Source organism: Amblyomma mixtum, chromosome 6 (genome assembly GCF_055824585.1).
Source record: "Amblyomma mixtum isolate Tamu chromosome 6, ASM5582458v1, whole genome shotgun sequence".
Classification (NCBI taxonomy): Eukaryota; Metazoa; Arthropoda; class Arachnida; order Ixodida; family Ixodidae; genus Amblyomma; species Amblyomma mixtum.
Genome location: NC_143017.1, coordinates 95,386,296 through 95,458,103, shown reverse-complemented (window position 1 = coordinate 95,458,103; position 71,808 = coordinate 95,386,296). Strand labels below are relative to the sequence as shown.

Genomic DNA, 71,808 nt, shown 5'->3' with positions numbered 1-71,808 from the left:
GTAGCGCCTCTGGTGGACTGCGACGTCACCTGAAGACCCGTGCGCTATATACATTGCAGATATCACCGCGTATGGGACTTTCTGGGAACTGGATGGCGTTGTCGACGTCCTCCCCAATAGCCGCATTTCGCTCAGCAGCAATTAAGGGTGCCATCCAGGAGCGCGTGGAACATGGTGGCTTGTGCCCTAGGAAGCGAACACATTCTAAAATGTGCTCCGTGCAGGGTACGTGAATATTCCAATGTTTCGAGTAACGAATAGAATATCCTTCTATTCGATTATTCGAAAGAACCAAATAGTGTAGGCTAAAAATTATTCAAAACGAATCGCATATGTTCTCAACTTTTCGAATAATTTTCGAACATTTGGCATGAGGCTCGAACAACGCCCATCGTACTTTTCTTCGATGGCTCTGCATCGTTTATCCCGGATCATATATAACCTCCAATATACATATCCTGTGCCCATCCCAAGTCCGATAAAGCTCATATATTATACGAGTGCCCTGAGGACCTAGCTCCCACGGGCCTCTCTAATCAACCTGAGTGGGGGACACGGTGACCAGCTCGGTCCCTCAAACCCAAAAGAAGGTCGTGCATCGTGCTTCGGAAGTCGCAACGTGCCACTTCACTCATCTTCAAGGTCAAGGAGAAGGAGAAGAGTTAACATCACCCGAAGATCTGACAATTAACTGATTGGTGGCAAAATAAAGTTTTATAATCACCATCCAAAAAAGCAGTGCCCACACCGACGCTGCTATGAGTGTGCGCAGGACGAAGGGTTCAGCGCTCTTGTGTCTCCTGGGAAGACTGCTTTCGGTTATCCTCTTTGGAGTCACGTCGGCTAAACTCGGTAGAGCCGAGAGTTCACAATAATGCCGTCAGCCAACGCGTCGGTGCGACTTCAGACGAGGACGGCGGCCACGCTGGCGTCTCTCTTTGTCACAGGAAGCCGGGGTTGATGCCCCTTCTCGCCAGCAAGCCACTTCAGCGGGACTCGACAATCGCGTGAGCCGGCTGCATCCGGACTACGCCTGGGGAATACAAAGGTCTTCATCTTCCCTCTACCGGTAATGGCGGCGGCGGATGGAGGAAGCGATGCTTTCCCACGCCTCGTTGCAGACAGAACACATCTCCTCGGGGTAAAGTGACCTTCCTGGAAAGAGCACTGCAAGCTGACTCGAGTCATCACCGGATTCCAAGGGGGTGCTTGAAATGTTAGTGAATTTCCGTCGCAACCAAAGTGCTGCGTCATGTTGGCCACAACGCCATCGCTACCGGAACCACTGCGAGAGGGCTCCGGTGTCGCAGCCTCAACCCCCTCCCCCCTCTTCAGGCATCACGTCCGTCCAATCCATTGTAGGTTGGTGAAGAAGCTGTTGTCCCATCTAGGGACCTAGGGATGAGGGGGTCTTTAAAAGGTGCAGTGATGTATGTACTAAGCGGTTCCTCTAGGGGCTGCCTTGCCTCCATCATCTCTCTCCTCCCAATTTTTCTTGCAATCTAACCATGATGTAAACAGTTTGTATAGTTTTCTCGTTTCCCAATCCTAAGCACGCTTCTACGGCTTCGTCGTCCCTTCTCCGGCCCGACCACGCTACCTGAGTCCCAACAATGCCGCGGCGCGGTCCATTCATCTGGCCACAAACTTCATCTGGCCACAATGTTCATTCTGGCCACAAACTTTGAAAAACACTGCAGGGCTCAGCGAAGTACAGCCTGGATGGCCGATATCGGTGTTCATGGCTGATATGTAGCTGTCCCCGCCTTCTGTCCTTAGATGCGACTCTGTAATTAAAAACAAAAAGCATTATATGGCTCATCAGCCAGGAAATCCGGCGTTCCGAGCACTGGAAACGGACCCAGAACCCACGTGAGCTCATGACGTCATCGGAAGTGCCTACATCACCTGGAAAGAACGACAAATAAAATTCCTTCCGAAGTGGATTCCGAACCCTGGCCGGCGCGAACAGATAAGCTTCGTTGGCCGCTTCATTAGAGCAGTACGCCATCGCCGCAGCCGAACACCCCGCGTGCATGCTTTCGCATTTACAGCACGTAAGCAGTCTCAAGTGCCCACGTAATTTTTCTCTTTCGTCATCAACAGCAAAAGGTAATTTTCCTACACGTGTAACCTGACGGACATAGAATCTATATACTGCCATAGAATTTATATGACCGAGTTACCATGCCGTAGTGGAGATTTTTACAGCTATAGCTCTAACTCCATGAGTTAGAGCACCATACCGCAGCGCCGCCGCTGGCTGTTCAATGTTTCGCCCGAGCGTCCCTTTTGGACGAATATTCGCACAAATAGCGAGCATTAGTAATAAAATTACATTCGATCCGTATTCGGTCCGGCTTGGAAACAATATCATTCGCACACCACTAGCCGTGTGGGGCCATGTTATCCAGCAAGGCTTAGGAGAGACCGGTAGGATGGCATGCATGGTAGAGGCCGATAGCCTGTACGAAAGGCTGAACACGGACAGGACAGAGAGGGCAGACCAGGATACATTCTTGTCCTGAGAGAAAAATTGCAGTTTGTTCTCACCCAGAACATCCTCATTCAACAGCAATGTACTCTCAGCAACAATGAGTCCTGACTCAGTGCGCCCTCCGTCAAGAGCAATATACTCTAATCTCGAGGATAGAAGACATTGGCACGTTCGACATAAGTACAGGACATACTGTGGTCCTGATCTTCTCACTGCATCATCCGTGTCCGTTCTTTCGAGCTGGCAATCTTTACGGGGGTTTCATGTGGCTACCTCTAACGCTGCATCGCCTAACCGCGAAAGGCGAAGAGTCTGACAGTTCTCGTTACCATTTCTACGCATTCCAGCCTCCCGAAGCAAAAAAAAAAAACCGTTTGGCCCGTACGAAGCAGTCGCACAATCATTCCAACGCCAGCGCCACGCACCTGCTCAACGAAAACTTCCCAAGAGAAAAAAAGGCGCCGTGTGCACACCTTCTACAGGCTAGTTCGCGGTGTTACGTAACACCCGTTAAAACCAGAGAGCAGGTCACGTGGCGCTGCGTGTCCCACACGATACGGCGCTCTCGTTGCTGCGTGCGCTGCCCATAAAGCGCCCCCGTCGCTGCAGTCTCTGCAGTGAACGCCTGGGCGATGCCGCGTCACGGCCCGCCCATGCGAGCAGAATTTATTGCCCGAATTAAGCGGCCTCCATTGTTTCTCGCACTGCGTTTTGTTTGCGGTATTCCCACTCTCCCTATCTCCACGTTCCTTGCGTTCTGGATGCACCCGAGCCACCATCGTGTGCGCCTCCGCAGCAAAGGTTGCCTCCATTATGCCTGCCTGCCTGCCCGTCCGTGACGTACGGCAAAAGTTTATTGCGATGAGCCTTTCGGACGTGGAAAACGATTCTGACAAAATCGTGTCTTTGCTCTAAATATGTTGCGATCCATGCGCGTCTAGCTCTCTCTGTATTCATTGAACCTTCCATCGATAAAACCAAGATTAAATTAAAGTGGAAGACTCAGAAATTTAGCAAATGCATTGTGTAAGCGTTATGCCAGGGCAGCTGGAACGTCCTCACACTAAAAGGTCATCGCTTGATTTGGTTACGTAACTGAGACTGCGGATACTAACGCAAACGAATCCACCAATCCTGCTAGATAAAATACCCCATAGAGCTGCTGTAGTAAAAAAAAAGAAACCCGGCCGTTGATTCCAGCAGCATCTATAGCGCTTAGAGTTTGGATTCTAGGACAAGACAAGACGCCCGTGCGTACATTGGGTATCCAGAAACAAAGCCAGAGATACGCGCCTCCCGCTTTTTCCCCTTCTGGGCATGCACCTCGGATTGCTGATTACGTGACCAGCTGGGAAGCAGCCCAATCCCGAAATCCCGCACTGGAGTTTAGATACATTTCGTAACACCCGAAGATACCATTCGGGAAGCACTGTAGTTATCCCTCCCTTGACTTGGCCCGTACAACTTGGCCCAGTGGATTGTGATTATACGAAGTCACCTCGACCAGGAACCCCGTGAGAGTACATAGCTGTATAATATTTCAGGCTGGTGCAATTGAGTGGCCAGCTATAGAAACGCCTCGTCTTCTTTTGGTTGGTTCGTTTGTTCGTTGGACTTCGTGCACTGTCATATTTTAACATCTCCTTGTCTTTTGCCCTGTGCCCATCCGCGTGTGCAGGCAGTCAGCGCAACATAAGCCTCTTTAGGCTATTCTGTCTTTCCTCTCCTTTCTTTCTTCCTCTCTTTGTCCGTCTCCTTTCTATTCCTTTCCATTAGCTGCATCAAGGGCTCTTTGTTTGCGCAAGGAGTGACACAGTGGCCAGCATACTCGGCTAAAGCGTAAGGCGTAAGGCTATATTGTCCTCCACTTGCAGCAAGCCACTCGATGTGGAATTGCTTTCTCCGGAACTTAGCAGTGGTCAGACGAGCAAACTTGTCTTAACGTCCAGACAGCAGCATTGCCGTGAGCGTGTTTGTTTGTTTGTTTGTTTGTTTGTTTGTTTGTTTGTTTGTTTGTTTGTTTGTTTGTTTGTTTGTTTGTTTGTTTTCGTTTATCACCATCGAAGCCTGGCTTTATCTTCATCTGTGTGCCTCCCCAGGCGATATACTGTGCGTAGGCTTGCTAAGGCGACCACATTGTGTACGAAAGTTTGCCACACTGGGAAGCCAATTCGACAACGTTCGGGACTCTTTGCGATGATTCTGTTCTCCAGAAAGCTTCTGGTGACGTTTGAATAGACCATGGTCAACAGCCATGGCCCTTCTGAAGAACACCGAGTGTAGCAGGAGTGCAGTAGATGTCGCTGAATCCACAGCCCAGTTTTCTTTTAAGAGCTCAAGTATACGACTTATAAACCGCGTGATTTAGAGTGTATCTGCGCGCGTACTTGCCTCACTACTGCTTCCGCTACAAAACATTGCCGATGGAGTAAGCATTCCGTCTTGCTCGAGCTACAAACGTTCTTTAGTTCAAGCTAACCCATCAGGGCATACATTCGATAACTGAAAGAAAATCGCTTACAGACACTCAGCAATAGTGAACGTAAATTATTAAGGAATCTGACGTCTTAGCCGTAAGTAACGGGGCTCCCCAGACCACCTTACGCGTTATCAGGTGACTTTTCGTCATCTAGAGGAGGACGGTAAGGCGGCAGGCTCACGTCACCCATTGCAGCCGTCGAGGGACAGCGAGCACATAGAGACCGCTCCATCACAGTGGCGGAAGTCTATTTCGTTTTTGCAAGGACGGCGCAATATCGAAGACAAAGTCACTAAACAGCAGAATTGCTTCGACGGGCGCCGTAACTTATAAGTGAGTAATTACTCGTCAGCGTTTGCTTGAGCGCAGCCAACGGCTACAAAGAGAAGCTATTCATATTTCTCGGAAGACACGGAAATTAAGAAAAATTCGTCCTTGTCCGGGGTAGAACCATAGACCGCCACCCATCCGGGCCAGTATTTCTGCCAGTTAACCAGCACGGCCAGCATCTGTTAGGGCGAGGCCGAATTAATCAACAAGTCCAAACAGAGATCGTAAACTGGGAACCCCGAACGCTTTAAAAGTGACCGAGATTCGTTCATCTTAATCTCCTCTTCAGCCTATTACCGTAGAAGACAGCAAGGGGGTTCTTTTTCCAGATCCAGGCGGGGTAGCCGCAAGTCATCGCCTGATAAAGCCGCTATGAGCCTCGGTCGTTAACGTTGCGTGCTGGATACTTTATCCCGCTGTGGTACCTGATATGCCGTAGATCTCTCTAAAATGAAATCTCAGTACAAGACCGCCTTTACTGAATAAGGCCTCCCCGCCGGCCAGTGCCCTTGGCATCGAGCCTTGAAACGAGAGAACAATAGCAGTTGTCTCCTGTATCTTTTATAGTCCGTCGCCCTACAAACTATAATGGGTCAATGTCTACGTCATTCGACTGCTCAGCGCCAAGGCCACGGGTTCGAACGCCGCCGCATTTTTGTGCATGCGAAATACAGAAAAGCCCGGAAAATCATAAGCCCATCAATAAGGCGGCCACTTGCATCTTCAAGGCATTAAACCGCACTCATCATTGTCTCCCTAAAACATTGCAACGTTTTGGAAGCCCCGTGTGCCGTTAACAAACGCAAATATGAAGGAACAAAATTCTGAAAACAGTTGACTTTCCGGAACGGCCAGAAACTGGGCGGAGATCGCCCCCTGTTCTGTCATGATTGATGATATTGCAGTTAGTGAGGTAGTCAAGTTGCTTACCTGCGCAAAACTCACAAGAATTTTATTGCTGATTTGGGGACGCCATTGTTGTGCTTTCCACAACGCTGTCAACTTTTAGCTATAAAAAGTAAGCAAGTGTCATCGCGTGTTGTTGGACAAACTGATGCAGCGCAACAACAAATGCAGTGGTTAGCCCAGGGTCAAACTCAGCAACGCCCACGGCTTTACCACGCTAGATTCTTTTGTCCCGGGCCAGTCTGGTGAGTGACACAACGCATGCAGTAACCTTTCCAAGAAAGATCTGCTTACCTGATAGGTATATCTGATAGGTATGGTGGCGCTAGGTTTTATCGCAACCTGGTACAGTTAGCTGAATTAGTATGGTCACAAGGCATAACCGCAGCATGATCACACTGCATAGCGACTCACAAAGCGCAAAATTGTGGCGGATGCTAGGGATGTGGATGTTACGCACGCCGCATGAGGCGTTTGTTCGTTTTAACCTGCATATAATCATGTTTAGACCGGAAGCGGGCGGAGTGGGTGAGGGAACAAGCGCAGGTTGATGACATCCTAATCGAAATCAAGATGAAGAAATGGGCTTGGGCACGGCATGTAATGCGAATAAAAGATAAATGCTGGTCCTTAAGGGTAACGGAGTGGATTCTAAGAGAAGGCAAGCGTAGCAGGGGGCGGCAGAAAGTTAGGTGGGCGGATGAGATCAAGAAGTTTGCGGGGATACGGTGGCCGCAGCTGGCAAAGGACAGGGTTAATTGGAGAGACATGGGAGAGGCCTTTGTCCTGCAGAGGGCGTAATCACGCTGATGATGATGATGATGATGATGATGATCCACTCGCTCCTCACTCCGGTCACACGGCCATCAGTACGAACAAGTGGAAACGACTGTCCTTACGCGCGAGTTTATAAAAATTTAAAGATTAATGTTTTTGTGCATAACGTTTTCATTCTATAGAACTGTCGTGTACTGGGAATTTTCGGTCATATTTCAGCGCTCAGTCTAGGATGGCATTACGCATGCGCGGAAATTCCGGAGGTAGGTCTAAGAGCACTCTGACTCCAGGAAATGAGCACAGTAAGGGCCGGATTCGCGGTCTTCTGCGAGTGAACCCTGAAGCGAAAATTCAGGGTGCTGTTCGCTAGAGACCTCACTGCAAACCAATCTTCGCTGCATGCAAGCACGAAGTTAAGGTGTAGTGGTGCAAGAGTTCGATGAGCGAGTTGCAATGGTACAGTGAAGCATGAACAACGTGATGCTCTTCACAGTGAGGATACTAGCCGGGTAGGAAACTTAAGCTGTCATCCCAGCTTCGTGTTCTTCGCGTCCTTTCTCATCGGTCACTATTACGTCCTTTATATGCTCGGACAGAAACCTGCACCACCGTTAAACCGCCTCCAGCGTCTGTCGCCATGCGGCCAACCGTTATGCTGGCAAAAGCGGTCTTGTGCAACACCTCTCGTGAATACCGATGAGGCAAATGAGGCAACAAAGGGCATCGGTGAGACCTCGAAGATGATCGTTTGCTCAGTAATTTGAAGCGCAAGTAGCAATCATCGACAGCCGAGGCAACGCTGCCCGCGCGCATTTCAGGCGATGCTTTGAGAAACACGGCCACGAATCTCGATCGTTGCGCAAGGAGACATGCTTATGTGGCGCACTTAAGAAAGATTACTTACTAAGAACCCATAATTACGCAAACGTAAGAAAGACGCGACTGCAATAACGAGGAACGATTGTCGCGACGAAATGCGGATACTTGCTGATTTCGGTCCGACTAGAAGCTGAATTCGCTGTCATTCGCATCTTACAACGATATCTGTTGAGTAACTGCCTTGTAGTTTTAGACGACTGTCTGTCGGTGGAATATGGTGTCGTAACCTGAATGGCTCGAACTAACTGTGAAGATTATAGCATGCAAAACAGAACCGGCGCCTGAATTTAGTGAGCCGCTTAACGTCTTCCACTCCGCATGGATTTTAGTTTCACGGTGTTACCAATTCTGCTTCGTCGCGATGTCCGCCCTCGTTGAAAGGTCAACAACGGAAGCACTGTAAGGAAGGGACTTCGCGCACAACTGCAATTGTTTTCGACCTTTCAATTGCATCTGTCTTCTGAGGAAAGATGCTGCAACTGCAGTCTTGCATAACTCGAACTTCGTTCTTCCGTGAACTACAGAGGCCGAAAAAGGAAGTGCCATTCAGCAACCCCAGCTGTCGTCGATGTATATCGCTTGTCGCCGGGAAACCACTCTCTAGCCCCAAATTACAGACCTAAACTCTCATTGCGACCCCTCTGCTCAGCCATCTCGTACCCTTCACTTTGAGAAACAGAGAAACCATAATTAGAGGAAGCCGCTGCCGGACTCCCGGAACCCGAGGCATCCTTGTCTGTTCTCATTAACCTCTCCGAGCCGTCCTCGTGTCCGTCCCACGCAACACCATATTGCGTTACGTTCGCGCATCCGTATATTTATATTGTCATTTCCAGCGAAGCACGCTTGTTTCAGCTCTAAAGTGCATCCCCTCCTTAACCTCAGTTTCGAGGCATCATTTGTTTTGCAACTGCCAGTCTCGGGAGATCTCGAACCGATCGAGACAAGAGCATGTGTCGGCTACCCTGCCCCCGCTGTTCCCCCGAGCACACATGCTCACTCACGCATGGTGTTGGAGAAGGGATCTAAGCGCCATTCTTATCGGAGATCGCATCGCGCTCGCTCGTGACCACCTACAACGCCCGCTTCGTCAGAGCTGCGACCCCTTGACCTCTTCCTTTAACGCTCGCACGGGGCTCGCCTCCGCCCCGAGGCCGCGCCTATCATCTGCGCGCCGACGTGCCCGGACGTTAGATCTTCTTCTCGAGCTCACCCTGCGTCCGCCGAGTGTAACATAGTGTCTGAGTATTTCGTGCGCGTCTGTATGCACGCGCTGTGTAAACAACATCCGTATTGCGCCTGAGAAGTGGGCGTTTGGATGCGCGGTAGAACGGTGTCTAACAACTTTGGCCCTGACTCTAACTGCAGCACGCATATCTCGCAGGAGTTCGCTGCAGTGCAGTTAAGACTGCCGCCATGGACGACTCCTTGAATAGCGGAGAAAGTGAGCTTTGAAGTGAAGTTGTGCAGCTCTCGCAGCGTCGACCAGACGGATGTTCAGCGTCGCTTGCAAGGCCGCAGTGAAGAAACGGACCAGAGTACGCGCATGCGCACAGAGCGCTTGCCAGTTGCAGCGTCGTCTGCACGGCTGTTCTGCTGGCGTTACAACCCCCCCCCCCCCCCCCCCCCCGGCTTCTCGCCTGCTCACTAAAAGAATTGGAGATCTATACCCTGGAGCAGACGGCTTTAGAGCGCAGCAGACTGAGCCGTCTCGCAACACTTCAACCCTAAAGCAAACAGTACGCTAATAAAGCAGTAGTTATTGCTCCTAATTGCGCAGAAGACGGAGCGACAGTGACGTCGAGATAACGATACAGTACCCTCACCATCCTTCTATTGTCTCCCCTGTCACTTTGTTTTACATGTGCACGTTTGTAGAACTATAGCTTGCATGTGATTCAAACGCGGCAGTTTCGAATTCCTCGGAAAGACTTCGAAAATTGACTGGCAAATCTTTGTTTTAAAGAACAAAAGTTTCCGATCAATATATGACAAGTTGCCTGCTTACAACTGGAAAAGGCGGTCTATCGTCAGGGATCACGGCGCACCGATTCACGTTCTCAGGCCCGGCTGCGCTGCACGCATAGCAGTGAAATGCAAGGGGGCAGTGCCTCCCCTTTCACGGGGTGATTTGGGAACATTACACCAGGCACGCGCGGTGCGCTGAGAAGCCAAGCTCGCATCCCTGTGTGTAAGTGCTTACGAACAGCCTTGGCTCTGCCTTCCGTGATGTGCAAGAGGTCGCTTTCACCACGTGCGCGACCTTCGCCAGGGCTTCGATAGGACAGAAGTTGACTTATTTCTTCGCATTGTCAGCCTCGTGGATGTGAGAGCCGTGAGCAAAAGGAGATGGGGACGCGTGCTTCACGTTCCAGCTTCCGCTGGCCTTCCCTTGTGCGTCCGGCTGTGAGTGTCTTTGAAGCACCCATCCTGGCTCGAGGGACACTTTAGGAACTGCACAGCTTTGAGTCGAGCTTTTTCACAGCGATGGTTGTATCAGGGAGGCTGTTGTTAGACTCTGAGGGAGGGGAGAGAGCGATGGATGGAATGGCTGAGAAGAAGAATGGCCCGGAGGATTGACCAAGAAGTTGGAGTTGGAGACATGTTTCTCTAAATTAACTGAAGAAAACAAAACGCTAAGTGTTTACGCACTGCAGTGTAAAGCACTAAACTCGGCGAATGCTGTCGCCGCGCTGTTGCCCGTGTCTTTTGCTAACGCCGAATGCTAATAGCAAGGTATGAAATTTAGACGTTTGTGGCAATCTGCATGAGCTACCACCAAAGTCGCAATGGGCGCATGGTCACGTGCTTGGAGCGGGGCACATGGCCGTCACGTGAGGCATGACGGGACCATGAACCTGAAACCAATCAGCATCTGGTCATGTGACGTGGCCAGATGTTGATTGTATACGCTGTGAATACGCCGGGAAGATCTATTTTGCAAACTTTCACTGTAATAGAAATATAAGAATATGATAGAATACAGAGGTTTAACGGTTTTAAATGCGCCGTCGTCGTTCTTCTAGCGGTCTCTCTTAAACGGGCCTCAGTTCTGTCAGCATCCCGAGATCATGTGATGAACATTTGACCAATGATAACGGGGCAGCGCCAAAAGGAGATGTCATCTGCAGTCGTGTGATCTTGGCGAATCGGTAGCTATTGCTGTCTCTGGGGCTCTGGGGTGACCTTTTGTCTCACCATTGCAGCAGCACAGCCAAAGAAGGTAGGTCACAAAAGGGTCTCTCAGCCTGCTACCCACTGCAGCCTCCCGCGTCTCTATGGAGGAACTGTTGATAGCTACACGCCAAAAATAATGAAGTCAGCTAAACGTTCTATTCGTCAAGATTCCTAATTCTCTATTTTTTTTCCCCGCATCGCTAATATCGACATCACATGGACCATGTAGAGTCGATGTGGATCATATTATGTAAGCGAAAAAAAGACACCAGTGCACCAAATTTCTGTTGGTGGTTCAGAGATTACCGATCACGGTGATACTGTGTGTCATTTCAATGAATACTTTCAGTGTTTTCTAATTGTTTATTCTGGTATTGTCTATCCAATGACACAGTGTTTCACCCCTCTGTAGCATTTTTTTTTTTCATACCATGGGGTAGTTTCTATGCTCCTATATTTAAGAATGAAATCTTCATGTGATACTGACAACCTTTTTAACTTGCTTCTGAAGTGATGTACTGAATCCATTGTAAAATTTCTTACCATGATATATTTCGTATTTTATTACTTCGCGGAGCATTGCCGAGTGACTGGAAGCTAGCCAGAGTTGTACCCGAATAAAAGAAGGGCGACCACACCTTATTACAAACTACCATCCAGTATTACCATCTCGGTTAACCCTCATGCACATGTGCACATCGGCTAGAACCCCATCCCAAGAGCCTCTTCGTGCACAATTCCAGGCATACCTTTGCGGGAGGTGTCACATCAAGCCAACGTCATATGAGCCGTAAACACGAGCCGCACGTCTACCAGCCATGTATGCAGAATAGTCAAAAGGAAGGCAGGTCTCCATGAGAAACATGCAAACCAACAATTTCATTCTATGCCACATTTCACACTCACACAAGTCATCAATGTTTCATCATCAACTCTTTACGCGAGGTCTCCCTGACACTTACTGACGGAGCCGTCAACCAAAATTATACAACGCTGGACACTTTCTACCCTTCGCCTGTCTTCTCGAGCTTCATCGGGATCGGCAGCTGCCTGTCTCTCGGAAACATCGCAGCGTAGGTGGATCTTGGAACAGGCAGAACTCTCCCTTGCAGGCCTGAAATCCATTAAAAATGCCCACCCCACCTTCACGTTCAAACTTGCGCTTTGCTTTTGTGCCTCGCCGCATGTCCCCGGACATTGACGGTGACCGCAGAAGGGCGCAGGCTATGCATCCAACCTAGCCCCCTTTACACACAGAATACATAGCGTATACAAATTCTCCGGTGTTTAACACGGGAGCCACGGCAGCTGCGGCGTTTGCGGCGTTTGCGATCTACGTGCCACTAACCCCAACGTTCACGATAGAGGTTCATATTGCAACCCTCATATTGTGACCACGGTTAAACTGCGCGAAGAAAACACAGACAGAGACAGAAACACACGTACACACTGAGCGCACCAACTAGCCCGCCAGAAGACTATTATTGTGACCACGCTAGTATTATTTCCCATAGTGCATGCAATCACATCCTTTCCCCAACTATCACATACACCAGCCTACACAACGTGCATAGACTCTAAGGTGGTCATTCGTTCCTTGCAATAGCGTAAAATACACGCAGATCTCCGAGCGAACCTCGCATTGTCTCTACACACATTTTTGCCATCCTCGTTCGCTATTAGGTGAGCGCCTGCAGGGATGGCGGGTAATGAATTAACTGGTCCATCATCTCGCCCGTGAGATTCACATCCGAGCACCTATAATCCTAATTGATTAAGCCCCCGATTTGTGACGAGGCTTTAATCGCTCAAGCAAGTCCACTACAAGCGGCTCTGTAGCTTACAGCAACGCCTTCCTAGACCCCACCCTGACCTATATATCACTCAAGCTAACATCCTAAAAAAGATTAAAACAAACACAGTTCTTACTGTCGCTATGCCCTTTCTTTATACACCCCATTCCGATCCGTCCTGCCCAAACTGCTGCTCGCCATTCGCGAACATGGTGGTGGTGGTGGTGGAAACATTTATTTCCAAGAAATGCAGAGGGGGCAAACCCTGCCGCCCTTACGTGGCACTAGGAAACCCTTAGGGGGCTGCCCAAAAAATAGCTCTTGTTGGGCTATCCGCTTCAAAGCGTCGGTAATTATCCGGCGCTGGTCAGCAGCAGTAGAGCTGGCCAGGAGAGTCTCCCAGATGACTCCGGCATGGTTGGGGATGTAGGATGTAGGAAGGTAGGGCATGTAAGGAGGATGTGAATAAAGTCTCTCGACTTCCCGCTGAGCTTAGAGGAGGAGAGGAACTGACCGGGGTAGCGGGCATGAAGAAGAATAGGATAGGGAGCAGTACGGGTTGAAGGCGGCGCCAGTGGGATGCCTGGGTTAGGGTTAGGGAGCGAGCCGGCGAGCCTGGAGCATTGCCTCTTACAGTGCCCGGTGACTCTATCCACTCCATTCTTTCCTAATCACCCTACCTCCTCCTGGCGTTCCTGGCAAATTTCGGCACAACTGAAACCAGCACGCTTAAGAGCCCCAAGTCGTGGAACCTCTTCTAGACTCATGCTATGCTGTGCAAGACGCGAGCCTCAGAGAGAGCAGGCGTAAATGTTTTCTGTTTTATTTTCAAATCCATGCTCCTTTCACCCCTTCTTTCAGGTGTGCACTCTACACTGGTTAAAAGGGCCATCGTCAATCTGTGTTTTCAAAATGCGCTGCGAAAATCATGTACGACATGATGAGTGAAAGTTTTCCAACAGCAATCAAAGAGGTTGACTAATCCCGATCATGTTCAAGTGTCTGTTGCAGAAAAGTTGCTCAAGAAACTCTAACCGGAAAAACAATGTCAGCCACACCATTCTCTTTGAGAACGGTAGCGTTTTGTTGTAATTCCATATCTACACATTTCCCACCATCTAGAGAAAATTTGTCAACGGGAGAGTACAAATGTAGTGTTCTCGGCCCAAAAGAAACTTGCTACGTTATGCAAATTAGTAAAAACTAACAACATCAAAACGCATGGATGCACAACTAAACATCAAAAACTGTTTCACGTGTGAGGAAGGTGTCATCTGTCGGATTCCCTTGTCATGCGGGCGAAAGTATATAGGCCAGACGGAAAGATGCTTAACCGAGCGCCTCATGGAACATGCTCGCAACGTCAGAAACGGACGAGGAGAAACATTAGTTGATCGCGTTCTCTCGTGCTGTTATAGGGAAAGCAGGGAAAAAACGCGGGAGATATCGAAGCTCAAAAGATAATTAGTTTAGGTGGCATGTGTGTAAGCACACCTTTCATTTCCCTCTGCGATAAAGAACTTGCCTTTCTAAGTACTCAGCACTGTTTGCACAAGTGATTACACGTCTTTTTTCTGGAGTATAAATAGGCTGCTCGTGAAGAATAAACGTTGTTGGAAGTTAGCGCCCGTGGTGTTCGTTTCTGTTCTTTGTGTTTTCGTGTTCTGCTGTGCTACAGTGTTTTTCATGATACTGTTGACCTTCTCGGTCTAACCATCTAACCAGGAATGGCAAAAGCAAAATGCAAAGAAGCAATAGTTCCATTCCATTGTAAAAATAGTATCGCAAACCAATATTTTTGAAAATTCATGCTAGAGAACATGCAGATCTAAAAATTTCGAATACGCATATGGCACCTCTAAGATAAAAAAATGAAGTGGCAAGAAGGCTCTCTCTGTACTTAAAAAATACTGCTAATGACCCTTTTTAACTTTTCACACCTGAAAACCACTTCATCGAGTAAGTTCATTCAGAGATATTTTTGGAAAAAAATTGAATTTGTGTAAGTTTGTTTTCGCGAAGTGAGGAGTCAAGTTATGTAGTTATGTGTGTGTCGTGATTTGCGAGTTATACGACGGTGCCACATAAGGTGTTGCCGAGATGCCGAACTTCGCATGAATCAAAGAGTGCAAAAATTATATCCTTGCAGCCTTTCGTCGCGTAATGAGGGGTTTTTTTGATCGTTTTCATATGATTAGATGGATAATCAGAATTCCTAAATTTGCTATAGATGTAGCGCACACCATGGACAGCTGCGAACGTTTTGTACCTAATAGCTAGTATTGCGTAGTACCGCACCCAATTCAAAATTACGAACGACTTTTTTTTTTGTAAATTCATGTTTTTTAGTGCTTGGAGTAAGAGTGCTGGGTGCAGTGCTTATTTTAATAGCCGGATGTTGATTATTTGTGGCTATTTATCGATTGTTCATATTCTTGAAAGCTGCAAGCGACCACAAAAGTCTCATCATTGTGCACGTAAGATCAACGTTAAACAGCTCCGTCCTGAAAACCTTCATTATGGAAGGCAATCCACAACCCTCCTTTTCAGGATCTGTATTCAACTACAGCCTATTCAAAGATGTAGAAGGCAAGCACTCTTTAGCTTTTTTTTTTATCTGAGAAATGGGTGACCTCGTCCTACTAACGTACCGTCCGCCTTTCATCCGGTTTTCCAAACGATCCGCAATCGTTCAACATTGCTCCTATCTTATCAGTATTCATGGAATACCAGATCCGAATATTCTCTCAGGGGACACAGCTCCGCAAGATGTTCAAGTGTTGACGAAATCTCACATTCAAAGCGCACCACTCAAAAAGTCGTTCATCACTGAAAGAACAAACAGATTCGGTTGGGGGGGGGGGGGGGGGGGGGGGGGGGTTACTTAAGAAGAGCATTCGCCGTGGGAGCCCGTGGGCCGTCGTCCACGTGCATATGATATGTGCCATGTGTTCCGGTCAACAGATTGAGAGACTGCGGGGTGTGGGTCTAACCGTACGAGGGCGGGCGCACGGCCATACGCGTGCATACTGGTCCACGCGCGTCGTGATGAACAGCGGCAACCCTTTGCGACCTGCGGGCTGGACAATGAGCGCCCCGATGCTCCTCCTCATCTGGTTCCTCCTCTCAAGAACGGGACCATCCGCAGCTGGCCGATGGTGGCCCAATGCGTGCGCGGCCGTGCTGCTCGGGTGCGAGGGGGAGCGGCCGGACACGCTGCATTAGCCTGGACAGCATAAAAACCTCGAACTCGTAGCGTCCGACACCATAAGCCACCGGCCAGGTTCCATAGCGTCCTCCGTCACTGAAGACCTTCTCTCGAACAGGAGCGGACGTCGCCGAACGGACTTTGCACCATGAACATCAAGGTATTGATGCGCCTACTTTTTAAACCTTTTTTTTATATACTCTTTTTTTATTTTTGCTCTGAAGTGTTAGATGAGCATGGAGTATTCGTTCCCACTTTCCTCTCTCACCTCGCTGTTCCACGGTGCGTTGTCACAGCAAAGTGCGCTGGAGAACTGCGTGATTCACCGTTTGATATCTTCCAGCGTTGTCACTCATTGAGCTTCAAAGTGTCATGAGACTAGCAGCTTTGTGAACTTGAAAGATAACTACAGATGATTTCAAGCCAGCTTCCACATCAGTTCCACAAAAGTAAACTGTAGGGACACAAGCGGAAACGGTGGTCTGCAAGTGATGGCTCTGACTTGAAGCAGCTAGGACGCGTAATGCTCGAGAAATGTTTCTACGCGGCACAAATGCCAGTGAGACAAAAAAGCAACGAACGCTATATTTTGCAGGCAGTGGAATTACCCAATGGCTTTTAATAAGGGAGTAATTACTCATTGACGTCCACTCAAGCGCAGCCATACGGCTACAAAAGAAAACCTCGCAGTTAAAGAAAAATTCGTGCTGATCCGTGGTTCGAACCCGGGACCACCGCTTCACCGGAGCAGTCCCTCTACCAATTGAGCTAACCAAGACGGCAAGCTTATGGTAGGGTGAGAGCGAATTGATCAATAACTCGAAGTGGGAATAGTGTTGGTCCTAAACTTTTGTCCTACCCAGCGGCTTGAATCGCTGACAACCTTTCAGGAAATTCATCTCGTCCTATCTCCAAAGAGAAGGCAATTTCATACACTCAACATGTGTTGAAATTTTTGCAGCAAAAAAAAAATCAAAAACGGATGTAACCGCTTTTTACCAGCGCACAGCTTATTTTTCTGTTCCTGGTCTCGAAATGAAACCATAACAATCTGCGCGGTTTTCGTCGCCAGCTGTTGTCTCCGTTTATGAAATCACGTCCGTCGTTTCAAGCATATTCTGAATGTGGTAATGAAACCCAGAGTATTCGCGTCAATTTCTTCTCCATCGTCACGGCTGCCAACTGACTCGCCCCATGCAAAACAGGCTTTGTATCGGTCGGAAAGGCAAGCTCACAAAATTACTTTTCCGGCCAGCGGCTTAACTAGCCTTCAAACCAGAAACGATTGCCGACGACAGGTGCGCCGACAGCGGCAGAGCGCCTATAGCATTCCCAAAATCAGCGACGCGCAATGCGGTGAAGGCGCATTCATAACCTGTTCGGACGTGACTCACGTTCTGTGCGTGCACTCATCCAGAAAAACCGTCCCCGTTCGCTCCAACTTTAATATGACGTTGTGCAACGAAGCGTCCGAGCAGAGCACTATTCCCTCGGTTACCTAACCACTAAGGAATTCCAAGCGTGAAAGAACGCGAGAATGAAACTGCCGGGGACAAAACCTTGGACGTCCGCATACGGCCTGACCGATCTCCTTAATTCAAAATTTCAATTTTAACCTTTCCCGGCTTACATAAAGCAGCTTTGTTATTTATTCTACTTTCAATACCTGCGGGCAGGAATAGAATTCTTAATGCCGCCCGCCTGGCCTGAACGGCAAGCCAGTCCTCGCTTGCTTCGAAAGCGCTCGTTCTTGAAAGACGCATCAATTTTAATGAGGCTTGCCTGAAGTAGAACTCCTAACATCGAAAGGCAATTACGTTGGAATCAAGTTCAGAGTTGTTCCATTAAGTGACTAAGGCAAATGCATAAAATGCTTCCAGTTTAAATTCGCTTCGTCCGAACTTGCTGAAGTACAAATTGAGCAGATTACTTTTTACGACGACGCTATAGGGGATATATGACGTCACTGTCGCCATCGGCACCTGATAATGACATGATAGCTCCTGCGTAGATCTGCTTGTCTACAGCCTAGGTAGCGCTGAACATTAGAAAACGATATGAGATTGCGTAAGCTGCAGTAGCTTTAAATTTTACTTTGTGACGTTACTTAACAGATAACGTTATATGTTGCGTGGTAAATCTTACTTTAACGTTCAAACTAAACATTAGGCTTAGGCTTATGTCAGAAAATATATTTATTTATTTATTTATTTATTTATTTATTTATTTATTTATTTATTTATACACAGTACCTACAGCGCCCTCACTGGGGCATTATTGTAGGGGGGAAACATCATAAATAAGAACAAACATCTAGTACACAATAAATTAGGCAAATGATGCGGTCTACAGAGAAAATACAGAAAACCATTGTAGAAAGGCAAACATACCGTAATCACACACACACACACACAAAAAAGATACATTTTAAAATACAGCACTGCTTAAAGAATAAAGCTTTAGGAATAATCAACTTTGTAAAAATTTCAAAAAAAGCAGCATATCTTTCTTCAATATATAACTGTAAAACAACATTATAAATTGTAATGTTATTATAATGTTCAAATTATAACCATAAAACGTTAACAATATATTCAAGCATTGCATCCCAAAACTTTTCCCGCTTTTTGTACTCAATTGATATTTTTCAACTAGCATAACTTTGCATTTAAATATCTGAGATGACGCCTCCAATAGATTGCATGCACATCCCAAAACATTTCATGAGAAAACATTGCATGTCAATCATCCACCAATCTCATGGGCAATATAAGCTTGAGGTCATGATATTCTTTAGAATTTGTGTTTATAATCGGCGTGTATTAGTCGTGCTGTATTGTAGTGAGTGTCGTGTGGCATATCATAACTGGCGGGTCTTGCCTTGCAGAGTTACTTCACCATTTTAGCGAAAGTTTCACGTACAGTACTTTGTTTAAACGTTGAATTCAGATGAGGAAAATATTAGTACATCTGTTTGTAACGTATCGGAAACGTTAGGAAAAAGTACATTCAGAGTAATGGCTTAACGTTTGACCAAAACGGAAAAGTGACATTTCTGTAACGTTTCAGTGCTTCATGGAGGAACGTTTAGCGAGGTGAGCCGAAGAGTGAGTATTATGAAGAATGGGTCTTGCGCGATCACGTGATCCAGATGTGAATTTGCATATCGTCTTAGGCCTCTTAGAATCTTGGCAACCGGAGATTCCTGTAACGGGTTTGGCATATTATCTTTCATTCCGAACAACGAAGGTAACTTGTTTGGCTGAGTTCATTTTGTTGCAATGTACATGTCAGCACATGTACCGAGGAATTCGACGTGTTCTCCCATTCATTTTGCGCTTTGTGTATGAACACGTAGACATTCCTGCATGTCGTGATCATTGTACCTGCAACTTCCTTACTTTCCTGTCTCTTTATTATTTTTGTGTGTTTTTTCTGCGCCTCCTTTCTAGCCTTATCTTTGTGTCATTTCCCTTGGCGTTCTCCCTTTTAGCAGCAGGATTATTTTCTTACTTTTTTGCCCATTCATTTATTTTGTGTTGCGAGTCAAGAGGATGGCAGCGGCTATCAGAATAATCGAGAAATTCGCCTCATTTGTATTTCACTGGACCGTCAGTAACAGAGTGACAAATAAACGCATATGCGCAGGTCTTACTCGGCCTCTGGGCCGTGCTGGCTGCATCAGTGGCCGAGCGCGCCGGGTATAACACCGGGGCGTACAACCCTGCGCTGTACAACACCGGAGCCTACAGCGGCGACTACTACAACCGAGGCTACTACGGCAGTCGGGGATACAACGCTCCGTACTACGGCAGAGATGGCGGCTACTCGGGCGCGTACGCCGGCGGACGCTACGGATCACAGTACCGCCCAGCGTACGGATACGCTCCCGGCACTGGGGGCTATGCAGGAGGCTACTACGGACCTTACGGTGGCGCCTACGGGAGCTACACTGGGTACAGAGACTACGGAGGTTACAGAGGCTACGCGGGTGACGCTGGTTACAACGATGGCCGCTACGGACGCTACGGCGCCTACCGTTACGGCGGTGCCTACAGTCCGTACGGCGCCTACAGATCTGGCCTTTTCGACACCCGCTACGACAACTACATGTCCCAGAGGGGCTACTACGGGTCTTACGGAGCTTACGGGCCGTACGAACACCGCACGCCGCAGGGATACAGCTACGGCTACTCTTCCCCCCATAGCCAGGTGCACAGCTCTGCCGGGTACCGTGCTTAAGATAGTGGGAAGTTAGCATAATGCCTAGCAAAGGAAAGCTAACTACTACACCAACGGTACGTGAATACTTCGTTGAACATATCGGTATCTTGTTTCTGTTTTGTTTTCATGCAGTTTTACCCGATGTTGTTGTTTTTTTAACCAAAACACAAAGGCCAAAGTGCCTTTTGTATTACCTTCATTAGGCACAAAATAAATGTTCCTTTCTGGTTATTTAAATCGCCTACTCGTTTGTACAGTTACGGACAATTCCCGAAGATGTTTCCGGGAGCGATGTCGGCACAGTGTCCTGATTTCGGGCTGTTGGAAAGACCCCCAACCAATCATCGCCCAATGCTTCCTCATGTATTTATTTAGTCCTCTGCCTGCGGTGTATCTTATCACGTGCTTATATCGTCCCCAAAAGCAGGTAGTAGCCCTACATAAATTATGGGCATAAACCTACACGCCGTCCTATAAATTCGTATACAACTGCTGCTGATCACAGTAAGTGCTGAACTAGTCCGAACTTAACTGCGCAACGCCCACGCGCACGCATTTACGGTATTCATGTAAAGATCCCAGACGCCAAAAGCCGAATATCGCCAGTTATTCTTCAAAAATAATCTGAAGGCATTGCTGTCGTGTTATATTAGTGATCTACCAAAACACTTTCCCGGAAAAAAAAAAGAACATTGCAGCGCTCTTTGTAGTTCCTCCTGGAAAGGAAAATGTTTAGGGGGGCACTTTGTTGACCTAAGGTGCGGTGAGGCGAAAGCCTTTAGCGCGGTGTTGCTGCTTGTGTCACTGATGTGTGGTTAAGATGTTAATTAAGTACACAATTGTTTGTGAATCTTAAATGCTGGAGACACTGGAGGGCGTTTGGGAGGCATACGCGTCTGATTCGACGCCTTTCTGCAAACAATCTCCAGCGTCCTAAACAAGGAGAACTACGTATGCGTTGCCAGGAAGTAGCGTATACCCATTAGCCCGCTCGGCTGCGGAACGGAAGGATGGTCGTTCGAATCCCATCCTGCACAAAGGTTATTTTTTTGGTCTGACCAGACAAAGCGTGACGCCTCTGCTGCCAACCTTCTGTCGACAACGATGAGGGATTAAAGGCTTTCGCCTTAAAGAAGTAATCAGACACACTTAGGACTGCTTACGTGACTTTGCGAACATAGTCGCCACGTGCAGTGATGTAACCCATTGCCACGCAGCTGCAATTATACCTCTGCATGGCTCTATACGTAGCCGCCGCCGCGACTCTGCAGCACCTGCGCGTTAACTTGATGAAGGCAGTGGCCGCTGTACCGCAACCCGCCCTATGGGTATAATGCAATAGCCAATGAGTTAATGCCTATGTAGCAGAATTGGTCTTTTTATACTTAACGTTCATAGATCCCTGGGAGTCCTCATACCCCTCCTGGCAGAGTGGTGGAGAGGTGCGCCACTGCCCTGGGATGGCAGGTGCTGCCAGCGGTGGAATTTGTGCGATCCAGGTTGCTCTTTCCAACCTCGCGCGACCAGTCATTAATTTAATCGACACCTGCCAGGATGCGTAAGGACGCCACCTTTTATGGGCACCATATCCAGTGTTATCACAGAGAGAGAGACCATTGCTTTTTCGCCTATATAGAGTACTGTACTGCTGGCGCAGCAATATAGGCGTGAGTTCAAAATATGCAAAAAATGTGTAGTTTTGTAGGGCTTCACAAGATATCGATTTTTATCTATTTATTTTACCCTGATGCAAGCAAATTTCAAAAGGAAGGGAAATGCCAACATCGCAGAAATGTATTTCATCAGGTCGAACAAAAAGTCGCAACGGAACACTACAACAGCCAAAAGCAAAAAGAAAAGAACAAAACAATAGTCAAACGAAGTTTCGCAAATTCGTAAAGAACCACTTAGAACTTGGTGCAAGAGTGATAGAGCAGCTACTTGCGGTGGTCAGTCCATTGGATAAAAAAAAATAGAGGGGACACTTCAGCTCCGCCTGAAGGGTATGACGCGATATCGCAATGGGTTAACTCCCATATATGCAGAAGGTCGTTCTCTACATTCATAGATCCCTAGTAGTCCTCATACCACTTCTGGCGCAGTGGTGCAGCGGTTAAGCGATGCGCCACTGCCCTGCAATGGGAGGTGCTCTCAGCGGTGGGCCTTGTGAGACCCAGGTAGCTCTTCCCGAGCGACCTATCATTAATTTAACTGCCATGGTGGGTAGTTTGCCCACTATCCGACGGGCAGGTTGCCATGATCCCGCAACGTCACGTGACCTAAGTGGCCCACCTGCCTCCTAGGTTGCTCTCAAATTCAAATTCAAATTTATTTTTTAGCATCAACAATGATGTTACAGAACTCGTGATGCAACGGGGTGCTAGCAAAAAGCCTGTAACGGCTTGACAAAGGCTAGCACCCCGTTCACAAAGCAATACAGCAGTGGACAAAAAGTGATAGCGATATAAATAAAAGCAATATATATATGGCGACGGCTTTACATAATCATAAAAACATGTTAAGTGATAGGGCTAACATTGCGGGTTCATAATTGTAAGTGTTAATGTCTTGGAGGTGACTTGGAGGTGTTATCAGAAGAGTTAAGAGCATGTGGTAGTGTGTACATCAGCATTTGGCGGCCATAGTTAGTACGTGTGTGAGGAATCTTCCATGTCTGAGTGCTTCGTGTGCTATATGCTTTCGCAAACGGAGACAGGGTCGCAAGGTTTTCAAGGAAAGGGTCATTATTTAGATGAAAGGCATGATGACGTTTTAACAGAAGTGCATTGAACAGGTTTGGTAATGGTTGTAATCTAAGGTCATCAAAACGAGGTTTTGTGTGGGCGTCATTGGGTTCATTTGAAATAATTCTTACAGCTTTTTTCTGCAGTCGATAGATTTTGGACAAGTTTGTGTACGTTGTTGTGCCCCATATCAAGTAGCAATACGATAATGTGGATGTGAAAAGGGAGTTATACAAAAGTAATTTAATGTGCGTAGGAAGAAAGTTACGAAAACGTGCAAGAATACCAACTATTCGGGATAGTTGCTCTCTGGATAATGACCACCTGCCAGAGCCATGCACGGGATTTTTCACTGCATAAATCATGGAAGTGTTTCACATGATCCGGATGAGATTGAGTGCTGAAGGCGACGTAGAAAGCAGTAAAGATATTAAGGCCTCGCTCCCCCCACACACAAACACACACAAAAAAGAAAAAAGTCAAAGTTAGTGCCCTCCTCACATCAATCACTCGTCACTAGCCCAGCATAGCTGAAGGGCTGCAGTGTATAGCTTCCAAGCATTTAGCGGGCCAATACTTCTTTCAGCGCTCCTCCGGTGAATTTACATTGAATCGCGTCTTCGTTGTACTTTTTGTATCATAATGAATCCGAACCAACTGTCACGCCTACCATCTTTATTTCCGAACTAACTGCGTCGAAACTTGCCAGTTCATTTCCCTTAGGTTCCCTAAAGTACCAAGAAAGACGACCGTACAATGGTCGAACAGGGTACAGACGTCCGCAATGACAGCACTGTGGTGGCATTGTGCACGGAACAGTTATCTTCCTTCTCAATCTATCCTTAAAGATGAAAATCATGGATTGCCCGACAAGGTGGATGTCGGTACGGGTCGTGCTCAACGGCTGGTGAAATCTTGAGAAATAGAGCGACGATTTTGCACCCAGCCTTTACCTCCCAGAAGCGTGGCGAGGCTTAGAAAACTAGTGGCCACTCTGGCGTCAGCTGTAACAGCCACTACTGATCTTGGAAAGGTAAACGTGGGTGAACGAGGCAAACGTTGAGAGCGCTTGAGGGTGGCTTTCGATTTTCCACTCAACGTTGCTGCCTTTGGGTGAAGCCAACCTAACTGAAGCAGCGGCGGCCTTCGCCTGACGTGCTTCACTTGGTTCGCTGCCGAAGACGTTGCGGAAACCAGTTATACCTTAATGCTAATGAATATCAGGATTAGGTATGCTATAATAGACGGGGCTGGTTTCAAAGAACGGTATCTTCCGGCTGCATTGAGAAACAGGTTAGGCCTAGCAACGCATAGTGACCGATGCACCGCCACCACGCCGGCGGGTGGTACGTCGATGCAAGGAGCGCGTCACTAGCGTGGGTGAAATGCGTTATTGACTCTAAATTACGCATAGGCTTATCCGTTGTCACTTTTATAAATCGGATTATCGATATATCGAATTACTTCGCCATCCCCTTAGAATTCGATATACCCGAGTTCCATTGTTCCCGAGTTCCGAGTTCCATTGCCGCCTAAGCTGTTGCACTACAACAAGCCTGAATATCTTTTATTATAATATTTACAGCAGCGGCGAGATGGCGCCACTCTGCATGAAATCCTTCCTGATTTGTATTTTATAAATTTCCCTGTGCACATCTATCTTCGCGCCGTGCCGTCTCTACAGATACAGGGAGCGAGAAAACATTTATTGCGGCAGAGATAATTTCTAGCACTTTAAAAATATCTATTCCATGCTCTACGCAATGCTTGCCAGACTGTCGATCATTGAATCAAGTGTTTTTCGCTCCCATTCCCACCAAACTAAGGCGAACATCAACACCTCAAGGCGCGGTCCTGTCTCCCCTCCTCTTCAATTTGGCAATGCTTCATCTTCCTTACAAATTTTCCTCTTTGCCCGGGATACATCACGCTCTTTATGCGGATGACATTACAATCTGGGCCACGCAAGGTAACCTGGGCCACATGGAATCCTGCCTGCAAGCAGCGGCGACCCTAGTCGACGACTACGCGGCCTACTGCGGACTCCAGTGCGCCCCGTCTAAATCAGAATTTGTGCACATACGTCCCTCCCCTCGGGACACAACTCCGCTTTGCATCAGTCTCCCCTCGGGACCGATCCGGGAGTCCAAGGAGATCCGCGTCCTTGGTCTCTTCATACACCACCAACGCAGAGTCGACACCACCCTAGCCAAACTTCGCACGGTGGGAGACCAGGTGGGCCGCATGGTCCGCCGGGTCTCCAACAAGCGGGGCGGATTACGAAGCAAGGATGCACTGCGGCTTGCCCATGCTTTCGTAACGAGTAGAATCCTCTACTCAACCCCCTACTTGCACCTGCGCAAACATGATGATGACCAAATGGAGGTCTTCCACCGGAAAGTCATCAAGCGGGCTCTCGACCTCCCGGTCACCACGTCCAACCAGCGACTTCTGGCCTTAGGCGTGGTGAACACATTTCGGGAGCTTCGAGAGGCCCACTTAGTCAACCAATACACGCGTCTTGCACAGACCACGTCCGGTCGCCGCCTCTTGGACCGGCTACACATCAAACATGACTACCATATTGAGGAAAGGGAGAGAGTGCCAGCACCCTGGAAACGCGCCCTCCGGGTCCGACCCCTTCCCCGCAACATGTCCAGAGAAGACCATAGCGGTCGTCGCCAGGCGCGCGCGGAAGCGTTGGCGCGATACTATGGTAACCAACAACATGTGTATTACGTGGACGTTGCCGGCCCACACCACGGGGTGTGGTACACGGCCGCAGTCGTACACAACACAAACACAGTCAACGGGCTCACTTTCAAAGCCTACAGCGCAACACACGCGGAGGAGATTGCCATTGCTCTTGCTCTCACTACTCCCAAGTCGAAACACATCATCACCGACTCGCGAGGGGCCTGTCGGAACTACGAGTTGGGCTGGGCTCCCCCGCTTGCCTGGCGCATACTGGAATATAGCTGTCGATCTGAAGATCCAACTCCACGCAACCTGATTTGGGCCCCCGGTCACCAGGGACTCCAGGGAAACGAACAGGCCGATCAGGCCGCCCGCGCACTCTCTCCCCGGGCTATCTCCCTGTCCTTGGAAGGGTACTCCCAATCAGACAATCTGGCCATTACATTCAAACAAATCACCGATTGCTACAAGGAGGAGCACCGGCGCTACCCGGCCCCTTGTAAGGGTCTGGATCGCGCTGACGAGCGCCTCCTCATCAAAATTCTTACCAACACTGTACTGTGCCCGGCGGTGCTTAAACATTTCAATCCATCCTTTGATGGCGCGTGCCAGTTCTGTGGGGAGGTGGCTGACACCTTCCACATGGTTTGGGCGTGTCAGTCAAACCCATCTATCCCCCCCAACCCCAACCCCACCAGAGAGGACTGGGAGGCGGCCCTGCTCGGCTGTCAGGACCTAAAGACCCAAAAGGCCTTGGTTCACCGGACGCGGGCGGCGTTGCTTGCCAATGGGGCCCCGGAATAGGGGCTCCACCTAGTATTGTTAGGGGAAAGGGCCAATAGGGCCTATCCCAATCACCTCTCTGTAAATATTTATTGCATTATAAATGTTTTTCACCACCACCACCACCGGAAACCGCGGTGAGCCTGAAGCAGGACACGAAGAATTCGTTTACTCGAAACATTCCGAAGCTTTCCTTCCGAGAAATATCCACCAGAAAAAGTTAGCTGCAGTTCAACTACTGCTGAACCTTGTTAGAGAGCGAAATCTATGGCGTATCGGCAACTATAAGCAGCTTGGCATCTGTAACGTTGAGTGCGTTCCGGACACTGAATAGGCAGCGCACCCACCCTGCCACCCTGGCTGGTGGCATTTAATGGTGGATCGCGAGAGTTTGCTCACCCAATGAACGCTGGGCCTATGGCTTAAGTGCCGCGTTCCTGCCACAACGTTGTCAATGCCAACGCATGCAGCGCACACCTGTCACTACCGCCACTTCGCTTGAAGCACGGTTGAGGTGTTCACAGTTCCAAGAGGGCAGTTATGCGCATTTCCGTTGCTTTCCAAGCTCCTGCTCCATTGGTTTCATAGCTTAAAGCGCGACTAAGGTGTCCACAGTTCCCGGGGGCCAGTTGTGCGCCTTTCCTTTGCTTTCGAAGCTCAAAGTCTTTTAAAGGTGAAAGCTAGACACCCGGCGATCGAAGCACGAGGCCCCGTAGTGAAGCTTTCGTTTCAAAGAAATTTTCCAAGTCTTTACGTTCGGCTGCATAACGCGCTAAACTCAGTGGAAGCTGCCTCTTACCGACGGCTTTTGCTAACGGCTAAGGGCTAAGACCTACAGTGAAGGCTAAAAACTGCATACTTTGGGGCAACCAACGCCACCACAACGATCGCAACGGGCACATGGTCACCTGCTTAACGCTGGTCACGCGGACGGCGCTGGTCATGTATTATGGAGCCAAAGTGCCCGCAAAGGTCGCAGGAGGAGCCCTTAAGACTACCGGTGGCCAGACGGCGCGCCTAGAACCATACAAGAAACGTGATGGCTCGCACTTCGATGGTCATTTGGCAGCGGAACTCCATAGGGGCTTCGAAGCTAAGCGGGGGGCCCTGGAGTACACACTAAAAGGTTCTGATGATAAACCTGACATTGTAGAACTTCAAGAAACAAGCTCTAAGACGAAATTGGCGGGCTTCACTACCTACAACGAAATCATTAATTCCAACCTTCGCTCGGCCATTGCCATTCTGGTACACAGAAATCTGTCGGCAAATCAGACTGTTTTTGAATACATGGAGGTCCCCTACACTTTCGTATGCACCTTACCTAGGAAACGGTCCGACTCCGCAGTTTTCGTCCTAAACGCATGCAGTCCACCCAAAGATAGGAGTACATCCGCGGCCGCCCTCCTCAGGAAGGCGCATGCTGCCACCAAGAACTAGATGTTGTTTGTACTAGGAGACTTCAAAGCACCACACTCGGCATGGGGGTACAAGAGATGCGGGAAGAAAGGCACAAAGGTGTGAGAAACAGCCTAAAGTGTAGGCTTCACGCTACATATCGATACGGAGAGGCCAACACGAATTTTTAATAGCGTCCCCCAAGATACCTCTCCGGATTTAACCTTCACCGAGAACATCAGAGATGCACCGTGGGGAAATACGGGAATGAACATTGGCAGTGATCAATACGTTCTTTCTACCACGATCGATGTGAAGAATCACAGGCCTACAAGATATCTAAATTTAAGAGCACACAGATGGGAAACTTTTCGATTATTTCGAGACAACGCTCATTGAGAGGTATAATTATTCTTGAGGAATAGGCGGATGAGCTACTTAGGGACGCGGAAAATGCCACTACTGAGGTTGAGAATGCGGAGGATGGTCCAGTCCGTGATGCTAGACTGTTACATTTGACGCAAGCACAAAAAAGCCTTCAGAAGCACAATCGTCGGCTCCATAAACGCCTGAGCCAGTTGGAAACGAAGGCAGAAACTTACACCCAAGAATTAAGTCGAGAGCATTGGTACCAGGCCTGTGACCACCTGAGTGGTCAGCTTGGATTTAAGAACACTTGGTTTTTTACTTGAGCATCTTCTGGTTCCAGAGCATACCACATCGGCATCTCAGAAGAACATGCAAAGGATCATACGCTGGTACTGAGGGGACAATCACTCCTTGATGGCTACTATTGAAGACACATGCTTGAATACCCTGAATGACATTCCTTTGCCACAAGGGTATCAGGGGAAAGTGAACCAATATCTTGAGAAGGATATCAAAGAATCCTAAGTCAGGGCTGCTCTTAACAACATTAAAACTACCGCTGCGGCAGGTAAGGACCATATTACTAACAAAATACTACGAAACCTGGACGACCAGTCAATAACGGAGATCACTGATCGTTTCAATAGATATTGGAAGGAGGTGTTCTTCTTCCAAGCTGGAAGCATGCCCGGGTCATCTTTATTCCCATACCTGGCAAGAAATTGGAGCTGGTAAGCCTCCGCCCCATCTCCCTCACCTCATTCCTGGTAAAGTAATGGAGCACGTCATCGTAAATAGGTTAAACACATATGTGGAACTGAGGGCGTTACGCCTCATTCTATGATCGGCTTTAGACCGAGTCTGTCTACACAAGATGTCATGTGGCAGATACATAATGACATCCTCCACCAGGGCCCAGTAAGGCTGCTCGAACTACTCTTGCGCTGGACCTGAGTAAAGCCTTCGATAATGTTTCGCATGCAGCTGTGCTCACTAACCTGGCAGACATAAATGTAGGGACCCGTACCTATAACTACATTGCTAATTTCTTGCAAGACCGGACACAGAAATCCACCTGGAGGGACTCAAGAGCGGAGTGTCAATATTGGTACGAGAGGCACTCCACAAGGAACAGTTCTATCTCCCTTTATTTTCAACTTGACGATCGATGCGAAATCTGCCCCCGCTATTGGGTAGCATCCCGCATATTAAACACTCAATCTATGCGGATGACATCGCGATCTGGACAAACAGAGGACCGGACGGAGAAATTTGTGAGGCCCTGCAGGGTGCAGGAGAGATCGTTCAGTCTTTTGTGCAACAATACGGCCTCACCTGCTCGCCTAGGAAATATGAGCTGCTGATTATTCGAGGCAGACCGAAGAAAAATACGCAAAACAACAGCCTGGAGAGCATAAACATCACTGTGGCGGGGAATCCGGTGCCGGAAGGGCCGGTTATCATGGTGTCAGGTGTGTTAATCTAGCCTAACACGTGAAATGGCGAAGCCATCAAAACATTGCAGGTGACCGCGCGCCAAATTGCCAGACTCGTTAGGAGAGTGGCCACAAAGCATCGTGGGGTGGAGGAGAAGGATGTATGCACACTAACCCGGGCTTTTCCTGTTAGTCGAATAACTTACTCGTTCCCATACTATCACCTGCATCTTAGCGAGCAGGAATCTGTGAATAGTGTCATACGCACGGCCTACAAAGCTGCTGTCGTACTGCCCCAATTTGCCAGCACTGAAAGGCTTCTCGGACTAGGAGTATATCACAGCCTAGATGAACCGATTGAGGGCCACAAGACATCACAGATTGAAAGGCTCTCTCGTACTGAGGCTGGGATACACGTACTAAGCAAACTCAACATTAATCCTGTAATGGAATCGGAAGGCCGAAAGACACTTCCGGATGTCTTCCCAAATCAATAAATCGTCAAACCAATACCAAAGAATACGCTTCGAAGCAGACACGATGGGAGCCTAACAGCGTCTACTGCTGCGTTGAAAGCCGAGTATGACTGCAACCCCCCTGCAGTATACGTATATGCAGCTAAGCAAACCTACCACAAATTCACAGTATGTGGAGCGATCGGGGAAGGAAGTATAATTAACGCGGCTGTGGTTAAACCAGCCTTATTTGTAGAAACCTAAGAGTCTGCCGTTGCCCTAGCCATCACGGATAAGTCGACGCACACCGTCTTAAGTGACTCAAAGCGGGCAATTACGAATTTCTGTAAAGGCACGGTAGGCGAGGCGGCAGCCCGCATCTTGCGCGGTTGCACTCCCCAGCCTTTAATAGAATTGGCACGGGTCCCAGCTCAATCAGGGAATCTGGAACGAGGAGTCAGATCGTATAGCCCGAGGTCTGACGAGCCGAGAGATAAGTCCCTCAGACTCGGACCCCCGGGGTGGAGAACTGACCACGTACCATGAAATAATTAACTACCATGAGGATAGAAAACGGATTTATCCGCCTCCATATGGGAGAATTAGCAAAGCACAGGCCACGATACTAAGAAGCACCCAGATTCGATTCATTCTAAGCCCCAAGGTTACCATTTATTGCGCGCGTGCGCATGTGTGTGTGTGTGTGTGTGTGTGTGTGTGTGTGTGTGTGTGTGTGTGTGTGTGTGTGTGTGTGTGTGTGTGTGTGTGTGTGTGTGTGTGTGTGTGTGTGTGTGTGTGTGTGTGTGTGTGTGTGTGTGTGTGTGTGTGTGTGTGTGTGTGCGCGCGTGCGCGTGCGCGTGCGCGTGCGCGTGCGTAAGGGAGAGAGAGAGACGTGAGAGGGGGATGCATAACGCAAGCACAATGCCTTTGTGATGTGCCAGGTGGTGGATATAGCGTATTTTCTCGCATAATAGACGCAAGGTTTTTCCCAGAAATCTCTCAAATTTAAGGGATGATTTCAATACGCGAGGTGAAACATTCAGAAAAATGAGGTGGTAAAATCCGGACAAAATGTAGGTTGGCGGAAAAAATACGTCATCCGCGGTGCGACACACAGTCTAAATAAAACAAAACCCACTCTTCAGTACTGTTTACACGTTCGAAAGCATAGTCAACTTTTATCTTAAACCCGTATGCATAACTCAAGACGCCTGCTAGGATTCACTATCATCATCAGTAGACTGCCCGCCAAAAGAATGAGGTGTGTGTATTGCGCTGGGTAAAAATAAATTCCACATTATGACACCCAAAGTAGGGGTGCATTCATTCACTGAAATTACGCCTCGTACTTTCAATTTATGAAGTTAGAGAATATAGTCCCACGGCAGGGGAGGCGGCGTGGCCCTTTTTTGGAGTCACGCGGAACGTTCCCCGTGCTCCAGTCTCCTAAGCTGGAATCGGTATGGTACAAAGCTGATTTGCATCATACATCCCAGCAGTTCGCGTTGTTTACTGGCCCCGGGTTCTGGTATCAAGTAACTACATACTTACTACATACCATATGTATGTATGTAGTTACTATCAAGTAACTACATACATACATATGGCCCAGTTTAAAGTCATTTGTTCGCAAAACGTGTCCGCAAAAAGGCACCAGCTAGGTGACTCACGTGTCAACGTCGTACCAAGTCACGTGACAGTGGTGTAATGTGTCATAACGAAAAAAGTGTGACGTCATACGAAGTCACGTGATAGTTGCGTAATATGTCGTAACGAAAAGATGTGATGTCATACCGAGATACGTGGCAGTGGGGAAATATGTCGTGACGAAGCACTTGTGACGCCATGCCAAGTCAGATGACAACGATGTAATATGACGTCATATAAATTCACGTAACAACGATTTAATATGCATTCATATCAAGTCACGTGACAAACGATGTAATATGTCGTCATGCCAAGTCACGTGACAACGATGTGATGTGACGTCATACCAAGTCACGTGGCGGAAGAATGGAAAGTGCACGGGCCTGCCCACTGGCTGGGGCTTAGCTACAATCACTGCCGCGTGCATACAGAAGAGAGTTAAAGAGACGTGCGAAGACTGGAAGAAATTTACTCACGTCGCAAAAACCGCGTCCGCTGTTGCGACGACGCCGGTTTTCAATACCTACTTACAATTAGCGTTTGCTGCGAACAACCTCGACACTCGTTCCTTCGCTAGTAATTCGTAATTCGTAGTAATTCCTTCGATTGACGATATTCATGTTTCTAATGAAGGTGTTCTTAATTTGATCTCAGGTTTGGACACTAAAAAGAGATGTGGGCCTGATGAGATACCAAACTCATTTCTAGTTCTATATGCTTATAAACTAATATATACCTCACCGATCAATCCTTTATTCAGGGTGAACGTGTTGAAGGCATATTTGAAAACTCTTCTAAGGTGCTTCACACTGGCCCTCACTGCAAACTCTTGCGAAAGCTAACTTAATTCTATACTAAAAGGCCGTAATATTGTAAACTAGATATTCGTTTTCTTTCACCAAGCTCACAATGAGTATATTTCAATTCCACTAGTTCATCGGTCATTGACGTTTCACCAAGTGTACCACGCGGCTTCGTTCTGGGTCCATTACTTAAGTTGCTATACAGTGGTGGTGACCTACATCTTGATATATTAACGAGTATACGATTGTGATTGCGTGCTTTATTATACAGTTAAATCATCGCTGGACCCTGACCTTCTCAACAAGTTTTCTCAAACTTCTGTCAGCGGTACGCAACATGGCAAATGATCACTATTTCTCCAAAACTGTTTCCATTTCATTTTCCAGGCACGCATCAGATTGTGCAAAGATAACTACCTCTAAACAGTTCTTAAATACTGATACATTGGCATTATAATCACGCTGAAATAGGTCATGGTCTAAACACGTCAATCTAATTTCCAACAGAACCCTGAAATGTCTGGTTTTACGCCGCATCTTACGTGTTTCTTGACTAGATATCAAGTTAGCCCTACAACAAGGCTGCATCGTTTGGAAATGACAGTAGCTTTTGGGTGTAAACAAACTGAAATCGAATTTTTAAAAAATGCTGTCCGTATTGTATTTCGCCAATCATAGATGTTTCGCCTTCTCATCCCTCTGATCTGGGGCTCACTCCACTCTCAAGCCGTCCCATTGGATGTATAAAATTCTCGCACCCGTTAACTGTGCGATTTGGGTCACCTAGCAACTATTTAAAATTTTCTGAACGATCATCATTACGAAGTTATGAGAAATTAAACAATACACCTTTAAGTCCTTGTACTACCTTTTTTTTTTAATGCAGTTCATTCCGTGCGCTACAGAAATTTAGATCTCACTTTCTGTCCGTACTTGTGCTCTGCCTGTGACAGAATTGTTCGATTCTGCGATTTGTTACTGGCATATGTTTACTGTGCGTTTCATTGCGCCTTATTAAGGCCTCATCTGCTGCTGATTGTTGCGATCTGTTCGTGTATTGTTATCTCGGCTTGCCATAACCTCATGCGAAGCCACAGTAAGAGGAAAGTAATAAAAAAAATTACGTAGAGCGTCTGATATATTCAAGAAAGTAAGAATTTCCTTTCGCGCTCTTCTCTTCCTCCCATATAAAATTGAGCTTGGCGATGTCCACAGCCACATATGCGCAAGCAGATTACATGTGCAGACGATCCACTGAAGGCACACGAATATTAGCACTATTAAATTCATGCCTTCTGCAATGCATTTACAATTTGTACAAGATAATAAAAAAGCAGGTGAATTAAACATGGGTTTTTGTATAGTTGCCAAAAAGGCCATAAAACTACCATTATAAATAAGAACATTTTTTATGACCGCTGAGTGTAACTAAAAAAGATGAACGAAAGCCTCAGAAACAATGCAGAGATAAAAAGAGGCTAACATGTATCAAGTAACTGCAGACTTGTTAAAAAAAAGCTGAAATTTATTCAACCAGGAAAGTTTCCGGCCATTATAACCAGCATATCTGGACAACAGCATTTTGCAACGGGAAAGAGTTTTTTTATGCGAAGCATATTACTGGAGCTACACTACAGCCCGTCGAGCGCGGCGGTGGAGCTACCATTGACCTTTAGCGTGACCATGTGACACCACGTGACAACATGACGTCACAGCAGAGGAGAGATGGGCTGCCGGCTCGCGCGGTCGGCCGCGGCGGTGGAGGCTCCACATCAGAGGCACGGCGGCTGACCACGTGACAACATGACGTCACAGCAGAGGAGAGATGGGCTGCCGGCTCGCGCGCTCGGCCGCGGCGGTGGAGGCTCCACATCAGAGGCGCGGCGGCTGACCACGTGACAACATGACGTCACAGCAAAGGAGAGATGGGCTGCCGGCTCGCGCGGTCGGCCGCGGCGGTGGAGGCTCCACATCAGAGGCGCTGCAGCTGACCACGTGACGCTACAGCAGCGGTATAAAGCTGAGCTTGCCTCGCTCTCCCGGCACTTACGAGGCGGCCAGGTGTTGGGATGACACCTAGAAGCAGGGCTGATTTGAGCGACGACCAAGCCTAGCCATCAATATGCTTCGCATCTGACTAGGCTTAACCTTAGCTAAGCCTCAGCCATTTTTTTTTTCGAACACTTGCCATAAAGGCACAATTTGGGTTCGATTTACACTATAAGAAATTATGCAGGGTATTTTCATGCAGGCACCAGAGAAGGCTCTTGCTCTTATTGTTGTCGGTCGGCCTCGAGCAGGCAGGGGTCCTGCGTCTTCTTGAGAGCCCCATCGGCAGGTGACCGACGGGGTGGGGGCCACCCCAGCTCCGATCCTTATAAGGGATACCTCCTCCAATCTCGTTGGGTTATGAAGGAGGGGGGAAGTGCATGAGGGAAATGAGGGCAGGTGTAGCTTTCTTTAAAGAGCATGCTAAGATTGTGAGACCGGGCGTCAAAAGAGAGCCTGGTGGGTGGAACTTTTCGTGTTAGATTGTCTACTTTTCTCTGCTCAGCGTTCTCAGCATCGTCTTACGTCCAGTGTATCGGGATGGGTATCTCTGTTTTCTTAATGAGTGCATATATCTCCTGAGTTACACTTAGTGTTTTTGTCACTCTTTTCAGTTGTTTTATGGCGGCTAAGGAGCCTGTGTAGATAGAAAGAGTTTATGAACTCAATTTTTTCATATATCGTAAGAATTCACTGAAACATTCAATACATCTGAAGATCTCCCATTGGCAGTCTTGCATCTTTTTTTTTTGCTATTAATGTTTCTGCTATCGTCAAAACGTCCACCATTGGTATTCTATAGCAGTCTTAACTGCTCGATACGAGTTATGGGAAAACTTTAAAAGAAAGAATGGACTATTTCCTTCAATATTTACTAGGGGTGTGCGAATATCAAATTTTTCGAATACGAATCGAATACGAATACTTGGTTCCGAATATCGAATCGAATATCGAATAATCAAGAACAGACGCATTTAATCACTACAAAACATTTATTTTAGCCCCCAAGAACATCACAGTTCAACTATCAGTGATGAAATGAGCACAAAAGGTGTGTGTGGCTGCACAAAAAGTATCAAAGTCTCGAACATTGTTCTTAGAAGAGTACAAATATCAGAGAAGATGGCTAGTACACAGAATTGATCAAGGCTAGCTTGCCATAAGCACGAAAGCGCGTTGCTGGGATGAACATAAAAGGTTGTCGTGAAGGAAAACCGGCTGCTCCACATGGTCAGGCAGAAGTAGTTCCCTTCTAGCTGAAACGAGTTCTCCAGCCAAAGAAAATGCCCTCTCAATTGGCACTGAACTGGCAGGTATTGCGAGGTATTTCGTGCACAGCTGTGACTATACCAGCTTCACAGGTATAGCCACAAATAAGCTCACCAGCGCAGTCAGCTACTGCATGGACCAACGTTACGCATTGCTCTGGGCTCCGCGATGTTGTTACGTCTCTGTCGATAGGACTTGCGGACCGAAATGAACACCGGTGCTCGCAATAGAATATTCGGCTAGATACGAATATTCGCGTCGTGTCGAGTATTCGAAACAATGCGAATACCTGGATTTCGAATCGAATACGAATACTAAAAATATAATATTCTAATTATATTCGAAAATTTCGATTATTCGCACATCCCTAATATTTACATAACAGTACCTTACAATATTCCTATATTCAAGTTTTTTGACCAAGAACGCTGGACATGAGTGTGTAAGAAACATGGAATAATGCTATCATAGCACTAATCCTTGGACATGTCACGCCAAATACGTGAAAACTATAGGTAGATTTGCTGGCGACCCATTGCTTATACGTTATTTTAGTAACGTAACTGCTAACAAATTTACAGCGGCGCCTTTAGTAAACGTGATGTCTGCTTGGTTTTCAGAAAGGGCACACGACAATAGGCCATGTTTATGCTATGAATTAGGGCGCAGACAGATGTCCAGATTGCAGATACTCTGTGTAGCGTGTGTTCCTGTTAACGTGTGGCAAGCTTTAAAAAGCTACAACGTGCTGTGCAAAAATTCGACTAGTCCAAGTTTTTAAAGTCATCTCGACCAGGTTTGCATGTTTTTAAATGCGTCCCCATAGCCTGAGTCGTTTTGGGATGTTTAACCCCTTTATAAACTATATCTTTCAATGCGCCTGATGGGCTAATTCGAAAAAAAAAATAGCTCACTTTTCTTTGTTAATAATGGAAAGAATTTTCAGTGCAGAAGGTCTAGAGCATGTTGAGACAAACCCATGCATGTTGTTTTCTTCAAAGCGGTTTTAGTGTGATTCCTTTCTTTTTTCCCCGCTAAAAATAAAGCCCGCGAGATTAAAAGTTATTATTGGTCTATGCGCTTGTTATCGGACTAAAAAAGTGGTTACAAGACTAATTTACTTTGAAGAAAACAGCCTAAACAAGTATTTCTCAACATGCTGTGTAATCTGTGCATGGAAAATTTTACCCTGCAATTAGCGATAAGCGGTTGGCTCTTTATTATTTGTTAATTATTATTAGACGCTTTTAATTTTACTGCGATCAGGTCAAGATTACTGCCCGCAACTCAGCACTGTCCTAACTTTCATAGAGCACGTTTTCGTTTTTTAAGACTATGGCATAGCGCAACTTTGCTGAAACGCCCTGTATAGCCTACACATACTACGGAAAGGTACATAAGTGTAAACATTATAACAGTCATGTGGGCATTCTGCAACCAGGTCGCAGATGTCAAGAAACATCTTCAGGACTGCTCAGCAGCCATAGTCTTTCGCAGGAGTAAAATATTACCGATTTGAAAGAGTTTAGGCAAGTTTAGGTAAGATGGCGCAGTCTCTCCGATGTTTTTCACTGCATGCTTACGAGAGACATTCCGAGTGAAAAAAAATAGGTGTAAGCAGTAATTTCAAGCACTTAGCTCATATAGGATATAAAAAATCAAGAATTCTTTAAACGCTTACAAGTTACCACTACCTAGAAGAAATACCATCTCTGTTTTTCTTTTTCTTGGTCTCCAGCGTCAGATAGGGCACCATAACCCCTGGGCTAAAAGCCGTATCAGTGCCTCATTAGGGGTCATAGATACAATGGCACTTAAGAGAACTAAGAATCGATATAGTAATTTCTCTAAAATCCGGTCCTGACTTATAGCACGTAAAATCCGACATAAGTGGGATTTCGTTTGTTTTTTTTATTTATGCTGGAGATATTTGCGACCGGACCAATTTTCATCACCGGTTTTATTCAAAAAATACTCAGTCAAGAATAAAACTTAAGGAGCATTTAATTTCGCGTCGCGCACCTATAAGCTTCTGACGCAATGACATGCAAGTTGTAAACCGCGAGAACAACGCTGGCGAATATTTAGCAGACGACGCACGAAGCGCCGGCAGGCGCCGATGCGTTCCCTAGACCCTAGGTATTTCTAGGGACCATAGCGCCGGTCACGTAGCCCTTCGCCAGCATCATTCAGAATCCATTTTCTCTTTTCTCTCCGAATTAATGCAGCAAGACCGCACATATTATTTTTAAAGTTTCTCTACTGTTTTAAAATAACTGCTCTCCACGCTTTTTGTATGCTCATTGCAGTCGATTGTACATGCAATCTGATGGCCTTGTTGCATGTAATTTGAAACGGCTTGCCCTTCGGCGCAAATCTACAGTGCTAGCCACTTTCTCAATAAATTATTATGGCGCATAATAGAACAGCGAAGTAGTCTTTTTTTTTTCTGAAACGTGAAGCCGAAGAACAAAAATAACTGAAACCGAAACTTGTTTCCTTTGCGTCGAGTTTGGTGCGTTTCTGTTTTCATGAAGCAACATTGGGAATCACGCCAAGGGCAAACATGGCGTTCGCCGTGCCGCAAGCATGGCTCAGTATTTCTCGCGTTGTGCGCTTGCACCGATCTTCATACGGCATGGATTCAGCGACGTCTGCCTTTCGGCACATCTGCACTGTCCACCTTCTCAGGAACAGCAATGTAAATACCTCTCTTTTTCGAAATTCTGTCGCCGTCCGGTGCTACAGCTCACCTCCGCAACGAAAGGGCTTCTTTGGGCAGGTATTTGAGAACATTAAGCAAGAAATGGTGCAGAGCAAAGAGATGAAGGAAAGTTTAAAGAAGTTTCGTGAGGAGGCCGCGAAGCTTGAACAATCAGAGGCCCTAAGGAAAGCCAGAATGAAATACGAGAACATCGAGGCGGAGACGGCCAAAGGCTCACAGCAGATCATAGAGCACCTCGAGTCCCTCAAGGAGAAAATCAAGGAAGGCATCGAAGAGGCGCAAAAAAGCGAAATCGGTAAAAAGAGCCGTGAGTTCACCGAAGAGATTGCCAAGTCGGCGAAGTCGGCGGCAGAAACTATAGCCAAGCAGAGCGATCAGCTGGGCAAGTCTGGAGCCTTTCAAGCGGTGTCTTCGGGCATAAAGGCTGTGAAAACAGAAATTGACGAGGCAGCTGCCGTTGGCGCTCGCGTGTACAGGGCACCAAAGAAGCTTCGGAAGCGGTCCGAATTCGGTTCGAGCTCTGCCGAAGCTCGGGTCGTCACTCCTAACGAAGAAGCCACGGGTGTCGAGCTACACCGCGACTCTCGCTGGTACCAGAGTTGGCAAAATTTCCGCGAGAATAACCCGTACGTGCACAAGTTCTTCGACCTTAAAACGCGGTATGACGAGAGCGATAACCCTCTGGTCCGCGCCTCGCGCTCTCTCACTGACAAGGTGTCTGACATCTTCGGCGGCTTGTTTCAAAAGACGGAGCTGTCTGAGGTGCTCACCGAGATCTGCAAGATGGATCCCAACTTCGACAAGAACGAGTTCCTACGCATGTGCGAAACCGACATCATCCCCAACCTGCTAGAAGCCATGGTGCGGGGTGACCTCGAGATTCTGCGAGACTGGTGTCACGATGCACCTTTCAACATCCTCAGCACACCTATCAAGCAGGCCATCCAGTTGGGTTACCACTACGACTCGAAGGTCCTCGATGTGATGAATGTGGATCTCGCCATGGGCAAGATTATGGAGCAGGGGCCCGTGCTGATTGTTACTTTTCAGTCGCAGCAGATCAACGTGGTGCGCAACAGCAAAGGAGACGTCGTTGAGGGTGACCCAGACAAGATTCTGCGTATAAACCATGCCTGGGTGCTCTGCAGAGACCAGAGTGAGCTTGATCCGAAGGCTGCCTGGAAGCTAATGGACTTGTCGGCATCGTCAACAGAACAGTGGCTTTGAGTAGTCATTGAAGATAAGCTCACTGTTATTGTCTTTTTTCATTAGGACTTATTGCAATCTAGTTAGCATAGTATCTATGTACAGCTACGCCTTGAGAAATAATATACCACAAATCTGGCACGCAAGAGACAAACGACATCGCAACTGCAGCAGTCTTCGAGAAGTTTGCCTGCATGTTGTTACCATTTGTCAGTACAGGCAAAGCAGAAAATGACTGTCGCTGGCAAGGCAAAGAAATGTTGCACACATAATGCGCACAATGATTTTACTTCACTGGCGCTGTTATTGCTTCTTCAGTCTGCTATTTATCATTATAGGTTTGTTTGTTTATTTAGTGCTGGTAGTTTTCTGTTACACATTGGCATTAACTTAGGGATATTATTTAGCTCAGTCACCGTTGTGACTGCAAAAATGCTGTGGCATTATAAGTGGGCATAATTCAAGTAGTATCATATCTGTCATCGAATACTTTATGTGCATAATTTTGTGGTTTATGTGTACAGCATTTTGTGCAGCCTTTTTTATTGCTATAGTGCACGCAGGTTTTTCTTACTGTCAAAGGCCCACTAGGTGCGCAAGAGGCATTTCTTAGTAGTACACTTGGTTTGGCAGTGTAAATTGCCTTCAGTGCTGCTTTCAGTGCGCATTCGTCGCAGTTAAATAATTTTTCATTATTCAAGCCTTTATTGAAGTGCTTCTATTGAAGATAATCAGTGTAATATATGGTAAAGCAAAACCATGTTATCATTCTTGTGTAATGTTTCTTTTACATTAGTTTAGCCGCATTTTTGCTGTTAGATATATGTCCAACCTTGGCGTTCAAATCTGCTGTAACAAAAAGAAACTGCTTGTACCACTCGCATCATAAGTGAGCTGAGAGGACATTTCTAATCTCTGGGCATCCAAGGTTTTTTAGATTCACACATTCGGTATGTTTGGATGTGAATGTGGCTCTAAAGCTTTTGCATGCAAACACAGTATGCTTGTTAACTATTACTAGGTCGCACGATGGCTCACTTTGACTGCAGAACTGTATTATTGTGTTCGTTTCTGATACCACTTATGCAACCTGACTCATATATTGGCCTATTTATGCAACACGACTCGTGCATTGGAATACCATTTTCTTTTTACCTCACAAAAGGATACACAACAAGTCTGCAGAAAGCCATCTTGAAACCTTACTGCACTCACTGCTCTTTCTACAACCTCATTTGTAATACACATCAGAAAGCTGTTGATGTCATCATGTATTCACTGTTGAGAATCGCACCAAGAATGCTGTATTTTACTGTGATATGGCATTATAATATGTACTTCCCAGGCTGCGGCTGTTTTTGTCGGCTTTAAGGGAATGTTTATTGCCTCGTGTGTGTGGATTGTTCAAGGCAATGAAGAAAGATGCTTTGGGGGTCAGCTTTAGACTGACAAGATCTTTTTGGTGCGTTTGTCACAGGTGTTGTGGTTACGTGGTTTGTTATTAGCCTTGAGAGCTATTTAAGTCACTAAATCTGCTAGGTACAGTGCTGTGAATGCTTCGAGATTCGCTCTACTGGGATGCCACATTGCTCGAATGCTAGCTGGTACGTGCTGAATGCATGTTTATGTTGGTTCTGTGCATTGCAGTCTGTGCAGCCCTTTTACTAAAGCTGTTGCTATGATTAAAAATGTACGCAGTGGACAGAGAAATGCTTAAATTAGTATGTTTCATACTACCTTCAATTTATTTGGTACTCTGAAATGACATTGCCTGCCTGTTGTTTAAAAAGATGAAGAAATACAAGCCAGAGATACAGTGTGGCAGTGCCTAGTCACATTCTGTTTCAGCGCCATTTTTGCCCTTCACTTATTCGAACAAGTTGGTTCTTGATGATTTGGAAATTTTGCAGCCATTTGTTTATGTTCACGATGAATCAGTCTTGGGAAATACACAAATTTTCCTGCGGAAAGTTAATCTTGTTCTTTATTTACCCTTTTTTTATTTCATTTCATTTATTGTTCAAACACGCTTCTTTTCCATTCTTTAGACGTTCCAGTGCGACAGCATTAGGAGTGCCACGAAGGAAAAATCTATACGCCATTGTCTGTGTGAAGCCTTGGGTCTGGGTAGTAGTAGCAGTAGTAGTATCAAGATAGTCGTCATCGTCATCGGCTTGGCTACGCCCACTGCCGGGCAAAGGCCTCTCCCATATCTCACCAATTGAGTCCTGTGCAAGCTGCAGCCACTTCATCCCTGCTGACTTCCAATCTCATCCACCCATCTAACTTTCTACTGCTTCTGCTATCCGTGCCTTCTTTTGGAACCCAATGCATTTCCCTTAACAACGATAGGTCATCTTGCTTGTGCATTGCATGCCCTGTTTATGCTAATTTCTTCTTTATTTCAATCAGTAAGTTATTAACTCGCATTTGTTCCCTGACTCACTCCGCCCTCTTCCGATCTCTTAACGTTACTCCTATCATTTTCCTTTCCATTGCTTGCTACGTTGTCCTCAGTTTAAGCTAAACCCTTTTCGTTAACCTGCACGTTTCTGCCCTATAGGTGAGTACCGGTAATATACAGCTGTTATTTACTTTTCTCTTGAGGGATATTGGTAACTGCCATTCATAATCTGATAGTTCCGGCCGAATAAACTCCACCCCATTCTTATTCTTCTTGTTATTTCACTCTCGTGATCCATATCTGCGCTCACTACCTGCCCTAAGTAGAGGTATTCCGTTACCACTTTCAGCGCCTCGCTGCCTATCGTAAACTGCTTTCTTATTCAAGGCTGTTGAGCATTACTTTAGTTTCCTGCATATTAATTTTATACCCACCATTCTGCTTTACGCCACCATGAGAGCTCGGTGGTTATGGTGCTCGGCTGCTGACCCGAAAGAGCGGGTTCGATCCCGGCCGCAGCGGTCGCATTTCAGTGCAAGCGATATGATAGAGGCTCGTGTACTGTGCGACCTCGGAGCACATTAAAGTACCCCAGGTGGTCAAAATTATCCCATAGCCCTCCACTACGGCATCCCTCATAGACAGAGTCGCTTTTGGACATTCAACCTCATAAACCATTCTGCTTTGCCTGTGTAGGTCATTGACCATGCTTTGCAATTCCTCCCTAGTGTAGTACTAAGCGTCTAAGAGTAGAATGCTCTGTGACTACGACTACTAAGACTAAGAAATAATGACTGAATTTTAATGACTATTTGAGAGAGAAAGAGGAGACTTTAATGAATAAAGGAGAGGTCTGCCTGGTTATGGGCCTGGCATGCTACTCCAGAATGACTATGTAAATGCTTAGATTGTAACATTAGTGATAAGAGTACCCTTGCAGTACTAGTAATAAAAATAAGAAATAGCGTGATGATATTTAGTAATGACCCAGGAAAAGTCGGAATGATTAAGCATGACTCCACAAAATTAAGAATGACTCAACGAACTGAGAACAAGAATGACTTAGCAAAATTGGCGATGACATGCTATTGCATTTCCTCCACATCAATCCAATCAATTGCCCCTCAGTTTTTCAATGTTCACTTTAAGGTCAGGAAAAGTCAGTCTTGAAAATGCACAGCTTTTTGGAGAAAAAGCCACTCTTGTCCTTCAAGACTTCATTAATCTTTATTGAATGGAGCTCGTACAAAGAGCTATTCAAGGGTGAAGGAGAGTAAGGTCAGGGGTTGGATTGCAAAACACTTATTTCGTCAGAAGAGGCAAAATGCAGATGATCCATGCTAGATGGCTATCAGTGCACGGCTGACAGTGACCTGAGTAGCACATTCAGTGGCCCAGGTTTGAACGCCCAGGTCTTAGCTGACAAACACGGCCTCCCATTGCTCCAGAGTAGGAACATGTATTAGAAATTCTGGTGGCGGCTCGTCTTTACTGTTCCACAATATGTGATCGTAAGTGGCCATTTCGCCACATAGTGTACAGGGTCCGTCAAAGTTCCAAGGCCACAGGGTTTGCTTTTGAGCAGCATAGTCGGGCTGTTGAGATACCCTCGAAGCTCAAAATATCTGTAGAGAATGGAAGAAGGATCGTTCTACCATCTGAGAACCTCGATAGCTCTATCGGAATCTTAAGTGCCAGGATATACCGATGAAAAGCGGACCATGTGGCCTGGGAACTTTTGACGGACCCTGTACATTCCGGGTCGTAATCATCGGGGAGAATTTTCCCAGTCGTAATCACCGGGATAGAATTTTCCGGGTTGTAATCACCAGAATATATGGATAGTAAGGGCTTATGAAGGATAGCGAATGGAGTCGCTTCCAGGTGGTCTCCTGCTCCATATCTAAGGTCTTGTGCGGAAGAGAGAAGATCCTCCTTTCTATGCTTAGTAATGTCGTGATACGATACTAGGCCGTCCTTCGAGAAACTCCCAGTAACTACCGCGTCCCCTGCTCGGCTGACGAATACTCGAGCTTTGATGTGTGCCGAATTGTTACCAGGGGTCCCCGAGTGAGCCGGTACTTATATCAACTCAATAGCTCCAAGTTTCTTGCTTTACCCATTATGCTTGTTGCTGCCTGAGAAATTATGCCCTTCGCATCAAGAACAGTGAGATCACATTCTCTGTCTGCTTTTCGAATCAACCGCCGCTGCGGAAGCACCGACTCTGAGCCGCTGGCGGCCGGCAGTCGGTGTTTCGTCGTTGCCATGGCAACGCCTCAGCGGGTCAACATGGCTTTGCCGAAATTAACCGGCTGGCTACGAAAAGCGCGAGAACTGTGTTCATCTCGTTGTGCCGGGATCTGCCAGCTTGTCGAAAATGTGCGCGGAACAGGTAAGCTTGCCTGGCTTGTTTATCGAACTTATGTTTACTCGGCTTTCGGGGCCTCGGCCTAGAGCCGGTAGGGGCGTACGTTCCGCTCGAGCGAACGCGGATGCTCTGCTAGGAAGAGGGATGTAATGCGATGAACACCGTGGATTGCTGACACAAAATGTATAGTCCCTTGTCCAATGTCCTTTTTTTGAGCGTGCGTGTCAGCACTGGCAGCACACGGTGAAGGGCAGGGGCACCGCCATCGTACGAATGCGTTTTTAGGAAAGGTCACAAACTGCGTACTTGCCTCTGTGGCATCCCGCAGTTCGTGAGGTAATTTTCATTCCAGGTTCGCCCTCTTGTACTCTTGTTTTACATAAGCCCCTGATCGACTGTAGATAATGCAGTGAAAGCGAATGCCATAGGCGTTGTGGTTATGTTATCTGCAACGGCGGTCTGAAAGCCTGCACGTTTACTGCCGCATTTACATCTGCGAGGTTACTGTACATGCAGATTCGCAGATTGGGAAAGGTCCCTAACGCTGCTAAAACCAACACACACAATTTCGTTTTCCTCTCGAGCCAAAATGCTGCCTAGTACTGCACTTGTGACCAATAAACAAATTTAGAGCGGGAAAACCTCTTTTGCAAGCACAGACGCAAATTAAGCCAATTCCTTCTCTGGGATAAGCTTATTCCAGAGAAAGCCTGTGGTGTGCATCCGCTACGCAACGTGACGTATAATCGGTAAGATTTACAGGATGCCTTCAGACAGTGCCTTCAAAAGGTACAGAGAATGACCAATAACGATTCCCGCATTATGCGGATAGCTTTAGCATAGCATAGGCAGTCGATTGGCAACGACTTGCCCTACCACCGCTCGAGAGTGCTGAAACTCGCGCTTATATTCTCTTGCCTGCTGTGACTAACTATATTTTGGGCCGGCACGCCGATGTAAATGTCGGTGCGTCTGCAAAGTGGCTAGCCACAGGGGTCAATCCCAGCTCCATGATATAGCACGAAGTACACCCGTGAGCAAAAGTAACGCAACCGTCCCCCCTCCCCCTCCTATTCCAAAACTACCATTAGCAACCAAACAACACAGATCATTTTATTTTTGCTTTGCAGCGCAAGTTGCTTCATGAATAACGATCAGCAGTGCAGCACATTCGTGCTGGGGGCAAATTCACCTCAAAATGGGTAAGCGTAGGGAGCTGGGCTAGGTGGTTTTGGGTAGAGTTATGATGCATATTCCAGTGCACAAAAAGACACGGACGAAGAGAGTATAGACGCTTTACAGCGGCGTATCATGGGGGCTGCCATCTTTGATCACGTGATCACGCCGCCATTACTCGCCTCCTGACCGCTCGGCGCGCGCCTCGTCGCGACGGCTGCTGCGCCGGATGGCGTATTCGCCAACTGCAGCCTGTACAGCCACAAGGCTTGAAACCACGGTGAATTGATCACGGTGACTGAAGATTGCCACAACGGCTTACCTAAAAGGGATAATAAATCCTCTTAAATGGCGTTATATGCCACTAAGCATCACGATTTGCGACCTAAAAGGGAAATTATTGAAAAAAATGAAATTAAAAAAAAACAATAAAATTACAGTACAGAGAGCGGAGTCGAACGGCCGACCTTCCATACGCAACACGCGCCTCTAATCCACTGCGCCATAGCGGCGATGTCTAGCCGTCGTTCTGAATGAATATTTATAACCAGCCTTAATGTGGCTGCTACCTGCCGGTGGGCGGCGCTGTCATCGCTGGCTGTACCGGCTGCATTTGGCGAACACGCCGCCGGATGTTTCGGTTCCGACAGGCAGTGTTTCGGCTGATACGGTTGTAAAGGAGTGGGAAGACGACACTGTAGTTGGTCCGAAGCTTCGAAGGACATGTGAAAACCCTAATTTGATCACTTTAGGCGTGAAAACGTGATCGGGCTTCATGTCGCGAAGAGCCGCTGAGCTCTCCGCCTGTTCGAGGCAACGGGTGGATCGCCTGAATGCCGCTGAAGGCTTTGCTTAATATTTTTTATTGTTATTATCTAAAACAGCAATGTTTAATGACCCTGCGGCTGAGCAGGTCATTGTCGTATTGTGTACATGCATGCGGAGACTGCTCTAAAACGCTCACATGCACATCGTACTCATTTGTTTGCAACCTGTTAAAGGTGAATAGGAAGCCTAAAATATTTTCTGTTGGTTTGCTAAACAAAGGAAGGCGACAAAAATAAATAAAACAAATGTTATCCAATGATGTAAGCAGTACCATGCATCAAGCAGCCTTCACAAGCTTGCATGCAATCGTTTACAAGGATTCCGCGATATAATTGTTATAACGCGCGCATGGCAGAGCGTTCACTACAAGAAGTTCACAATTATGTCAGCCTCACATAGTATAAAATTGTGGTACGCTCCATGCTCGATATGCGGACATGATGATGCTCGAGGTCTCGTTGGTTGTAAGTAATCAGCCGGTTCTAGTGACTCTCTCGCATGGATCGCGAGGAAGTGACAACCGCAGGGCACAGCAGCCGTAACACAAATGCTTTATTCCGATTGTGGTCCACGAAAACCGCGCTACTTGGAGCGAAGTTCAACAGTAGCACCAAGACGGTGTGTAATACACGAACTGACGGTAAGCGTTGTCCGCTCGCACGGCTATGCACTGCAACAATATGCAGTAGCGGTATAGGAGCGTAAGTCGTTTTCTTTTTATGACGTTTCGGTGGCGGGACAGCTTGTTCATGCAGCTATGTTGCGCACTTACCCCCGCAGATTTTCCAAAATCCAGACATTTCCTTCTATTTTCGCTGTCTAGCGCTGGCGAACATGTGTGTTGCGTTCGCCCCTTCGGAAAGGGTGGATGTCCAACGGGCGCGAACAGGGGCAGTACGTCCTTGTGCAGTTCGGTTCTGTGAAGCTCGCAAACGATCGCATCCCGCCCTTTTAACTGTTTGTCGCAATTCTTGCAATCCACAACAGAGCATGTATTTTCTCTTTCCACATTTCCACTGCTGCGTCGAGGCACACACGCCGGCGACTTACGAGGCAAGTAATGGCGCCGTGTTCCGAGCGCACCTGTGGCGCCATCTGGTCTGAAACGGAAGAACTGCGCGCTGTAAACGGTCTATACACCACGGACGCCGGGTATTGTCTACTCTCTTCGTCCGTGTGTTTTTGTGGCGCCGGAATTATGTATCTCAATTCTACTCTAAATGGAAAGGGGTGTCCTTAGTTTTGCTCACGAAAGTGTATGAGAGTAAGGTTTCTCAAACTGGCCACACGTGTTTATTTTATTTTTGTCTTGCCAGGCATTGGCATCGTGGGGTGACTTGCAACCCCTTCGCTCCAAGATGTCCCAGAAGCAACGAACAACCGCCGCAAAAGCGAACGGCACTCACGTCAAGCTATCTGAAGCTCGCAGAAAAAGTACGCTCGGGGACAGCGGCGGCGGCAGCAAGCCTCGCAGCGTGAGCAGAGACAACAAAGCGCCCAGCCGTGGGGAAAGCGTTAAACCCGCTGGCCAGCACGAAAGCAAGAGAAGTTCGAGCCAGCATGAGAGCCGCAAACTGTCCGTCTCACAAGACAGCAAGAAGCCCACCGGCCAGCGCGATGTCAAGCCCACGACGAGGCAAGCGGAGAACAAGAAGCCCTCCGGTCACCTTGACAAAAAGGCGGCGTCCACTCGTCACGAAAGCAAGCCGGTCGGCGCTAATCCGAAGGCTCACACAACAGGCGAAGTGGCGAAGAACAAAGACGCCCTCAAGACTCGGCTGCCAACCACCAGCGTGAGGTCGCCGAGCCGTCACGCTAAGGACAGGGACAGCTCGAGCAACCGGAGACATTCGCGCGGTAACGAGAAAGAGCGAGGATTAGAGAAAGTTAGCGTGGCGTCATCATCGAGTGGTGCTTCGGAGAAACGAACCAAGGAAACGCACCGCGCAGCGACGGTTTCCAAGCACGCACCAGACGCGGACTCCAAGGCGAAGCATGCTGACAGGGTGGAGTCCAAGGGTAATCACACTGCGCACTTGACTTTTGTTATTGTGGTGTAACTACAGATATTCAGTCTGGCCATGTTTATCATTGTCAACCCTAAACTCTTAAAACGCTGTGTTAACTTTCAATAACACAAGTGAAATTGCACCAATGTAACAACAACGATTTGTGCTGCTATGGGGAGCGTATGCCTTGAAATGAGCATGCTTCCGATGCAGCGCTACGATTTGCGGTGGCGAACAATAACAATTCAGAAAGTTAACCTTGCCAGATCGAAGTAGGGAGCCATTTGTCTTCCAAGCTTACCGGAGCGTTGGGGTGGTGACTGTTATACCTGATAAATGATCTTGGTGCGATAGATCGAAAACGGGAAGCTATGTAGTGCCGCAGCTTATACGGGAGTAGCATACAGGTCTTTTTTTTTTAGTTGCTTTATATCAACCGGTTCAATAAATTAAAAAACGGACTTCAAGAAAGTTTCATTTTTGCCTACAATGTTCGCGCTTAGCCTGAATTCTTCATTAGCCTTCCTTATGGTTTGCGAAATCTCCTACGCAGGCGCACCGTCAACGTCGTCCCCGAAAAGCCGTTCTTCGCTTATCACCAAACCTGAAAAGCTGGATGTGAGCCACAAGGATCAAAAAAGCCCCTATGAGAAACCGGGCACGTCTCGTAAAGTGCCAAAAAAGACTCGACCGCGAGAAGAAGCCGCGTCGGAAGCGAAAGAGGAAGCACAAACTCGAACATGTGCGTACTGTGAGCTGAGGCAGGCTTTTCTTGTTGTCTGCTTCGCCACTTTTGATGTCACTTAGGAGATGGGAACGTGGTCAGTCCCTTTTACTTTCGCTTCGGGATAAAAGTTTTCCCTGTATGTCGAAAGATAGCCTCGTTTCTTTAGCTCATTTTTCTCCCTTCTTTCGTGGCACAAAAGCGACGGCCACGGTGTCCAAAAAGTCCCGAGCAGTGGCAAGACAAGAAACTTACTCTGCAGACCAGATGCAGCAAGTAAGTAACGTTAGTCGTTCCTCAGCATGCCTTGCATGACCTTTCATTGACTTCATTTGGACTTACAGCAACGCCTTAATTTTTACGTCATTTTCCTTCGCTTAAATGAGCACTCTCGTGGTTATTTCGTGTGCTTAATTCACGGTAGCAGCGTGTTTTTCTCTGTCTTCGAACTGGAGCTGGCGTTCGCAGGCCAATTCGAAGGAAACAGCCAGTACCGTTGAAATCACCAAGAAAGCAGAACAAGCAAGCGTCACCAATGTGTAAGTGCATGCTATAAAGAACAGCACTTCATTTTTGACAAAGCGACATCGCCAGCGATATATCATTAGCTCACTTTGCATGTCAATTTGAATTCTTGATTTCCTACGGCCCTCATTTAGTGGCTGCGAGCGCACTTATCAACAGAATCGCTACTGGTTGGTAGTATGAAAACTGAATTATCACGCCAAAAGTCACAAAGAGCGCCTAGATCAAACCTAAAATAAACTCACTCCTTCGTAGAGTCGTAACAAGTTGTAAACCACCAAAAAAAGGTAGATGAACAAAGAAAGAAAGGAATGAGTTTTGAGAGCGTGCATTACGATTGTTTCATTTCGGAATGATCGAATATTTATGTTTCATTCACAGATTATCTACAACGCCTAGTTCGGTAGAAGAGGTAAGCAGGCACTTATCGAAACTCTTTCGTGAAGTTGGTAGTTGTTAATTACTAAAAACGAAATAGAGTTATTTTACAATATCTATGCACCTTTACCGTGTCTTCGAGGCGCTTGCTTACCATGACCGTTCCTCATGAGCGCCTTGACATTCCAGGGCGTTTATGAAGCTTCCACATCCGGTACATCAAAATCGAAACACCCTTCACTCGCCGATGACTCGTACAATTACGACGATGACTTCGAGGTAAGGAACCAAATCGCCGTTGCAGTTTCGAAGACGTATCGAACTCAGCCCTGTCTTGTTGTTCCAGGAGTACGAATCTGACTTTGAGGTCGATGATGCACTTGACGAGGAAAGCAGTAGCATTAGTACCAGCAGTAGTGAAGATGCTGAAGGAAGAGGCAGCGGTATCGGGTCGTCACAAAAAGTTGCCATTGAGGCAGTAAACAAGGAGCGTGTTTCAACGTCGAAGTACAGCGAAAGCAACGCAGAGGTACAGCAAAGCACAGCTGTGCCGAGCAAACCGTGTCTCTCGAATAAACGTTTGTCTGAATCTTCGCAGGAGCTGAAAGAACAGTCCCACTGGAAATCTGAACCTGCCCTCGAAGTAGAAGCGAAGCCACCTGCTCCGTTAATGCCAACATCTTTCTCGACGTACAGCTTGGCCAGTTACCTGACGGCCCAAAAGAAGGAGGAAAGCAAGAGGGTGCTCAGCAAAGCTCAGTACGTTGTCTGTTTCTCCAGTGATAGACACATTTAGCATACCGTGTTGCCGTTGGCGTTACCGGAGTACCGGGAGCCCGCCCACCGCCAGTTCGCACGTCCTGATTGGTCCCGATACGGCAGGCGTGCACGCAGGATGGGTGGATGGATAGGAGCGCCCCCTTTGAAACGGGGTGGTGGCAATTGCCAGCATGCTCGGTTTTTCTTTGTTTATTTTTGTTCAACTGTGTTAATTGTCAATTCTCATTAAGATTCGTCATCTTCTTTACCTGCGGTTTCCCACACTTCTAACCTTATGTCACATCTCTGCTTTTCAGCCACCAATCCTCCAATCGCTTTTTGCTAACTTCCACTGCAGATATATTTACGCGACCATTGTTATCTTTAAACCCTAGGGCCTCAGGAATAGTTACTGTGCCTGCATCGACATCCGGATGGATACCATCACATTTGAGTATGAGGTGTTCAATTGTTTCCACAGGTCTACCACACACTGCACATGTGTCATCTTCTTCGTTAAATTTCTTTTTGTAGCGGCGCGTTCTAGGACACCCTGACCTAGCTTCAAAAAGTAGGGCACTGCCTCTTGAGTTATCATAGAAAAATTTTTTCCTGATCTGCCTTTTTCAGTATCAATATAGTTCTACACTATGCTTCTTTTCGATTGAATTAATCCAATTTTTAACTTCCGTGTTTTTAACCTGTCGTTTAATGCTCTTACTTTCTCCGTCCTCGTGACCGGCATACTTACTGGTTAGTTTCCTAGTTCTTTTCCGCCACTATGAGTGAACGCTCTTTCTGTATAAGTATTTATTTACCTTAGCTGCCGGGTAGCTGGCGCCATCTGGCGCTCTCGAGGCGATCTGCGCAGGCGCATTGGCGGCACGCAGTCTCACGGTACTCCAGGTACGGTACCGGTAACACGGTATGCTAAAGGTGTCTAGCCTCTTCTTCTGCCCTCACGCTGTGTATGCGAAGCATTCGTAAAGTAGTATAACCGAACAACAGCCGTGGTCACAGTGGCTCTCTGAACCACGTGTTCCAGGCAGCGGGCCAAGGACGTCTTAGAGATGGTATCCCTGGACAGCATGACTTTTCAAGTCTTCGACATTCCACCAACTACCTACGATGTCTACATCACGACATTTGGTCGTGCTGACGCCAAGCAGGTGAGGGTTGACCACTTCCGCTTTGCTGTCATTGACTCGCTACTTTTAAACCTCAATTTCCGGTTGCCAGATCACGATCCCCATAAACTTACCGGTCGTGCTTACTGCGGTGTCCGTCCTTTTCACGTGGTGTTTTTTTTTTTTGCTGTTCTATTAAAAAGACGCATCAAGGAAAAAGTGCACACACTTTTCGCCCTTCTTTACGGGTGTATCATCTAAGACTGTACGCAGTTTTTAAAAACAGGCCTTTTGAGTTGGAATAGCGCTTTTTTTCGGCATAGCATTATCAGCGGTGCAGTACATCAGAATGCAGCTAAGGCGTGCTAACTAGCAGGCTGATTAACTAATATTGAATAGGTAACTTTTTAACTATTGTTGTTAGGCTCCTTAATTAATGAGAGGCGTATAGCCTACCGTAAGTAATATCCATATCGGTTGTTATAATTTCAAAAACGCGCGATTATTCTCGGGACTGTGGCCCAACAAATTTTGGCTATTTTGACGAGCTACGTGCGCTGGAGGGGTTGCTTTACCTGCGAGCTTCTCGAAAACGCATGTATTTTGGCGCGATGTAGCCAAAATATATTAGGCCACAGCGCCGAGGGTAAAAGCCTTTTCGAAATTCGAAAAAAATAATATGGATATTCCTTACGGTGGGCGACACACCTGTCAGTAATTAAGGAGCCTAACAGTAATAGTTTGTTGAGAATTTACGGGTTCGCAGCGGAGCACCAGAAGAAGAGGTCCAGCGTAGCAGGCTTCTAGAACCGAACCGCCCGTGCCGTGCTTGCGCACCGAGCACGCGCCGTCCAACTTTATTTTTTCTTTCGCCGGCTGGGAACGCCGACCTTAGCGCCTCCGCTTCCAGCGTCGCTGTGCACTACAAGTTAAAAAGATAACTATTCAATATTAGTTAATCAGTCTACTAGTTAGCACGTCTTAGCTGCGTTCTGGTGCACTACACCGCTGACAATGCTGTGCCGAAAAAAGCACTCTTCTAAGTTCTAACTCAAAAAGCCTATTTTTAAGAATTGTGTAAAGTCTTAGGTGAAACACCCTGTATATGCCTATGCGCGGGTATGTGTGTGTGTGGGCGCCGGAGCCCCCAACGCATCGTATTAATTCTGTTCGCCTAGGTGCTGGTCCAAACTGACCTTGGCGATGAAGAAGAGTGCCAAACAGAGACCATTGAGCTCAAGGAGAAATGGACTCAGCACCCTCCTCATGACTACAAAGGCTTCGGTGGTAAGCGCTCAAATACTCCGTCGCAAATGTGTAACACGCACGTCAGCGCCTACCCGCTGATGCTATCGTTTTCTAACGCTGTGGCCGTATGAACGCGCGCGCCAAAAGCCACGCCCACAAATTATTGGGAACGTTACATTTTTTTTTTTCAGACTTCGTTGTAATCGACTCGCAACACTTCTCCCGGCTGAACTAAGTCGTCTCTAAGCACCCAGGCGCCCCATAGATTGACTGTCATTCAACAAATCCCGAAGTTCCTCAAAGCTCACTCCACAAACATAACTTTAAGTTGGGTACTTCGTTCGTGTAAAACTACCTTCAAGATAATGGCTGTTCGGATATCCGCGTGTATACCTGGCTTGCTTCGCTGTAGTTTAAAGTTGCGCTAGCGGGCCATCCATTTGTCATGTATAGGTGCGGCCAAAATGTAACTGAGCGCGCTTTGAAGTTTCGAAATTTTCCCACGCGTTCCGAAGAGGAGGTGCGAGAGTTTCTTTGGTTAGTGAGCGAGCGCTCCGCTGCGTGTTGATAGTTTATTGTCTTCTTTTCTGTTTACGCGTACAGGCAAAAGCGAAGGGAAAGCTAAAGGCTTTGAGCCTAACAAGGCCTTCCCTCCGCATACAGGTTCGGCCGCACTGCAGTAAAATTCAGAAAACACATGAAGTATAAAGTATACTTCCTAACCTTAGCTTGATGAGGAGTGACAAGAGTTTCGTCGCCGAAGCTTGTTCCGTAATATCATGGCCAGGACTGTATACACCTGCAATAAAAGTTTAGGGGACAAGACTTTGGCGAAAAAAATTAATTTTTTTTTGCACCCAGGTCACATTGCTTGAGATTTAATTGCTGACTTCTGTACTTCGCACACTCGTAACTATACTGCATACATCTATTCAAATCTGCCTGCAAGGACGCCGACAAAATTATGTTATCGAATCTACTTCTCTGTTTTCAGCGCTGCATACTTGTATCACGTTCTCCGGCTCTAAACAGTGGACACGAGCGCCATCAGCGCCGTACCATTCTTATTTGCTTGTTTTCTCTTTCCTATTAGTTTACGGGCTCTCACTTTAAGAGGAAAATTCGACTGAAAGATGGTCACTGTATGAGCGTTCTTCAGCATCGCTTCTGTTGCTTCCCGCAGGAAGCACGAATGAAACATCGCTTGATAGCGAAGCTCAGCACTTACAAAGCGGTGAAGACGTGATGAACCTTTTCGACTTCTTGAAAAACTCCTCTGACGTAAGTACAAAGCGCGTTATCTCAATTTCCTTTGACGGCCGGCCAAAGCAAAGCATGGTCATCTTCGCGGATTTCCGCGATGGTTACGTTATAGTTTACTTCTATTTTTCAGTATCCTGTCGTACTCGTGAACGAAGCAGATAAATTTTAATTTTGGATGGAAACCTTACAGCCTGCCTTGGAATCAAAATAAGCAGCCTTGACAAATGACATTTTCTGTGCCGAAACAAACGAAACAAAATAAGGCCACTTAGGTCGTTATAAATGTTATTGATTCAGCTAAGCTCACGTTAGTAGCAAGCTTTACTTTTACAGCTCCACCTGCGGAAGACTCACTTTATTTTTTTCTCTTGCTACAGCTCATGCTTCGTGTGATAGAAGAAGGCCTAGCTTGCAAGACTCGGCGGAATCGCAAGCAAGCCGCCGAGGTCAATGGTTTCAGCGATGGCTTCCTAAGGCTGGATCCTCTCCCCATCGCTAAACGTGCGTCCACTTGTGATCTGTTTGATTTATTTAGACCACCCGCTCATGTACGAAGCGTTTCCTTCGAGCAAGTACTTTTCTTGAAGGGACGTCTGCACCTACAAATTTGAGTTTTTCTGTTCTAGGTCAACCAGTAATCCGAGGAAACATTTATGTTCCAGGGTCTCGAATAAGCTTCGTTTGCTTTTCTCGACTTTGTCCGAATTACCTCGCGACCGGCCACGACCTCACGTCTTTGGTAAGCTGATCACGCCACATCAGTCTGTGATTCTACAGCGTTCTGACAGCACGTTCTTTTTTCAAACGTTTTCAAAACGAAAATGAAGCAAGTTCATCAGACATTTCGGTCAAATGTTTGGGGTAGTCCCCCTAGGTGGAGCAGATCTGTTTCTGTGGAAACTGTAAACTTTCCTTTGTAGCCGCATGGCTTTGCTTGTGTGGATGCCAATGAGTAATTACTCCCTTATGAGACATTTCACACGAGTGAAGAATAATACTCAGTCAGTGTATGCCATCTTCCTTTGGCGTCTCTTCATCCGAACTGTCTTTTTATCTGATTATATTGTTTTATTAGTGCGAATTATTATGCAATAACTCACACTTTCTATTTCTCTAATGTCGCAGTACATGACTACACATTGGCGTACTGTGCATGAGCGCAGCCGAAACTGCATCTTCTTTTTTTTTCCATGCTTCATGTCACCGCTACCTTAGCAACCAGACGACGCCAGTGCCGTTATTCCCGGGGACACAATCATTTGCACCTGGAACCTCAACAATCCAGCGAAACCGACCGAGTACGTGGCAGGCCAAAGCTGAGAAACGTACTAGCAAGTACAGCTCAATCTTTGCGGCAAAACGAAGTCACTATAAATATTTCGTGCCTTCTTTCCAGCATCCTAGTCTCTCATAATCAGGTGACCTGCTGCCACTGGTCTCCTCTGGACGCCGTCTCCTTCGCGACGGGTTCGGTACGCTGCAATCCAGCATCATTTCTAGTTACATCCGCCTAAAAATACGAAAAACTGGTGAACACGGATGTATTTAGTTTTTTGTTGTTGTTGTTTACCATAGCTGGATGGTTCGATCGAGTTGTGGGACCTGCGAGAAAAATTCTGCCTCGCCAAGGCGGTCGTGATAAACGACGAAGGACTGCCGGACTGCGAGGAATACAGCATGAAGTTGCCTGCGTACTCCACAGGTAACTAACTTCCTTTGACTTGACACTCCTCCATGTAGCGTAGCAAATCTTCATCACTGCACCCTTGGCGCTGTTGTGCACGAGCTGCGGAACTGGGCTTTTCACTCGGCTCTTGACGCTGTTTTGAATCTGTGTAATTGCATCACTGATCCCTACAACGCGGTGTTTTCTCCAAACACTTTCTCCAAATTCCACTCTCGAAGCTTTTCAAGAGTTTCGCCTGAACGTTTCTCTCAGCAGCTGTCCCCAAAAAAGTTTTTTTTCTATTTTTTTTTCTCGTGGTGTCCTGCTCTTAGTGAAACTCTGTGATCCTCATTTAATGCTTTTATATACTTATCTTCTCTGGTTAGGCTCCTGGAGGTTCTGTGGCTATTCTTCGACGTCATACACACACTCAATACAAAATGTGCTTATTTCACACCGTGCAATAAAAAAAAAATGGCGAATGCAATATATCTTAAACTTCAGTAAACGCATCTGAGTTTCACTGTAACCTCACGTATTTATCATTCCTAATGCACGAACATGATAGTGCTAATACGGGTAGAATAAGGCAATAATAAGATTATTATCGCATCACATAAACAATTAAACAGATCTGCAGACTTCAGCAAAGATCCACGTATACACGTGAAGTGAGACTTTCAGCTATGGCTGGTCACTTTACGCGCACCAAACGTGAAGACGCTTTTCTCTTTTGTTTTGTCAAAGGAGCGTGCCTGAGAGCCTCTTTACGCTTGTATGCTCCGGCGCTACATTAAACCGCGATAAGCACCCGCCAAAACGGCACGTGCCCTGCGGCTTGCGCAAAGAATTACCGTCGCATGTTGGAGCCCGTCCTCTTGCCCCTTCTTCCCGGCAACTGTCATTTTTATGCTTTCGAACTAATGCCGCGCCTTTAGAGGCGTATTGCAAGAGCCACGACATGTATTGTTTAGAAGTAATGAGATCGCCATGATTAAGAGCGAGCAGCGCGTACGCTTGACAAGCCTTTCAGGTTCGGGCACGTAGTAAATCTCCTGGGGGCCTTTTGAGGTCCACGTGCTGTAATGAAACCTTTACTGTGCACGTTCTGCTCTCAGTTCGGATCAATTCCACCTGGTCTGGTAGCCGTGTGACGTTTAATTTCAGCCTAGATTAACTTTAAAGTTTTGAAGCGATCATTTTATTTTTAGGTGTACGGGATATTCTTCACGTACTTAAATTAAATTGTGGCTTGCCTGTGTCTTCACGTACGAGTATACATAAGTTAAATTATGGCTTTTCTGTGCTCGTTTATATGATATTCCCGAGCTGTAACGCTCGTTTACATGTAATTCCCGAGCTGTAGTTCGGCGTTGTTATTGCGGAGCTTGTGTGTAGCAACATACTGTGAATAAAGTAAACAAATACAGGATGAATACAGTGCCACAGACGAATATGCAAGAATATATATCAAATACAGCTGATAGTTTCGTTTAAAAACTATGTTGATATAAGAACATTACAGTAATATAATCGCCGTAGAAATTCAGCCTTGATAGTTACAATGTTTCACTGCTTTCAGTATACGAATCTCGTACGATAGAATTATACATATATCTGACTGTTTAACACCCATCAGAAAGAAGCCATGCGCTGAGGACCGAACATCTAACGAAGTTTCACGCACGGCATTCGTTCTTCTTGCCGTTTAATTAAAGAGCTGCACGAATGCAATGCAGCTAGTGCAGAGAGACTATGCTCATAGTTTACCTTTCTATGAAAAAAATTGCAACCATGTATAAAAACTTATATGTTCACGGAGGAGGAGGAGGAGGAAAAACTTTATATCCTCCTCCACATGGGAACCAATCTGTATTACATGTTAGCAATGCGCAGAATTAGCGGCTGTTGATGCCTCTACCGGCAGTGACGTCATTTCTGTTCTGGTGACGTCGTTTCCTTCCAGCCAATGGGCGAATTTTATGACCTACGACGTATTCTGGCACCATGGGGCTCCTAATGTCCTCGAACTGAAAATTTTATTTAAGGCCAGTACTAAGGCCCGCTGCGATCGAGTAAGGAGCCGTTAACAAAGCCACGCGCTGCCTTGTTGGTTGTTGGGGATAGTTAGGCTGCAGAAACAACTCGAGGCTGAGTTAAGGCAAATTAGGTAAGCTAAATCCGCCGTTTAAGGCAAAAAAAAAATCAATATTTACTGTGCGTACCTTCTTGCGTACACTGACGCGGCGGTAATGTCGCTCCTTTGTGCTTTGCAGCCTCCCTGTTCGAGTCGGAGTGCCACTTTGCGAAAATCGTGGACATCTGCTGTTGGACGCAAGGCGAGGTGTTCGTATAACGACAAGCATGCTTTCTTTCGCTCGTCCCAAATACCTGTTTTCATAGTGATGCACTTCTATCAACTCACTGCTAGCATTATTTTGTGAAGTGTACCAATGGAACACCGTTCCTTGGAGACTTGGCTTTGTACACTCTCATTTGCCACTTTACTTTTAACACTGCAAGCATGAATCATGGAGTGTGTTCAGCTAATCTGCGCGTTGTTTCTCATTTACTCCAAAGGCTGCGCTCAAGTAGACTTGAGAATGGCTTAGAATTTCACGATAAGCAAAGACGATAGTTACAGTAATGACCGCGTCGCCATTACGTCGCTGAAGAATACTTCATTATCCTCCTTTATTACAATGATGGGTGTATAATGGACGAACTCAGGTGTAAAACTGCCTCGCTTGTCTGGTGGCTGTTGCGAATGTCATCCATTTAGCTTGCAGAACGAGTGCTTTCAATAACGTATCCCGTATTTTGCTGCGTGAGTCCCCAGATTCGTCCAGAAGGATGGACTTGAAGATTTTTTTTTTCGCGCATAGGTTTTGTTATTTCTCGAACGAAGAAAAAGGGCACATCACAGAACGCATGACAGAAACAGCTTGCAAGTTTCTTTTCTCTCTCAGCAGCTCTATTTCTTGCTCACATCTGCAGGTACCGCAGCTCCGAGTCTGCGAAACAGCATCGGGTCAGGCCAGGTAAGTACTGTGCGGGAGCGCAAAACTTTTTCTGTGCGTCCAGGCCTTGAACTCCGTCGCACCGAGCGCTCTTACGTTTCCCAATTGCGAACAACTTTCGTATTCTTCTCTGTTACATCTTCGTAACTTCCTGCGCGCAAAGCCAATCAAAAGTCGCCGGCACACACAGAGTGTGTTTTCAGCCATATATAGTGGGGCACTTGCAGCTCCTGTGAAGCTATCAAGGTCCTCAAGGGGTAAGATGGGACTCCTCACTCTTCACAGATATTGAACTTCGAGGGTATCGTAAGTGTTCCACCACATGGCTCAAGCGCTGACCCTGCTGAGCCTACGAACCTTTGAGCAGCCCTGTACCTGCGTCTGCCAGTGGCGACGCTTCCTAAATCTCCAGTCCCGAATAAACTAGACCTTGGGAGACGCTACGCGCAAAGCCACCAACGCTTGTTACGAGCGAGTATTCTCGCTATGATTTTGCTTGGCCGAGAAAGCTGGACGGCGCACTACCGTGTTACGTTCGGATGCTTGGCTGTATTAGTGCACTGTAGCTGTGTGCCGTTTCAGGCGTTCTGTGGATGTTGCCAGCTTGGAAACGCTCGGTTACTGACGATGATGATGATGAAAACGTTTATTAAAGCCTTAGTTGAAGGGAAGGCTGATCGGGTCCCTAGTCCGGGACGCCGTTGGTGAAAGCCGCTGCCCGTGCTCTGGCGACGAGGGCTCGTTGTTCCTCGAGGTCCGAGCTGGACAGGGCCGCCTCCCAGCCCTCCCGCGTTGGCTGATTTATGATCTCAATGCTGTCATTTTTCTGACAAGCCCATACCATGTGGTACAAGTTTGCCTTCTGGCCACAAAATTTGCACTGTGCCGAAAAGGACTCGGGCTCAATGGCGTGAAGCGTAGCTGGGTTATTGAAAGACATAGTTTGTAGCCTGCGAAGGTGACATTCTTCTGATTTACTGAGACCCTTAGCGGGCCTCGGGAGAGTCTGCCTTTCAAGGCGCAAATGTTGCAATATTTCTGAATATGTCGTTAGCGGAGAGGGGGAGCCAGAATCAGGAAGGGAGGACATAGAAGGATGCCGGGGAAAAAAAATTGGCTGTGGCTTAGCTTGGTTAAGCCTGGTAATTGCGAAGCAATACGTGGTTCTGCTGCCGTTCTTCTTGTTCTTCTTCTGTCTCCGTAGCTCGCTGATGCTTTCTCTTTGCAACCTGCCGAAGCGTATAGGCTGGAGGCGGCATCTCATGGGCTTGACGAGAAGAGCGCAGTCAGGCCGCGGCCGTGGCTATGCGCCGCGCAAGGCAACGGCGTGAGATGGGGCCCCGTTTTTAAGCAGATGGTATGACGTCACATAGCGCGCAGCGCCCCTGGTGACAGGAGCGGGAGTCAGGCCAGGGCCGTGGCTATGCGCCGCGCAAGGCGACGGTGTGAGATGGGGCCCCGTTTTTACACAGATGGTATGACGTCACATAGCGCGCAGCGCCCCTGGTGAGAGGAGCGGGAGTCAGGCCATGGCTATGCGCCGCGCAAGGCGACGGCGTGAGATGGGGCCCCGTTTTTACACAGATGGTATGACGTCACGCAGCGAGGTTACGCGAAAGGTCAAGCGTGGCTATGCGGCCGCGGCACGGCACGGGCTGAGGTGGTAGCGAAAGTAGTATTGCTTCGCAATAAAATGTTCGTTCACTGTTTCGTTCTTTCACGCCTTCGTTCACGTAGAACAAGTCTGCAAGATATTAGCCGTATCATAACGTCTGTTGGCCATCACAATGACAAAAGTTCGTTCTAATCGATGTCAACGGCTGCTAGACCTAAATATGCAAATGCTGCCTATTAACGACAAAATTTTTCTTTCGTACTGCATTTTACATAATACAGTGGCCACAAATATTCCTCATCATGCGGGTTCATGACATTGCTTTTACGTATGTACTACTACATAAGACTTGGTGTCGTGTTCGGTGGGATGGCCGGTGTCAGTGTCATAGCAATGCGCCTCCCGCGTTCGCTCGGAAACTCCGTGCTTTGGTTCAGGCTCCTCGCCGGAAGGCTACCACGTGTGGAGCCTGGACGAGGAAGGCACGCTCGTGTCCTGGGCGGTGGTGGAGGCCAAGAGCGAACCTGAGGGATCCCTCACGGACCTCGGTCTGGCACCCGGAGCTAGGCTCAGGCTTATACGCGCCTCGGCGTTCCGAGTCGCCGACTTCTTGCCGCCGTGAGTGCTGTCTTCATTCGTTCATTCATACACCTTCTTTTGGCCGCATCGTTTTGCCCGTCATACTCACTCTGCTTTGGGAGCAATTCTATATATCCGGCTTTCTGATGACTGCAGTTTCTCTCAGCCCTCGAGGGGCATTCACACGACGGAGAGAGAATTTCGCTACTCTCGAGAGTGGAGTGCGCACACGTCACAAAAAAAGCAAACGTCATGCCTTTGGGCGCCGGCACGGTGACCCCAACGCCCTCGTTGGGATGCGGGCAGCTTTTACTCGGCCAATACTGGCCAATACAAACGCTCCCTGCCTTCTCGGCGAGTCGGCCGGCGGCCGCCGCCTTCGACGAAGCGCCGGGCTACGATAGATATGATCCCTAGAAATACTAGATAAGCTATGTGAACACAGCAGCGCGCTGATGAGGACTAGTGAGGGCCAGGCTGTTTCCTTCCCCTTCCTTCCGCCATGGAGGTGGTGCCGGGGGTTTCTCTGGCCTGTGCCCCCCTCCATTCCACAGTGCCCGTGCGTTGTACGATGTCAGTGCATGTTGAAGAGCCCAGGGTAGCCAGGCGGTCGAAATTAATCCGAAGCTGTCCTATACGGCGCCCTCAAGGCCTACACATAACTTCGGGACTCTTTCTTTCTTTCTTTCTTTCTTTCTTTCTTTCTTTCTTTCTTTCTTTCTTTCTTTCTTTCTTTCTTTCTTTCTTTCTTTCTTTCTTTCTTTCTTTCTTTCTTTCTTTCTTTCTTTCCTTCTTTCTTCTTTGCTTTTCTTACCTTGTCCTGCGCTGTAGCAGACAATGTCCACTACTATATGAGATGCCTTCATTGCTTTCGTTTCTAGTACTGTATTTTGAACATGCACAGCCTTACGCTGTTTCTCCTCGAGTGTGCACTGATAACAACACAGGCAAATGAATGGTGAACAAAGCGCTGTGATTCCCCCCCCCCTCCCCTCCTCCTCCCAATATCCCCGTATCTCCGTCATCGCCCCCCAGAAGCACCCTGAAACATCCCTGTAGACGCTTACCTGCAAGGTCGACTTTCGTAACACCCCTTCCTGCCATTGAATCAAAGAAAGAGAAATCTGAACCTTGGAACGGCTCCGGCAAACGAGCGTCTGGGCATCTCTTTTGATTTTCCTTCGCTCCAGAAGTTATCACGGCGCTTTAGCTCATACACCGAAAACCACTCACCGAAGGATACAAGCAAGCCAAGGGCGTACGAGATTTCGCCTTGTCTCTGCAAATTTTAAAACGGCCTTCGCAGCTTGGGCTCATTGCCGGCCACCTCACATCAGGCTCTGACGACGCGAAGGGAACGACCGGCTGACTGCAACAATCATTTACGTGCGCTCCGAGGCGCGCTTACACGAAGGACGGCTCGGCAAAGTCGCTGCTGCGTAAACCCACGTCTCGTGAGAGCCCGCTCAGCTTTGTTAACGCAACTCTTTGTTCACTGGCTATACGCGGCCGGCCCTGGAGAACCGCGTTCGTTACTGCGCTGACGACGTCTGCCGCGGGGTCGTTATAACGAAGCAGAACCGCTTTAGCAGCGCGCTGGATATATCTTACGTACAATTGAGGACTTGGGGAGTTTTGCAGAGGGCACGTGAGTGGCTGCTTTATGCATCGCGGTCATTAGCGCTTGCTTGCGTTTCAAGACCCCCTGGGGCCTTTCGTGCAGGCTTGACTTAGGGACCGGAGCCGTTTCTTTGTAGCTGCAGCTCCGCTGAGGTTCGCCGACATGAAAGCCGAGAACCACTTTCGTCTTAATTGCGCAGTCACCGGCGCGGAGGATCAGAGAGATTGGAGCACTTGTTATGCATGCATGACGTATATGTTCGTGCGAGTCGAGAGATTACGTTCTAGGGCTTACTAGGTCGGAACTGGGTTTCCTTTATTTATTTTTTTTTTTTTTGGCAGAGCGCTGATCGTTTCGCTTGTCACGCAGGTCCTACGATGAGGAGACACGCGACGGGTTGAAGACCTTCGGAATGGCTCAGCTGGACGCTACGCGTGTTCTAGTCACCACAGACATTGTGAGTTGGTCGATCTTGCCGCGACCTTCGCCGTGTATAAGGCTGTGTCGAAGGGCGGCACTAGCATGTGTCAAGCCATCTGTTGTTTAGCCGACAGACCTGGCGCTTTGTCAGCCGTTGTCTGCGATGAAGGTCAGGTGTCGCACCTTCAGCCAAAACGTTTTAGCAGGAGGGAGTGGCTGGATAGTGTACACCCCTGGCGCTATTTAGGGTTTTACCCGTTCGTCCGTGACAGTCTGTGCACGAAATGAGCGTTTCTAGATACAGGATGCGGTTAACTGAAACGTAATGACGACTGTTTTTGATGTACGAGATATCGAGAATGGTAATTTTATAACCAGAGGCTTGAAACAAGCACGATTAATTTAGTATATATATATATATATATATATTTATAACCCCAAATAAGCCTTGCCTTAGGGGCTTCATTTCCGCAACGATTTAAATAGTTTTTTTTTTTTTTGCAACATATAAACCTCGCTTATGCTCGACACGCTTATTTAATGCCTGACTATATCTCTGTACAGGGGATGATCCTTCACTTCGACCTGTATAAAGCGAAAACCTCCCCTAAGGTGTTCAAGCCGAAGAAAAAATGTAAGTGCACCTCACGGTGCGTGGTTTATGGATTTCACATTGCGCACAGCTAATTAAGCACTTGTTTGCTACTTTCTCTTAACTGGCCACCGTAGTGACATATCCCACTGTCTGCTTCTTTCCTTCAGCCTCGGTTGCCCAAGAATGCTGGATCTCCCTGTCGCCGCACCATCCATCGTTTTTCCTCGTAAGTGTTGTCCGTGTTCCATTGGAGCTCCGTGGGAAAATGTCATTAAATACGGCTGCGCATGCTTATTATTTAATACTGCCTTCATATGCCTTTCTTCCACAGGTGGCGAGCCAGAATGGTGCTCTAAGATTACACTTCCTTGAGTATGGTAAGTCCGAAAACTAAAGGGTCGTCGCCCGCAGCAACAGGCAGAAGCCAATTCAGCCGCATTCCACGTGCAAACTCCGCGAATGTAAATGCATCCGCTAAAGCCTAAAAGGCTGCATGGACAGCGCTTAGGAGAAGAAAATTACGTATTGATGAATCTGCATTACTAAAATCTTGTTTCAGCTAAATTAGATTTCTTGGAAAATTGGCTGCTAGAACATTTCCGTGACAAAATAGAGGCTAAGGGTAATAAATATGTCTGTTAAATCATATATAATTTTTTAGCTTCGACTGGAGCTTTAAAGCAGCCAGCACCTCGGATACTGCTTACGTAATACACTGCGGTAATCCTTCGAAAAGCGAATGAAGCGTATTTAGTCTACTCTGTCAGTGCTTTTTAATCGTACCAGTCGCGATACTCCCTGTAGGACTATAGCTTCTAGTTCACTGTACATATTACCCATATATTACATTCCGATACGTTTATTCGACCAAAACACGGGGGCTAGTTGACGGTCGCACTGTGTGCAGCGGTAAAGCAAACTTCTCAAGACTATACTCAAAATATGGAGAAGCAGACTTTAAGTGCTTCGATGACAGCTGATTGCACAGATTATAGGCGGCGCCGCCGTCTCCTAACCACCATAGGACATGCTGTGGGTTTTTATTCAGAAGTTTGTAGCTAATGGGGTCAAGGATATCTGTTTTTGTTATCTCCCTCTGCTATGAATGTGGAACCTGTATTATATCCCATAGCCTCATTCCTAGTCTTTCGTTGCTTCTGTGCGCTTGCATATCCGTGATCTCGCGACCTCATGGCAGGCAGCACATTTGACTGCGGTCTCTAGTTGCTGGACAGTAGACAGTCGTAGTCATAGCATGTACTATCAGCAAGAAATGAAACGCGAACAAGACAACTGAGCTAATGACCGAAAAATATAAAGCTCTTAGCCAGGGGAAGCTCGATATAAGCTCAGGTTATTTGAATTTCGAAAGCGCTAACAGTCTCCTTGATAAATGTTAATCAATCTTGCTTGTAGTTCCTCTTTAGAAGCTAATATGATGATGTTTTTGTGTTGCCACCTCAGTTTTCTTGTTCGCGTTTCATTCGTTGCTGATAGTACTTGCACGACGCACGATGCGGGTTTCCTGTTTTTTTTAGCGCAGAATTACCGGATCGTGCTTATTTGCATTCTCCCCTCGGCGTGTGGTGTCCCTCACGTTAGCATCTGGGTGTTAATATGAGCCTATATCCTAAACCAACAAAGGTCCTAAGGAAGACCTCGATTTTTCTAAACGTTCTCACCCCGAAATGCACGTTCTTGGTACGTACGAGGAGCATCACAACCAGACATCTCTCATAAGGTCGTCGTTAGTTCTCAGGTTGTTGGATGCTGGGATGCTGTGAGAACAAAAATTTGTCAAACGTCCTACAAGTGCCCATTCTCTGTGTGACACTGCTGCGTTAACTTAAACCAAGAAGGTTCATTTTGCACGTGCGTCGCATAGACTTTGCATAGCGTGTACCGCTGTACTATAGTGAACTAGAATATTTCTAGTGGCGCGACCGCCTCCGCTGCAGAGGGCCTCGAGCGGAAGAAAGTTGCGGCGGCGCTGTAGTCGCCCGCACTTGAAAGCGCGTCAGCCGCGGCACCTTTCAGGCGGCCGTCGCGCTTGCAGGACACCGCTTCCGCCGATGTTTTAGGCGATTCAAGTTTACCACCACGAAGGGATGCAAAACTACTAAGGGACAAAAATGTTTGCTTTCCGCTTTCTGTCCCGTGTAGCTTCGTTGTGCATGTGGAAATATTCCGATGCTGTCGCTGGCGGACCGAAGAGTTCCGTAATTGTCTGGCCGGGGACAGCCGCTTCACATTTCGCGGTGGTATTCGTTGCAGTTTGCCTCGATTAGTATTGACCCTGTTTTATCCATGAACGAGCAAAATGAAAAAAAAAAGTGATTTTGCAAACGCTCACTACGATTCTCGCGGGCGGCTCAGCTGTATAGCTGAATGCAATATACATTCCTCGCTTCGCTCATACTCTTTGTATAATAAATTTCATCTCACTGACGGTGCGCTTCACACAAAATATGTGCTTGCGTCCTCGCTTTCAAGCGCCATTAAATACGAAATAAAAAGGAGTCCCTGTCTATGATCAAGATACCACCGACCATGAGACAAGAGCACATAAAGAAGGTAGTCCGCCGTAAGTGAAATGAAAAGGCGATTAATATTGTCTCCTTACTAGCATTTTGAAAGAAATACGCTTTGTCAAAATGTTAAAATTCCTCACCGTGACTCATACGACCTCCTCCCTCTGTGACCAGCCTCGGAACTAGCTGCGGCATTTAATTACGCCGAGTCGTGGCGCTATTCTATTTGTGCTGCGTGTGTGCGTGCGTGCGTGCGCACGCGCGGGGTAGGGGACGTGACGCACCTGAATACCATGTGTGGTACTGGATACATGTTCTTGGTTTATTAGGGAGATTCCATTATTTTTCAAAGCATTTAATATCTTCATCTATGCTTCTGTATCACAAGGAATTTGCACTGCACTTACTACTACTACTTGGTACGCACAGGTGCTTGGCACAGTCATGAACAACAAACAAAGTTTTCACAGACCACAACAATGCACAATATGTCCACTTTTAAGCCGACCACTGCACAACAGCTTGGTTGATATGTCGGGGTCCCCCTCGGAATTCTCACTTCAGTTCCATTTATCACATGGACATAATCCTTCAAAATTAGATTAGCTTCAAAGTGCAATTCACAAACAGCACAATCAGCGTCAAGCGGCTTGTCAAGCCTTTGGAGGTTTCGCTGCCAAGCAAGCCTTTGCTGTTCGTCTTTCGGAGCCTTAAAAAGCGATAACTTACGCTCCTGTGCTGTTCTCGCGTAGCCAGTTGTGCAACCTGGTGCATAACATTGGTTTAGCCGCCGCTTGGGAGGCATCGTAAACACTGATGCAGAAAACGCACGCACGGAGCAACACACCACGACGCAAACATCGACACGCAACTGCGGGAGCAGAAGGCGCGCGCAGTTGCTTCAAGTGCGGGCGACGACAGCGCCGCCGCTACTTTCTTCCAAAGCAGGGTACGCGGCGCACAATAGGAGGCGCCTCCGCTCGAGCCACTGTAAAACTTCTAGTACACTGTAGCTGTACCCCTTACCGCCAGTGCGCACGCGGTGACCGTACCCAACGCGGCCAGGTGCCGGCGCCAGATGGCGCTGATGGCGCTGGCACCTGGCTCCACCTGTCGCCCTCAGGGCGATATGCTCATGCGCAGTGGCGGCGCGAGGTACGTGCTATGCTAAAAGTCTCCATTGGCGTTCCTGCTCATGCGCGATTGCGACGAATCCTTAGAAAGCGTTGCGCCGAAAATGTACTATTGCGCTCAATATGACTTGCAACACACGAGCGTGTAGACACAGCGCTTTCCGGACGCACGGTGGTGCCAACAAGCGGTGTGCTTGAAAACAAAGGGGAAAGGATTCTGCTGTTCCATCAGTCAGCCGCATCCCCCGCGTCGTCTGCTGTGCGCAATCTGAGACCGTTTGCTACATGCATTGTCACGCAAATGTCACCGCGCTAGCGTTGGCTATGCGATAACGCTATGCTTCCTTCAAGACCAGACGACACGGGGGAGAAAGGTCACTGCTGGAACAGCAAAGTCCTTTCCCTTTCGTTTTCAAGGGCTCCGCTTACCGGCCCCACCATGCTTCCGGTAAGCGCTCCGGCCACGCTGCCGGGCGTTGCAAGCCATATTGAGCGCGATAGTACATGTGTGCATGAGGTACACCCTATCAATTTTTTAACGGTATCACGCGAGCATCGACCGTTCGCTTGATCAGCGCCCTATGACGGAACGGATCGGCGAACTCGCCGAGTGTTGCCGCATGCGCACGAAGACCAGGTCACGGTGGCCGCCGTCTGCTAGGCTGTTCCAGGAGCTGCACGCAGCCCCCGACCCTTCCTTTCGATCGTAATAAATACTGCTGGTACACGCGCCGCCGATATTCAGGAGAAGCTACGTGCCGCCCAGCTGCAAACAGCTTTGCTCAGCGTTTCTCGAACGAACCTTGCGATCAGTCTTTCCTGTGCTCTTGTTTTGTTTGCAGTTCTATGCCGATATGGCTGTGGCCCACGATTTTGATATGCGGGAGATAAAAAATGCCAGGTAGTGCGGTTAGCGTAGGAAAGGGTCGGGGGCAGCGCGCAGCTCCAGGAACAGCCTGACAGACTCCAGCCGCCGTGGCCTGGTCTTCATGCGCATGCGGCAACTCTCGGTGAGTTATCCGATTCTTCCCGTCACTAGGGCGCTGATAAAGCGAGCGGTCGATGCTCGTGTGATACCGTTAAAAAATTGGAAGGGTGTACATATGTTATAACATATGTACCCTATGACAACGCAGCGAGCTATGGAAAGAAAAATGATAGGTGTAACGTTGAGAGATCGGAATCGGGCGGAGTAGGTGAAAGAACAAACGAGGGTTAATGACATACTAGTTGAAATCAAGAGGAAAAAATGGGCTTAGGCGGGGCATGTAATGCGAAGGCAAGATAACCGCTGGTCCTTAAGGGTAACGGAGTGGATTCCAAGAGAAGGCAAGCGTAGCAGGGGGTGGCAGAAAGGTAGGTGGGCGGATGAGATTAAGAAGTCTGCGGGTATACGGTGGCAGCAACTGGCACAGGACAGGGTTAGTTGGAGAGACATGGGAGAGGCCTTTGCCCTGCAGTGGGCGTAGTCAGGCTGATGATGATGAATATGATGTACCCTATGCGTACATGTAGGTTTTTATCGCTACTAGCGTTTTCACTATTATACGGTGACAGAACAAGCCGTATGGGAGTGGGACCCGCTAGAGAAGACAGGGCTAGGGGCGATCCTCTGGAGCCCCGCCAGTCCTGCGCTGTTCTACGCAGCCATGGCGTCGGGGGAGATGGCAGCGTGGGACCTCTCGGCGGACCACGCGGCTGAGCCGCCTACAGTCTTCAGGTTTCCCTCCTCGAGGTGAGCGCGCTTCGGGGGGCCGCGCCACTTTCTCATTGCGTCGCTCTCACTTATTCAGCCAAACGCCTCTCGGTCGAAACAAGCTATGTCAGAACGCCGTGCTGTGCTGACTGAGTGCATCATTACAGTCTGCCTGCGCAACTGACTGAACGTGCTCCCAGCGCATCTTAGCGTAAGCGCGCATGTATCTCACGTTAGCCGCTAACTTTAGCGTTCGCCGCTAACGTTAACCCAAGACGAAAGGCGGCCCTTGCGTTCTGCGCATGCGCACTTCGACGCCCCAAACTTCTTGGGGCCCCCAAAGCTTGGGGCCGCCTATTCTAAAAGTCTCTAATGTCGCGTTCGCGTCAAGACGCTGTGAAATCCGTTCTTGTCTCGACTGAGTTGTGACCGGCGACTCTTAAATGTCTTTTCAGAGTACTGGCTACGGACGCTAACCACACACTGGCTTCGAGGACGTTCGAGCCATGCCTGGTAAGACTGTAGTCGATAGGCCAATGACGCGGGGTCGCGATGAGCGAGACGGCAAATTTGCCGAATATAATGCGCGCGCTGTGCATTGTTAACATCTATGATTTACGCCGAAGTTCGGTTACTGTTCCGGAACGAGTTAATAAATATTACTAATATTACTATTACTAATATGCCCCACGCGGTTCGCAATTACTTTATGCTTGCACTTGACCAAATTAAATGCTTTATTGAAGAGCAAGTAATTCGAGTTCTGCTATCATACACCCACACACAAAAAAAAAGGGTTGGTTCAAGAAAAAAAGACTGAGCTGAGCACGAAACATCTGCACAGACTTTTTTTAGTGTGTATAGGCTCGAAAATTTTAATTACTCTGAGTGAATCCGACAAAACCATTAGCGAACAGTTGCAACAGACATGGCGCTTGCAATATATGCCTTCTGCCAATAAACAAAGTGATATAGGCAAGCGCGAACACCATAGTTAGTTACCTTTTTTTGGTTACTCGCTACTGCTACTGTTGGAGTTTTAACATTCATGCTGAGAATTAACTTCTGTATACGTTTATTTGCAGGCACTAGCAATGGATGATGGTACAGTACAAGTGCACCTCATGGACTCAGGAGACGAAAGCCATCACCTCGACCGTGACCAGATCCAAAAAATGTTGCTGAGTCTCTAGAAATTAATAAAGGGCATGCATATTTTCAGCTTTCATATATGGTGTTCCATGCCGCTGTCACAATGAATGCCCCGAAGCTACCGTAGTGGTAAGACCTTTTCTCTTTCCGACGTCTCCATCTCTTTTTCATATACCGGGTGTTTCAGCGAACACCTTCAAAAATTTTCAAAAGTAGGCTTTTTGGGGCAAAAATATGGCTTTTGCGGCATGTTGTTGGCGGACACCAGAAAACAGGTGAATCGTCTTAAGTAGTAAGCTGGTTCACTAATTTTTAATAATTAACTTTTTACCTTGTAGTGTTGGGCGCCTAGTTGCAATTAGAGGTTTGTAGCCGGTCGTTAGTAGTAGCCATACCAGTTTTTAGAATTTCGAAAACGCGATTACCATTGGCGCTGTGGCTCGACAAAATTTGGCTTTTTCGACTTGTTACGTACACTGGAGGAGTTGCTTTTCGTGCATGCTTTCAGAAGCGCATGTATTTTCACACGATGCAGCCAGATTTTGTCGATCCAGAGCGGCGAGGGTAATCGCGTTCTCGAAATTCTGAAAATTGCTACTACTAACGACCGGCTACAAATCTCTAACTGGAACTAGGCACCTAACACTGCTAGTCAAAAAGTTAATTATTAAAAATTAGTCAACCAGCTGACTAAAGGCGATTCACCGGTTTTCTGGTGTCCGCCAACGCTGGTAATACTGTGCCGCAAAAGCAATATTTTACCCCGAAAAACCTACTTTTGAAGATTTTTGAAAGTGTTCGCTGAAACAGCCGGTATATAGCCGCGTGGTTGTGACACCGGGCAAGACAGATGGCAGCGGACGATCAAGCTGAAGCTGGACTCAAACCGTTCATCCAGTGTCCGCAGACAGAAAGCGAACTCGGCGGCAGCGATAGCATCCAGTGCTCTTGGCGGTCGACGAAGACCAGACTGACCGTCGCTCTCGAGGTAAGGGGTCTACAACACCTACGATAATCTCGACCATCGTAGAAACAGTGGCGCGTAGGTACAATCATACTAGAGACATCCGATGGCCACCTCTGGCGTGATCAACAAACAAAATGATAAGGCACATAT

General features: G+C 47.5%; 3 protein-coding genes across 3 annotated transcripts; all 3 read left to right on the top strand.

Moving 5' to 3' along the window:
- The first annotated feature begins 16,194 nt into the window (after positions 1-16,194).
- Positions 16,195-20,288, top strand: LOC149339759 (uncharacterized). Its single transcript, XM_089550991.1, has 2 exons — positions 16,195-16,206; positions 19,695-20,288. Exons 1-2 carry the CDS (start codon positions 16,195-16,197, stop codon positions 20,286-20,288), a joined length of 606 nt encoding a protein of 201 aa, XP_089407117.1.
- An 18,171-nt stretch (positions 20,289-38,459) lies between these two features.
- On the top strand, positions 38,460-40,221 carry LOC149339758 (mitochondrial import inner membrane translocase subunit TIM44). Its single transcript, XM_089548428.1, has one exon. It carries the CDS (start codon positions 38,487-38,489, stop codon positions 39,870-39,872), a length of 1,386 nt encoding a protein of 461 aa, XP_089404554.1. The 5' UTR covers positions 38,460-38,486; the 3' UTR covers positions 39,873-40,221.
- Positions 40,222-44,010: 3,789 nt separating this feature from the next.
- On the top strand, positions 44,011-70,767 carry LOC149339757 (cytoplasmic dynein 2 intermediate chain 1-like). The gene is made up of 27 exons (XM_089548427.1): positions 44,011-44,650; positions 47,947-48,649; positions 49,193-49,381; positions 49,566-49,639; positions 49,832-49,902; positions 50,270-50,300; positions 50,456-50,545; positions 50,613-50,795; positions 50,865-51,025; positions 52,071-52,194; positions 53,331-53,439; positions 54,584-54,681; positions 55,041-55,164; positions 55,326-55,402; positions 55,879-55,961; positions 56,060-56,135; positions 56,239-56,365; positions 58,606-58,675; positions 59,327-59,370; positions 61,402-61,582; positions 63,534-63,621; positions 64,149-64,218; positions 64,347-64,405; positions 64,511-64,556; positions 69,401-69,578; positions 69,995-70,052; positions 70,625-70,767. The coding sequence occupies exons 1-27, from the start codon at positions 44,636-44,638 to the stop codon at positions 70,730-70,732; spliced, it is 3,237 nt and encodes a 1,078-aa protein (XP_089404553.1). The 5' UTR covers positions 44,011-44,635; the 3' UTR covers positions 70,733-70,767.
- The last annotated feature ends 1,041 nt before the right edge of the window (positions 70,768-71,808 follow it).

What these genes read in the sequence shown, in the direction of transcription:
- LOC149339758 (XM_089548428.1), top strand. Translation starts at nt 38,487, where the DNA reads ATGGCGTTCGCCGTGCCGCAAGCATGGCTCAGTATTTCTCGCGTTGTG.
- LOC149339757 (XM_089548427.1), top strand. An exon ending in ATTACGACGATGACTTCGAG is followed by an intron (nt 50,546 to 50,612) that starts GTAAGGAACCAA and finishes TTGTTGTTCCAG; the next exon opens with GAGTACGAATCTGACTTTGA. An exon ending in TCCTCTCCCCATCGCTAAAC is followed by an intron (nt 55,165 to 55,325) that starts GTGCGTCCACTT and finishes TTTATGTTCCAG; the next exon opens with GGTCTCGAATAAGCTTCGTT.